General features: G+C 38.0%; 1 pseudogene; it reads left to right on the top strand.

Annotated features, from left to right (window-relative positions):
• The first annotated feature begins 63,771 nt into the window (after positions 1-63,771).
• Positions 63,772-63,871, top strand: LOC122116256 (annotated as a pseudogene).
• The last annotated feature ends 8,218 nt before the right edge of the window (positions 63,872-72,089 follow it).

The raw sequence follows: 72,089 nt of genomic DNA, 5'->3' as shown, positions 1-72,089 counted from the left end.
CGCCTGCAGGTCATAACCTGTCCCATGTTGAGTGGGACAGAACAATATGCAGATGCTCATATGCAAGTGAACTCTCCTGAAGAGATCCATGAGCAGTTACGAGACATGGGTATTGAGGCATGGGGGAGGATTCGGCTGGTAGGAGAGCTTTGTGGCTCCTGGACTAAAGTAATTCAAAAACCTAATAAACCCTATGTTGAATTTTATCACGATTGACACTGACCTTGGAACATACAGTTGTGGGAGAGGCTGCACTGCAACAACTACTGCGCATGTTGGCTTATGAGAATGCTAATGAGGACTGTAGATGAGCCCTATTGTCTATTAAAGAATCTGGGGATGTAACTACATATCTAAGGGCGTGTAAAGACATTACATCCAAATCCCGTCGTATGTAGTAGTTTGCTGAAACTATGCTCACTACCTGGCATGCTTTACAAACCATCTAACCTAAAATGTTTTGGATGTGGTCAAACGGGACATATAAAGAAGAATTGTAAAAAGGCTACTGATGTTAACAAGAGAGGAACAGGAATTTGCCCTAAATGTGAAAAGGAAAGCACTGGGCAAGAGTGTGTAGATTAAAAAATAGACAATAAAGGAATTCCTATAAAAATGTTTACCCTATGCAGGGAACCTCTCTGGCCAGCCCCGGGGCCCAGGATTAATAACCGAGGGTAGCCAACCATTTTTCTTCCTCGTCCCTGCCACAGCCCATAGCGCCTCAATGGACATGCCGATTCATTGATCTACTGAGAGGCATATTGGTTTAAAACATGCTTGCATGTAAGTATCAATTATGGTCATTCAAAAATGACAGATGTCACCTCCCCAGACATACTAAAATCATGATTTCTAAGTAAGATAGGATTTTATGGTGGTACAAGTGTTGAGATATCTGGATGAGTCTAATGTGTATCTTGCACTGAATTAGGCAGGAAGATATCCAATATCATATGGGATAAAAATGGTAGTAAGAAGATATTCCCTTGAGAAAGATATAGGAGGCTGCGAGAAGTATGGAGAAATTCAGATAATTTTGAAGGATTTAGAAATGCAAGCTCAACAATGTGTCTTTAACTGGAAGGGCAAAAGAAGGGGAAGAGAAGAAAATAACTGAAAGCAGATCATTGTCCCAACTTAGAGTATAAAAAGACATATCCTATAACTTCCAAGTTAAAGAGAGACCAATATAATACGTCCCACTTAATTTAGATACATGCAAAATATTTACTTGGCTTTTCCCCACATTAATGCTCTAAAATAAATAAAGATTTATAAGAAAAGTTATGTGATTGTTGTTACTTCAACTTGAACACTAGTTGTGATGAGCCCTCTTTTTCTCAATATGCTCTTGGAAAATACTCCCTAAATTTATGATGTTGTGACTGATTAGAGAGTCAGCATAATGGGTTTCTACTTGTATGATAATCCAAGGATAGTTTAATGCAGTTTTTCTCAAGGTATCCAAGTATATTGTCTGACGCTGTACTTTGAACACACACTCACACCTGAGCACATTATTTGAAATTGTACATCCGCATTTCCTTGGCATAGTATATTTTGTGCCTTTGTCTATTTTGCATGTTCCTTTTGATTGCTCTATTTCCATTTCATCTGTACAAATTGCTAAGATCATTGTTCAGCTATCACTTCTTGTTTGCAAACACCCAGTCTATTTATGAAGGTACTTAGTTCATGTTAACCAAAAGGGTAGTACTCACTCTCTGAGGAGAAAAGTTCCACAGTATAACTGTATGCCAACATTAAAAGATGTAGAATTTAAAGCATTTAGAGACAAACAGTGATATTTGAATTGAAAGGCTCCTTAGGGACATTTTCTTGGAGCTCATTAGTTTACCCAGGAGAAATATAAATATCCACACACTTTGGAGCTAATTAGTAAGTAACTGAATTAACACTAGATCCTAGATGTTGTGATATTACAAGTCATGATTGTAATATTGTTACATCAGAATCCTTCCCTACATGCATATGTGTATCAGAAAATGAAAGAAAGGCATTAAAACAAAATGTCTTATCTTTTTAGGCATTCACTCCTTGTGGTGAGGGTAATGTCTGAACTCTTCCATTCAATAAAAGCTTGAAGTTTATAAGAGCACTTCCTACATATAAGAATTTCTGGCAGTTTCATGGAGAGGGTTATTTCAGCATGGAGATACCCCTAACAAGAATTATATTTAAATAGAGTATATGGCAGTTATGACGTATCAATGGCTATTGAGGCATTTTCTATTCTAAAGAAGAATCAATTTGCGGAGTCTTCAGTAACATCAGTAAAACTGTATGTTCAATCTATACTTGGTATTACTTGTCCCACATTTATAATGAATAGCCTGATAAGATGTCCAAACATATCTAACGATATTTCAGTAAAATCCCAAACTGATAGATACATGGGTCACTCATTGGAACTGTAGGGCAAATTAGGCTAGTCTGTGCTATAGTTCAATCCATAATTTCCTGGTTAAATAGTCTTCAAAAATATTCACAGACAGTTACATCTGTATAATACTTCTAAGGTCAGGATAAAAGCATTTGTTCCCAACATTTAAAATTAAAGGGATCTGTTGAATTCATGGATCTAGAATTTTATGGCTTCACAATCATATCTCAAAATTTCATCAATACGACTTACATCTCTACCCATTCACCAAAACACTGTTCTTATTGAACTTGTCTATGTCCTTTTAGTTTTCAAATCCAAATGGCATATTTCGTTCAATGTCTCTGTAACAGTTTTGACCATTTCTTCCCGCAAATTCTTTCCTTTCTTTACTTCTGTAAATCTGTTTTTACTACTTTCTTGTTTCCTTATCTCTTTCTTCCAATTTGTCCACACTGGTGCTCACATTGCTACACTTATGTCATAACTTTTCTTTTCCTCTTCCCTTTAATAATGGCCCCAATTTTATCATTCTTTTGAATATTCATGGTCATGGGTATTTTGATGATATCTAAACAGATCAATCTTTGCCTCTGTTTAATATAAACTTTAGAACTATCAGAGAGCTTTTTCCCCTAAATCCATCATTTTCACCTGTAATCCTTATCACCAAGAATATCACTAACACATTTGCCTGGCGATAGATGTAGAACCCTTTAGATTTCTTCTTACCCTTCTACTCCCACCCATTATATAAGATGAATGATCAAGATTTTCTCAGTTTCTGTTACTAATTTGATTTCTTTTTTTTTTTTTTTTTTTGGTTTTGTTGGTCGTGGGACTGGAACTCTGGGCCTGTGTGCTGTCCCTATGCTCTTCAGCTCAAGGCAAGCACTCTACCTCTTGAGCTACAGCACCACTTTCGGGTTTTCTATGTACTTTCCTAGCGAGTCCATTAAACTTCCCCATTGAATTTGGTTGTCATGAATACCCAACTTCTATGTTAATGAGGAAAAACTCTAATGTAAAACTTTGTCTCCAAAAACCAGGCCAAGAAGCTGTGATCACAAATATTTGGCTATACATTTTTCTTTTTCTTTTTTTTTTTACCTTGAAAGTCTTCTTGTGTCTAAATTGTCCACAAAAATAAGTACTCCACTTTTTGGTTCAATCGTTTCTAACCTCACAAATATATTTTGGTAACAAGATGCTTAGAGGAAACCAAAGTATACTCTACTTTTTATCTTTTCTCTTAAGTCTCTCCTTAGATACAATATCAGGAAAAGTGAAGTTATTCTTTGCAAAATATTTCAATTGATTATTTTTCTCTTGGTCTTGCATTTGTTCAACAAGAGGTATCGAGGAGAATAGAGTTAAATCATCCATAACTTGGATGAGTGTCTGTTACAAAGGACAATGCTTCTATGTCCTACTTCTATGTCCTCCTCTTAGCTCTTTCCTGATTTCCAATTAATCACAGCTTCTTGGCTTCCAGTTTAGGGAAGCTGAAGGACTATAAGGCCTCCACCACTGCTCCATCTTCATGGTTTCTCATTTAAAACTCTTTTAAGTTGCCTCATTCGGATGTGGAATTTATTTTCATGTCTTCATTCAAACTGTTCTGCATCATAGTGAGCCAAATAGGCTCTGTAAAATCACATTATGTAGCTAAAATATTAAGAGAATCTATATCAAAAAGTTTTGGCCTCTCTCCACTGTTGAAGCCAATATGCTTAGCTAGGGCTTCTAAGAAGAGTTTTCTCACCTGTTCCATTTCCTCAATTCTTTCTGATCCCAAAATTTTTTGGCTTATGTAATAAGAGAAGTGTTCACTATCTCATCTTAATCAGGATATTATTTTTTGTGAGCCACTTAGAAATGTGAAATCATTGGTTTGAATTATCCTATCAGATTTTTTTTCTGTGTTTCAGTGCTTCATGTGCAAAGACATTGTGGAAAGAATTACAAAAAGAAAAATATAAACCCAATACATTCTTTCATTTTGAAGGGCACGTTCTCTCTAAATATTTTGACTCAAAATATCTTTTTCAGAGAATTACAGTTTGGTAATTAAAGGTCAATTCACAAATTTTGATGTCTTTTTTTTTTTAAGAACTTTGAATTTAAATTCCACTACAACCTTGTTTCACAAACTGAAAGTATATTTCCTGGGTAAGAACATTTTCAAGGGAACCTACAGGATTCCCAGCAAGTTTTCTGAGGTTTATTGGTTTGTTTGTTTGTTTAATGAGCCATCTTCACCCACATTGCTCTCTCTCCACTAAGTCTCCATGGATTTCTTTGCATGAAAGTCTCTTTCCCAGGCAATTTTAAATTTTCTTAATAGGCTAAGTTGTTAAAAATGTTGAAGAATTAAAATTTACCTGTCATAACTGTAAAACTCTTTTGAAATTATTTTATCAGAATCGCAAATTCACCAATCCTAATTCCACCTTTACCATCAGAAACAGTTAACGTTGTTTTCATGATATAGTGTCCATACCACTATTCTTTTCCAGTGGCTTTGTTATGCATATACATTACCATATAAAATGATGCAGAGCAAAATGAACTCCAAGATATGGAAACAGAGGCTTTTTTTTTTGCGGTTGCTGTTTTTAAGGCAGTATGTGATTTCTATTTTCTTTTGGGTTTTCTCCCTATGGTTTATCCCCTGCTGTATTTGATTTTGGTACGTTGTATTTTGTGTATACATTTACCTTAATTAGGGAATGGAAGAGGAAAAACAAAATGATGAGAAAAAAGACAAAAGGCAAACCAATGCAATAGCAAAGCTCACAAGACAATATATGGGAAATGTACATAACAACTTGTGAGAGGTATTGAGGAGAAGGAAAACTGTGAGAAAAATGAGGGAGGAGGTAACAAGTATGAAAAGTTATATATTAAGTACTTTATAATTATTGACGGGATCATTGCAAGATAATGTTAAAGCATGCATAGATGCCTCACCAGCAGTCATTCAAGGAATGGCATGTGCTGCAGCAATGAAAGGAGAACCATTCAGTGCCTATGTACAAAAATTACATAAGACACGACCTCAGGCCAGAAATGGGGTCTGTTTCTCATGTGGCCAGTCAGGACACATGAGTAAAGATTGTCAACAAAAGCAAAATAAACCTAGTAACAATAAAAGGGTAAAGCACCTGGACTTTGTCCACGATGAAAGAAAGGCAATCATTGGAAAAAATGAGTGTAGATCAAAATATCATAAGGATAGAGTTCTCCAAACAGCAGAAGAAAAGGAGAAACAAAACAAGAAGAGGTGTGCTCCTTCAGCCCCGTAAACGAAAGAGGGGAAACACCTACTGTTACACAAAAATCCCCTAAGGGATCAGTTCCATTAAATCCCTTGTCTCCTCCATTTACAGTATGGGATTTGCCAAGAGCTACTCCACGAAGTGCAGGGTTAGATCTGGCAGCAAAAAGAGATTACATTATCTCTATCATGTATGGTGTTCAGCTAATAGACACTCAAGTTTATGGTCCTGTAATTGAAGGAACTGTGGGCTTGATAATTGGTAGAAGCTCAAATTATAACAAAACTTTGAGGTATTACCGTGAGTAGTTGATGCAGATTATCAAAGGGAAATTAAAGTAACGGTAAGGTCTTTAAAAGAAAATATGCAAATACCTATGGATCAAAGATTAGCTTAAATCTTAATTTTAAATTATGTCCATCTTCCAAATCAAATCCTAAAAGAAGATCGAGGTACAGGTGGTTTCAGTTCCACAGAAACTGTGGCCTGGGTACAATCTATTTCTAAGTATCGACCCATGAAAACTATAAAAGTGTATAGAAAGCCTATTAAAGGTCTCTTGGACACAGGGGCAGATCCAACATGTATTGCAGGAAAAGACTGGCCCTCATCCTGGCCAATTATGAAGACACAATCTACATTAATGTGATTGGGTATGGCTAACAATGTTGCTCAAAGTTCAAAAATTTTAAAGTGGGAGTGTGAAAATAGATTTGGAAACTTTCAACCTTATATTATATCTTCTTTGCCCTTACATTATGGTGCAGAGACATTATGCAAAACATGGAACTAAAATTAGTTACTGCAGATTCCTTTAGTGTACAAAATTTTTCAAAGGGGACGCAGATGAGAAGTTTGCTGATGCAATATCATGGAAAAATGATCAGCCTGTGTGGGTTGATCAGTGGTCCCTAACTCAAGAGAAGATACAGGCTGTAGAACAATTGGTAAATGAGCAATTACAGAAAGGACATTTAGAGGAATCCAATAGCCCTTGGAATACTCCAATTTTTGTAATTAAAAAGAAATCTGTGTAATGGAGGTTGTTATAAGACCTCAGAGCCATTAATAACACCATGCATGACATGGAGGCTCTTCTGCCAAGACTTCCATCTCCTGTGGCTATTCCTAAAGGACATTATATAATAATCATTGATTTTCAGGATTTTTTTTACAATAAAGTTGGATTCTAATGATTTTCAAAAATTTGCATTTCGTGTACCCCAAAGTAATTTGAAAAGGCCCTGACAGAGATATCAGTGGAAGGTCTTGCCACAAGGCATGAAAAATTCTCCTACATTGTGTCAAAAATTTGTGGATAAAGCTTTACAAAAAACTGGGGAAGAGTTTTCTAATCCTTACATTATTCATTATATGGACGATATTTTAATAGCTGCTGAAAGTAAACATTTAACAGAACAAATTTTAACAATTAACCATTGAGCAATTAACCAACTTTGGTTTGCTTATTGTTCCAGATAAAATTTAACATAATAAACCTTTAAATTATTTAGGAAAAATAATTCCTCATGTCACAAAAATGAGTATTAGGCTAGATAAATTAAAAACATTAAATGATTTTTAAAAATTACTAGGAAACATAAATTGGGTTAGACCCTACTTGAAAATTACCACAGGAGAATGACACCCATTGTTTGAAGCCCTAAAAGGGGATTCTAATCCTAAATCTAAGAGACAATTCACTCCAATAATGTTAGAAAAAATTTCATTGGTTGAAGAAAAGTTACAAGCAAAAGTGGTCCAATTGGACTATGATAAAGCCTGGGATTTTATAATATTAAAGAAATCTTATACACATACAAGATGTTTATGGCAAGATGGAGTCCTGGATTGGCTTCACTTGCCTCACATTCAGACAAGAATGATAGCTTCTTATGTATATTTGTGCAGCCAACTCATTGTCAAGGCAAGGAGTAGGTCCCGAGAGTTATTTGAGAAAGAAATGAATAATATAATTATGCCTTATAATAAAAAAACAATTAAAATATTATTACAGAATGATGAGAATTGGGGATTAGCATTATTAAATTATACAGGACAAATAAAATTTCATGTTCCTCAACATCCTTTATTAAAATTTGTGGAAGAGGTAAGAACCATTTTTCCATTAGTGGTAACAACACCTTTTGAAGGAGCTCTAACAGTTTTTACTGATCGGTCATCAAATGGAACTTCGGTGGCATACATTCCAGACCACTTCCCTATTATTAAAAGGGCATCTGACATTTCAGAGCAACAGGCGGAAATTATTGCTGTAATTTTAGCTTTAACCATATTACCCCAGCAGTATAACACTTACAAAGAATAAGCATGTGGTTAACTTATTTCCTGCCATAGAGACAGCTCTTTTATCAGGGCAATCAAAAATTATAGACTTGTTATAACAGTTACAAAAATTAATTCAACTTAGAAAAGAAAAAATATTTATTGAACACAAAGAGACATACAAATTTACCAGGTCCTCTTTCATTTGGCAATATGATGGCTGACTTATTAACTAGAGAATCCATCATGCTTTATTTGTAATTAATCACCTTAATACTAATGAACAAAATCTTACACTTATGCAAAAACATTGGAGCGAAATTGGATTTAAAGTTCAGCCAAAAGTTAAAAGTAAAGATTTGCTCACAGGCACCTGGAAAGGGCCGGATGTATTAATCACCTCGGGAAGAGGGTATACATGTGTGTTTCCACAGGATGCCGAGTCACCCTTCTGGAATCTCAACCGACTCATGTGCCCCTACAAAGATAAGAGAAACCCAGGGGAAAAAAACCCAGAAGATGCAAATGAAGAAAGCGATGCACAAGCTCAAAAGTCTTCACCTTTCTCCTCAACAGGAGAAGACAATGAAAGAAGCCCAACCACCAACCTTGGAACAAATTAAGAAGCTCACCCATTCTGTGGAGGAGATTGTTGTTTCTACAGGAAAGACTATCACAGTTGAAAATATGTTTCTTGCTATGCTTGCCATTATTGCTGTGCAGGCAGTGTCTGTTTCAGGAGAACAATACTGGGCATATGTTCCTAATCCTCCTCTTCTACATCCCATGGGATGGGGGAGATGAGGATATAATACAAGTAATGAAAAATAATAGTGACCTGCTAGGGGTTTGGAGGACTATTCTAATTCTCATATGACTTCTCAAATAATTAATTATGAAGGAATGACAGATACCACTCCAATTTGCATAACGCTATCAGGAGAAAATCTCCCCGGGTGTTTGCCTATAAACTATAGAACTTTTTTGACTGATGACCTTGATCAATCCAATGATAAAAAGTTTAAAAAAAGATTGATGTGGGAAATTGGCATGATATTAGGTTTTCATACTTATAATGAATCCTTTTTCTTTCCCAAGAGGAATATACATTTAGGTAACTGCCTACAAAAATAACATGACAAAGATCAGTTTGGGGATGTATTAATTACCTGACCAAAATGGTGGGAATGTGGATTTCAAAAGGCCTGTTTTTTACAACCCTATGGGGCACCAGATAGTATTTTTGATTTTTCCATTGCTAACCCCGATTATGATTATGCTGCCTACTTAAAACATAATTCAGGAAAGTTTAATGGCTATGCTCCTGATATGTACGGGGAACCCCTGAGAAGATGGCTCACTCCAGGGTGGGTGGCTTCCATTTTGGTGAGTCACTCTCCCTTTCACAATAAAATGGGCATTCATCTGGATTTGTTCAGACTTTTTTGCAGCAACAAACATGATTTTACTGAAAAAGCCCAAAGAAACTAAGAGTACTGCAATTGGGGTAAGAGCATGTGTGGGTTATCCTATGGGGATTTTAGCTGGAAAACTAGATAATTTAATCATTATTAATCAAGGAAAATCTTATTATATTAGCTGTAAGGATTGTATTTTTACTAATTGCCTTACTTCTTCTCTGGATAAAACATATTCTGTAATTTTTATTGTAAAAAGACCTTCATATGTAATGTTACATGTAGATCTATAAAATGATCCTTGGTTTAAAAATTTTGCTTTACAAATGCTGAAAATTCTGGATATTATGTTGCAGCCAAAACGCTTTGTTGCGGCCTTGATTTTAGGAATAAGTGCTTTAATAACAATAATTAGCTCTTTAGCAGTTTCTACAGCAGCCTTAGTAAATGAAATAAACACTGCTCATTTTGTTACTGATTCAAGCAAAAATGTTTCATTAGCCCTAGCAGAACAACAAATTATAGATTAAAAGTTAGAAATGAAATTATATGCTCTGGAGGAAGTGGTTCTGGCTATAGGTCAGGAAGTTCAAAATTTAAAAACACAACTCTTAGTTAAATGTCATGCTAGTTTTAAATATATCTGTGTTACTGCTCTAAAATATAACTTTTCTTTTAATTGGAATGCCACCAAAAATCATTTGTCAGGAGTTTGGAGATATAAAGATATCTCTCATGTTATGGAAGCTTTACAGGACAAAATTACAGCAGTTAGTAAAGCTCATTTAGATGTAAAAAATTTACAATCTTGGGCAGCATTATTTAAGCATAACTTGGAGGCCCTCAATCCTCTGGATTGGATTCATGTAATAATTATAATTGCCATTGTCAGATCAATTCTCCCAATTCTTATTCTTATATTTCGTCAATTTCCAGATGATCTTTAGATTTGTCTCTTCTGTGCACGGAGACATTCATGAGCTTCAATTATAAAATTAAAAAAAGGAAGAAATGCCATGACATCTCTTGCTGAATCTGCGTGAGAGATCGCGCCAGACAAAGCATAAGTTTCATGGAAGCATGCCTGCAGGAAGGGGGTGTTGGTTCAAGGCGTCCTAAACACTTGGCTGCACCTTTATTGCCTCTACATTTATTCTAACTATATTTTTCTTAGCTGTACATTTGTTGCCTTTATTCTCATTTTGGTTATTTTTCTATTGATCCACGAACAGAGCATATGAAGCCACTTCCCCTCGTGCCTGTACTAGCTCCTCTCTGCTCTCTACCTCCACTCCTCTCACAGGCCGCCTAACACCCTCTGTGCATATACACCTGCCCCTGCGAGACCCTGGCCACTGCTGCCTCCACAGTGAGACCCCTGGGCCCTGCATCCTCCTCCCCTCTGCCCAGTCCCCTCTTCCTCTTGGCTCTGCCCCCTACCCTTGCCCAAAAGAGCAGTCCTGCTGGGCTCTAAGGCTTCCAGGCCATGGGAATTACAGCCTCCCCTCAGCTCAGCACTCCCCACCAACCCTAGCACTTGCTCAGGGGAGCGAATCTCCCCTCAGCCCCACCACTAGAGGAGACTCTCCACCAAGCCTCTCCACTCCACACATCAAAAACGTGCACAGTGACCCAGTGAGACAGAGTAGAGGGAGAGAGAGAGAGAGAGAGAGAGAGAGAGACAGAGAGAGAGAGAGAGAGAGAGAGAGAATGAGAGATTATTGGGGGAAACTACCTCTCAAGGACTCAGAACATAGCACCCTTTGGGATGACTGAGCATACAGCATACTTCAAAAAACAGCACAAAGCACCTTGAGTAGAAGACTCAGCACAATGTGCCCTTTGAAGGACTTAGCATATAGTAGCCTTTGGGATGACTCAGCACACAGCACCCTTTGAAGGAGGGAGTCCATAGCACGCAGTGTATAGGACAAAGTGCATGGCACGCTTTGAAAAACTCAGCACGTAGCACACTTTCCCAGGACTCAGCACATAGCACCCTGTGTTAAGACTCCATACACATCACACTTTGAAGGGCTGAGTATGTAGCACCCTGTGTAAAACACTCAGTGCACAGCATCCTTTGAAAAATTCAGCACATAGCACAGTTTTGTAGGACTCAGCACATACCACTTTGTGGAATAACTCAGCACACAGCACCATTTGAAACACAGTACAGAGCACACTGTCTACAGGACTCGGCAGATAGCACTCTCCTCATCCCTCTCTTCTCCAGGATGCAGCACATTGCACCCATTGGGATAACTCAGCACACAGCCTTCTTTGAAGCACTCAGCAAAAGTACCCTGTGTAAAGGACTGGGCCACAGCACCCATTGAAAAACTCATCTGTCCCTCCCTTCTCAAGGGGTCAGCACATAGCACCATTTGGGATGAATTAGCACACTGCACTTTTGAAGGACTCAGCATAAAGTACATTGTGTAATGGACTCAGCACACAGTACCCTTTGAAAAACCCAGCCCAGCCCACTCTTCTCAAGGACTCAGAACATAGTACCATTTGGGACGACTCAGCACACAGCATGGTTTTTGAAGACTCAGAAAAAAAAGATGCTATGTGGAAAGGACCTAGAAAACAGTACCCTGTGATGGACTCAGCACATACCTGTATGTCACAAGTTCAGCTGTCATTAGAATTAGGGTGCTGTCTTCAGTATCACCATTCTTCAGAAACACTTCACAAATACTACTAGTTCACATTTAGCTAATGTGTGTTTTGTGGGGGAAGGTCAGCTGGGGGTCTTGAACTCAAAGCTTGGGGCTCATGTCCCTGAGCTCTTTGGTTCAATGCTAGAGCTCTACCACTTTGATTCACAGCTCCAACTTTGGTTTTTTTTTTTTTTTCTTGGGTTGTTCTTTGACAGGCCTTATGGTGATCAGGAAGGCCAAGTTGGGATGCCCATGGGCAAAGGCTCTTAGCTGGGCCTGTGGTTGATTTCTCACTTTCTTGTGCCCCTGGGAGCAGGGCCTCCTGGAGCTCTCTTGGCCTAGGGTGGAACAGATCTGCTCTGGAATCAGCACTAAGGGTGAGTGAAAGTCAGGTTGGCCCCGGTCATTTCCCCAAATTGAACTCTAGGGGAGGATAGTCCCCCAGGATGGCACAGGGATGCATGTTCCACGTTTGGTCACGAGGAGGCAGGAGTTGCCCACCATAGGGATTATATTTACTCCTGTTTCCCTGGGGCCCCCATCATGCTTTGAAGCCACCCTGGACAGGAAAGTCCTTGAGGCTTACCTAAAATTAACCATCGAAAAGCAAGTGGGGCTGTGGCTCAAGTGGCAGAGCACTAGCCTTGAGCAAGAAAACTCAGAGATAGAGCCTAGGCCCTGAGTTTACACACACACACACACACACACACACACACACACACACACACACATGACATGCATGGAAAATCAAAGATTTCTACACTGCAATCTTTGGGTATTCTCTACCTTTTCCCCACTGAGTCTGGTGGCTGTTGGCCTAGGTGTTTGATGTATCCAACATCACCTGGCGTCTTTAATTTTGGGGAACAGAATGGCTAGAAGGTCAGCCTTCCCTATCCAAGCTCCTTGATTGTGTCAAAGTCTATCCATGCCATTTGGGTATCTTTTTACAGACTTGCTAAGATGCCTTCTAAAGGTATCAAATGCTGGGCACTGGTGGCTCATGCCTGTCATACTAGCTACTCTGGAAGCTAAGATCTGGAAGATCACGGTTCAAAGCTAGCCTGGGCAGGAAAGTGTGTGAGACTCCTATCATCGATGAACCATCAGAAAACAAGAATTGGCCCTGTGGCTCAAGTGGTAGAGTGCTAGCCATGAGAGAAAGAGCTCAGGGACAGTGACCAGGACCTAAGTTCAAGCCCCAGGACTGGAACAACAAATCTTTATTGGAGGCTTGTTTTCCCTTTGAAAACAATCTATTCTTTGTGATAAGCATAACATGGCCCTCTTCCCTGGCCACGCCATTAGATGTCCCTTAAATATGGGCCACCTCCCGGCAGCCTTTGCCCTACCTGACATGCAGTTTACCCTTCCCATGACCCAGCAGATGGAGCCCTGAGAGAAGGCTACCTGGCCACGTACTTATGGTGGCTGCTGAGGCTTTGGAGAGTCATTATGTCACATAGTCATCATCTGCGTCAGTCTACAGAAGAAAGGGAGAGAGTGCTCCTCACCTGAGTCTGTGAGCTGTGGGTGGCTCTGGATGTGGGGCAGCTGCAGCAGCATGTGCTTTGTGGGGGGTCCGATATGGGGTTGGGAACCTCGATCTCTCCTCTGGCAGTTTCACACTGTGTTGAAGTGGCAATTCTTCAAAACCTTTCTGCTCCTCCCTCATTTCGCCCCCCCTGGAGCCTGGAGGCATCCAAAGCGGTGGCAGTGACAGGAGGCTCAGCCTGTGTTGGCATCTGGAGCCCGTTGTCCATGTCTTCCCCTGTGAGGAGTGACAGCAGCTCCCGCAACTCTCTCCTCTTCTCCATCTCCTAGGACAGCTGGTACACACGCTCAGGTTTCTTCTGACACAGCTCAGCCCGAATAAACATCTGCTCTTTACATGCCATGAGGGACTCATCAACAGTGCGATGTGTGCCGACAGCTGGCTGCATCTATATTGAAGATCACCCGCTGGACTATGGAAGTCCATCTCATCAGGCAGGTTGTGGACAAAGCAGATTTTCTTCTCAGACGCTCACGTGTCCCACTTCCCATCCCCACACAGGCTGTGTTGCCAGCTCATGGGATGGAGGGCCTGTGGCTCAAGCTTTCTCTGGCACTGAGCCGCCAGGTGAACCGGGTGCCCTCAGCGGGCCTGCCACTCCTGCTGCAGGAGTTTCCCCCTGTGGATTTCAGCCACTAAAATTGCTCACAAATCCACGTCCCTCTTGGTTTGGTGAATGTCTCCATCCTCTGCAATGGTCATGTATGGGGGGGAGTCGACTCCTCACCTTTTGCTTTTCCAGGGTCTTCGACTTCCCCTTCCTCAGGGAAAGCCAGGAAGCTCAGCTGGGCCTGCAGTCGCTCTTCCTGTGGTCTGATTGCTTTCAGGCACTTGAGAGTGTCCTGTCACTTTGGAGGAACCACCTGGTCTCCCCATTTGGTCGGGCCGTGCTCTTGCTTCAGCTGCTACAGGAGTTGGGTCTGCCTCTCTAGGTGCTGCGGGAGGGCCTCCTTTTTGGAGCTCAGCTGCTAATTGGAGGTGATGTGCCACTCACAGGTGGTTCTGAGTTCCTGCAGCTGGGCCAGGGACTGCTCCTGCTGGTCCTGAGATGCTTGGCTTTCTTTCTCTCTCTCAGCCACTTCTTTCCATTCCTCTATCTTCTCCTCTGTGTGGACCAGCTGTTCCTCCAGGCGTTTCTTCACCTCCTGCTCTGTGTCCAGGATGCTGGCGAGCTCCTTCTCACTGCTTGCCCTGTGGAGAGCGTCCCACAGCAGGGCCAGCTGCTCCTCCAGCTGTCAGTCACACACATATGCGTGTCATGCGGTCTCAGGGATCTCCTGCCAATCCTTGGCCTTCTCCTCCAGTCTCCACCATTGCTCCTGTTGCTCCGGGTTCTGGAGATGGAGCCTCTGGTTTTCCTGGACATGGATGTGAAGTTATTCTTCCCGGTTTTTCAACTCCATCTGCGTGCAGTAGGCGTGGGCCTGCAACTGCCACTCAGCCTGAGATGGGCCATGGTTCCTCCAGCCTGTTCTCTAGGCCGAACACCTGCCTCACCCCTGGCTCCTTCTCCTGTCAGTTGGTTCACCCGATGGGTCAGCTGCCGGGCCTCCTCCTTCCACGTGGACCTCTCAATGCTCAGGTCTTCTGTGAAGGTCTCTCTCTCTAGATTTGCTGTGCTCACTAGTCAGCTCACACTGTCCAGTAGTCTCTTCAGTATCTCATGCCCCACCAGTGCTTGTTGGAACTTGCAGATTCCTTTCTTCCTGTTGTCCAGAGCACTTCCAGCTTCTCCTATAACTTTGAGTTTACTTGCTCCAAGTCATCGAAGCTTCTGGCCTTTTCCTTGAGCAGAAGGTCACATCATGCAGTTGTTCAAAGAACATTTCAGTCTCATTCTGTGATCAATGACCACAGAAGCCGATATCTCCAGCTCTGCCATGCACTGCTCTGCGGCCTGCAGGCAGCTGGTGAGAGCTTCATGCTCCCTTTCTGTGTCATCGGCAGCCTGCTGCACGCAGGCGGGATTATAAATTGCTTTCTGCTGAAACCAACCTCTGTATGGGTGCCTTGTGGATCTCTAGCTCTATTTTAGGTGCTGCAGGCACCTGGGCTATCTTTTCCCTCTCTTTCTCCTGTTGATCCTGAAGGTCTGTCTTTTCCTGCTTCAGTGATTGGATCTCGGCATAGAGTGACTGGTTTCTTCTTTTGCTGGGGTCCAGGGTGGGCACCACATGTCGGTAGCCCCTCTGCAGATCCTTGGTGGTATCAGGACCATTGAAACTCTGGAACCTCATGGCTGTGACTGTGTCCAAAGGCACAGGAAGCCCGTGGTGGGCATCACCTTTGGCCGGACCCTCCATTGAATCATGCTGCCCGGTGGTGTTTGTCTTGGGTATCCTTCCCTTTTTCATGTTCTTTGTTTTCTTGAATGTTGCAGGTCTGTCAGGAGGATTCTTCTACTGGTGTTCTGGTGGCAGTTTCATGTCCGTAGTTTTCTCATGGACTCTTGTTGTTTCAGACATCTAAGCGCTGAGATGGGAAAGATGGGCTGGCCACGTTCCCAGGCTCTGGGCAATCCTCTCTTCTCCCACTCACTGATTAGGTCGTAAATTTCATACTCTACTCCAAAGTCGCTTGGAGTCTCTTGCTCACCACTTAGCCACCTCTACCTTACTCAACTGCTGGTAGTGCTGTCAACCATTAGAGGGAATCCCGGTGCTTCTGGGCAGCATGGAATGTGGGTGTGGCCGCCATTCTTGTATCCCATTGGTCAGAAAGAATCATGAAAGAATGAGGGTGTGACCAGAATACTGTGATGCAGGCAGAATGGGTGGAGTCAAGATGAGAGCAGCCGTTTTCCCAGGAAACTCTGTCAAATCCAGTGGGGACAAGAAGGTGACCTGCTTTAGCTGGATGGTTGCACAGATTGTTCTGTATGTCTGCTTGTTGCCAGTCCTGGACCTTTAACTCAGGATCTGGGCACAGTCTGTGAGTTGCTTTTGCTCAAGGCTAGCCCTCAACCTCTGGAGCCACACGGCTATACTTCTGGCTTTGTTGGCACTGAAGTTGGATAGGGGTCTCAAGGACTTTCCTGCCTAGGGTGACTTTGAGCATGATCCTCCTATCACAGACTTGTAAGTATTAAGGAGGACTGCTGAGAGCCACGGGTGCCTGCCTAATCATTGGTCTTGTTGATGTTCTTGGACAGACCTTTGAGTTCCCTATCCTGGGGATTAAATTGTGGAAGCTGGAGCCCACAGTTTGAATCCTGTTCCTGCCACTTCCAAATGGCAGGAGATCTTAAGAGACTCATTCTTATCCATATGAATACCAATGGAATGTGATAAATGTCATGATTGAATGGGCACTTCTTGAACAATTGTAGGATAAAATTATACACAAATATATCCTAGGACTCTAATCGATTTTAACTAACACTTTATGAAACATTTAAACAATTATATTCGTTAAAAGGAGGCATAATGAAATATCTACGAATTTGGTGTCACATAGTATGAAGGTGCCATTATTTCTGCTAGGACTGGGATTGGAACTCATGGTCTGGGTAACTCTGTTGCACTGTGTGGGAAGGGGAAGCTCATCTCCGTGAAGTTCAGAAATTCAAGTCTGTTCCTTAGGCCTGAAATCGATCCCCAGCACTAGAAAACATCTTTTTCATGTATGTTTTACATAAATTATTTATATTTACATACATATATTGACTCTTTATTGCATTCAGTGTAGTTATTCGTTTTATTTTTTGTTTTATTCATGTATTAGCCATTTATTTTATTGACTATTATGGCACATAGAACATTGATTACTTTGATTACATAGGACATAGGTCTGCATAAGTATTCCACTTCATACCTGAAAACCAGGAATTTCACAGAAAAAGAAAACCTGTCACCATCAGCTTCTTACTCCATTATTCATTGTTTGGGAGTGCTGGTGTCTGAACTCAGAGCCGACAAGGCCAAATTCATGAATGGGGCAAATTGAACTGACAGGCGGTTCCCAGGATCTGAGATCAAGTCTCTAGGGTTGACAAAATAAGAACAGATTGACATGTAGATGGTATTATGCTAATAAGTATATATCTTTATAGAGTACTAGAGATGTCTACATATTATTCAGTTATATAGACTACATTTCTACCAATTCTTGGGTATTTATTGTGCCTCCATGTAATTAATGTTATTGTTTTAATCCTTAATAAACTATAAAGTAAATCAAGGTCCTGAAATTATTGTATCCCTGTAAGAAATAGTATTCTTTTAATGATTCATATTAAATAAAATCAGTCTACTGAAATTATGATAACTAATTTTATACGAGTAGCATTCATGATTAGCTCATTCAACTGTGACATTGATAACATTCCATCGTTATTCCTATGGATGGGAACGAGTCTCTTAGGATCTCCCACTATCTGGAAGTGGCATGACTGGGATTTGAACTCTAGACCTATGTTCCTGTACAGGACTATGTCTTCCCCAATAGCCCGCCAGCCTTCAGCAATGCAAGATGAAGTACGCTTTGGAGCCCTGTCATTCAGACCCAGATGGTCATGGTGCAAAGGAAGAAAATTTAAAAATGCAATCATGCAACATTTTTTTTTGGTCAGTCAGTGGGCTTGAACTCGGCCTGGGTACTGTCCCTGTGCTCTTCAGCTCAAGGGGAGCACTCTACTGCTTGAGTCACAGTGCTACTTATGGGTTTCTAGTGGTTTATTGGAGATAAGATTCTCATGGACTTTCCTGCCTGGCCTGGCTTTCAACTGCGATCTTCAGATCTCAGCCTCCAGTGTAGCTTGGATTACAGTTGTGAGCCACCGGCGCCCGGCTCTGAGACTTTTTATGTGCATATTTTTCCCACTTGCAAGGCTTGGAGATCTAGGAGTCCAGGATCGGCTGTGGCTCCAGTGGCTGCACTCCAGCCTAGGATGATGGAAGCTGAGGCAGAGTTGCCATGACCTGAGTTCAAGACCTTGCTTTGCAAAAAAAAAAAAAAATTAGCTCCCTGGCTTGCAATTCACGTGTTTTTTTCTACCAGGCTTTGGATTTGAACTCAGGGTCTGGGTAACTCTGTAGCACTGTGGTCGAAGGGAAAGCTCAACATGCTTGAAGACAAGAAAGTCCGCCTGGTCCTTAGGCCTGAATTCCAGCCCAGCCCTGGAAAACATACTATTTATATTCATTGTAAAGATAGAATTTGTATTTACCTATAGATGTTCAGTCCATATCCTGTTTGTTGTGGTTATTGATTGTATATTTGTTTTATTCAATTATTTACTGTGATGATATGCATTCCATTTATTATACTGATGACATCCCATCACATAGTATCTAAATTTGTAGACATGTTGTCCATCATGTCTGACACCCAGGACTCTCAGAGAAAAGGAAAACAGGTGTCACACTTGGCTTCTTATTCCACAATCCAATTGTGGAACTCAGGGCCTAGCATACCCAATTCATGAATGAATGTATCAACACGGCAACCTCTACCAAGAAAGCTGCCAGGCAGTTCCCAGACCCGGAGATTGAGCCACAGAGGTGAACAAAATAACCATAAATGGATAGGCAGGTGGCAATATACCAATAAATATATATTTGTATAGAATTCCAGAGACATCTACTTAGGATTCAATGACATCAACTACATTTCTACCAACTCTTAGGTAATTATTATGCTGCCATTGAAGGAATAGTATTGTTTTCATGCTTAATAAACCATTCATTAAGATCAATCAATGTCCTAGGATCATTGCATCCCATTTTAGATTAGACCGATGCCCACAGAAACTTATTCAATCATGAGTTTCCAAACATTCCATCATTATTCCCATGCATAGGAACAAGTCTCTTGGGAAGTCTCCCCACTGATAGGTGTCAGGAACAGGATTCAATATCAGGGCCTTCGATGACATATGGGCCTGTGGCTTCCACGATAGCCTGCTAGCCTTGGCCAATGCAAAGTGAAGTAAACTTGTAGCCTTGTCATTCAGACCCAGGTTGGTCACCATGCAAAGTAATAAAATGTAAAAAATCCATCCCACGGCTATTTTTAGTGAGGGTTTTTTTTTTCTCCTGCAAGGCTTCAGGACTTAGGATCACAAGATCGGCTATGTGTCCATGGCAACCCACCAGCCTAAACTGATTGAAGCTGAGGCAGAGTTGCCATGAACTGAGTTCAAATCGCTTGGTTGGAAAAAATATATAATAAAATAAAAAATAATAAACCACCCTAGCTCAGAATTCGCACCATTTTTTTCTGCCACAGCTGGGGTTCCAACTCAGGTCTGGGTCACACTATAGCACTGTGGGTGAAGGGGAAGATCACCATCCTTGAAGACTACAAAGTCAGGTCTGCTCCCAGGGCCTGAATTGAATCCCCGCACTGGCAAAAATCATATGCCCACCTATTTCAAACATAAGATCTCTATTTAAATACATGTGTGGAATGCATCATGTGTTCAATGTAGTTATTCTTTTTATTGTGTGTCTTAGTCAGGGATACATTTTGTATTTTATTGATTATGATGAAAGATATAACTGTGCTGGCAGGGATGAGAACTAATTCCCATGTCTATAACATTGCTTAAGCCTTCTCCATCCTAGCTGAGACCCAGAATTTTCACAGGGCAGGAAAACAAGTGGACGTATTGGATTCTCACATCTGCATTCTTCTTTTGGCAGTGTTGGGGTTGGAACTTAGAGCTTAGCAAACCCAACAGGAGAAAGGGTCAAGGTGAGGATACCATGCTGAGAGCTAATAAGGAACTAAGCTGTTCCCAGGACCTGAGGTTGAGTCCCGGGAGTGGAAGAGGGAGAGCACAATACTCATCCACTCATAAGCTGAAGGTAGTCTGCATATTTGTATACAGTAGGAGAGATGGCGACCTGTGATGGAATCCAATATACCCCATGACTACCGATATTTGGATCTTTCCCGATGCCTCCATTTCATGAATGTGATGATTATGGTCAAGCTTCATCAACTCTTCAGTGAAAATAATCGATACACAATGAATCTTGCCTATTATTTCCTACATGCATCCTGCAGAAAGTACTCATTCAAAGATGAGATTGATCGAATTCCACGACCCTTCCAAGTGCTTGAAAATATTATCTCAGGATCTCGCACCATTTCCTCAATGGAGGGGGGCTGACCTGGATTCGACCTTGAGGTCTCCGATATCCCGACGCCCTTGGGCTTCCGCGAGAGCCAGGAGACCTTCAGCCACTCCAGGTCACCTTCACTCTGCAGGCCGCTGAGTTCGGACCCAGCATGGTCACCATGCAAAGGAAAATGTACATACAAACACCAGGTGGAACTTCCTGCAACTTTTTTTTTCCCTTCGCGGCTATTTTTTTTTTTTTTTGCAAGCCCTGGGGTCCTAGGATCCGATGATGGGTTGTAGGTCCAGAGGCTACAGCCTAAGATGATCGGAACTGACGCAGAGTTGCCACGACTTGAGTTCAACCTCTGACTCTGTTAAAAAAAAATTATGAAGGAAGCACCCTATTTCTGAATTCACCCCATTTTACTGCCAGAGCTGGGATTTGAACTCAGGTCTGGGTAACTCTGTTGCACTGTGGGAGAAGGGGAAGATCACCATCCTTGAAGACTACACTGGCCTGCTCCCAGTGTCTGAATTGAAGCCCAACACTGGCAAAAATCATATGCCCACCTAATTTACACATAGGATCTCTATTTACATACATGTGTGGAATGCATCATGCTTTCAGTTTAGTTATTTATTTTATTGTGTGTCTTAGAGACGCATTTTGTATTTTATTGAGTATGATGACAGATATAAATGTGCTGACATGCATGACAACCTATTCCCATATCTATAGAGTTGCCTATGCCTTGTCCATCCTAGATGAGACCCAGGACTTTCACAGGACAGGAAAGCAGGTGAACTGATACTGCTCACATCAGGATTCATGTTCTGACAGTGTTGTGATTTGAACTCAGAACCTAGCAGGCCCAATTGGTGAAAGGGTCAAGGTGATGACACTGGCCTGTGAGCAACTGAGGAGCTAGACCGTTTCCAGGACCTGACATTGAGCACCAGAGAGGGCCAGGATGGGCATCAATTCATAATTTAAACATAGGACCTCTATTGATATACATGTGTGGATAGCATCTTGCATTCAGTGCATTTCTCCTTAATTTGTGTCTAATTCATGGAGGTATTGTGTATTTTACTGGGTATGGTGGCAGGTATAACTGTGCTCACATGGATGTCAACCTGTTCACATGGCTATAGAATTGTTCCATTCCTAGCTGAGAAGCAGGACTTTCACAGCACAGGAAAAGGGGAGGATCACTTGGCTTCTCACATCAATATTCATCTTTTGACAATCCTGGGATTTGAACTCAAGGCCTAGCAAAGCAAAATGATGAATGGGTCATGGTGAGTACACCAGCCTGTGAGCCAATAGAGTGTTAGGTCCATCCCGGGACCTGAGATCGAGCCCTGCCCGGGCTGGCTTTGAACCGTGATCCTCAGATCTCAGCCTCCCGAGTAGATAGGATTACAGGCATGAGCCCCTGGCGCCCAGCACTAATAGGATTTCTATGTACTCCTTTTTATGCCCTTGACACAAGTCTGTTTCATGTACTCATCACTGGTCACCTAGTCTTAAACAACTTTTTACAAAGTATGTTTTTTCCCCATAGTGTTTTCATATTGGTCCTCTCCATCAACAAATTACTGTTCCTTGTAAGTGTCCAGAGGGAAGAGCTCAGGCACAATTCCTAGTATCATTATTTACTCACTACATTGACTGTTGGCCTTACATTTCTCATCTATAAATGGATGTAATCTACCAGAAATATTGAAGAATACTTTGCTTACTCCTAGAGCAAGAAAAAAGAAAAGTGAAGAGTCCTTACATTTTCCACCTTAGCTTACAAATAAGGAAAGAGTCAAATTCAGTTTGTTGGTATAAAGTCACAAATTGCTTCATGCAGAAATAAAAATAGAGTTTATCTCCTGGCTCTAAGAGTTGTGTCCTTTTAAGGCAACTACAGATATGTAAGTGGTATTATGTAATTTGGGTCATGTGTCTACATTTGTATTGAAGAACATACTCAACATATCATTAGAAAACTGGTTATTGAATAGCATCTATATGAGAATATTACTTGAACTAATGACACTAAGTTGAAAACAAATCTTAGTCCATCAAAATTTTCTTATTGTTTTATGTGCTGCCAAGTGTTCTTCATAAATTTCTACATAGATTTCTTCAGTGAACTGGATAGAAACTAAAACTGACTAAGGATTTCTGCCTAATGAGTGAAGCATGTTTGAGGCATGTGTTTTTACCTTCTAGGGATATATAACTAAGGGATATATAACTAAGCTACTGGCTATGTGGGTGGTGAAAATCTTTCTCCTAAGTTCCCAAGGCTAGAACAAACAAGATCATTTGATAAAAAGGCACTCAGCTTATTATATTTTAACTATGTGGGATAATAAATGTGAAAATAAACGATTTTATTTATAAGAAAACAATATCAACAAGAAAAGTGAGTATACATTAGAGAGACTGCAAGAATAACATTAGGGATTTACTGTCTCACCGGATTCTGTGATTGTTATTTCTTGATATTGAAACACTCCTCTTGTTATTCTTATTGTATTTAATCCAACACTGTTTATTATTATGTATTAAATGTGGGAATTCTAAATTCAAAAATGTCTAAAAATTTTTCCTTTTTAATCATTACATTGCCATTATCAAAGTCACTCTGGTCATCATCATCTTCAACAAAATTATTATTAGCATCATAAGTGCTAATTATTGAAAGTCTGGTATGTGTCTATGATTTTTTATTATTTGTATTTTGATTAAAAATTTTAATATTATCACTGTGCATGCATCCACATTAAATTTTTGAATAAATAAAGAAACAAAAAACTAAACCATAACAGGAAGCTTGACTATGGAATTATAACAAATTATTGAACAGATTTTTGAAGCATTGCACATTTCTAACCAGTATGAATTAACTTCCCCTCTCCCTGTCATTACACACAAATATTTAAGGGTTTGAACAGATTTTTTTTCAAGTAATATACTATAAATATTGCTATGACATCATGTGTACATCTAAAATTACCTTGAAAATAATATATTCTACTTTCTATTGAAATATTAGTCATTTTACTCTAGGAAACTTTTGGAAAAATAGACTACATCTTTGAAATGAAAAGGGTAAAAATAGTAGCATAACAGTTTTAGAGGGAGTGTATATATTCAGAAATATATATGTGTGTGTGTGTGTATAAATGTTATGTGTAGAAACTCATACATTTTTAGAGGGAATTTTTTGTCATATATATATATATATTTATGTATAGAATTATGTGCATTATAGTGAAACAAATATCTTAAAACATAATTAAAATTAAAAAAAAATCATCAAACCAAGTGCCGGTAACTCACGCCTATAATTCTAGCTCCTCTGGTGGCAGAGATCTAACAATTGTTTTCACATCTAACCCAAACAGAAAAGTACATGATAGATTCTTATTCTCCAATTAACCATTCAAAAACAGAGATTAGCCCTGTGCTTCAAGTTGTGCAGTGCTGGCCTTGAGCACACAAAAGCTTAGGGACAATGCCCAGGACTTACAAACAACAACAACAACAACATGTCTCACATTAATTTCACAAAAGCATTTTTAACTGCTGTGAACATTTCTTAGAGACATGAATACAGGCCCCTGGAAATTTTTAAGTAAAAAGTATAGAATATTTATGTCTATGCTAAAGCCATGACTATTTAGATTGTTTAAGATATTTAGGTATAGATTAGGAATTAAAGATAATGATAGGTAGGTAATAATTGCGACTCGTCTTTTTATTCTGTTTTATGATAGTGATAAAATGATATCTGTAATGATTATATAAAATAACTCTTACTTGGTATTTGAATTATAATAAGTGATAAACATTTTTGAAGTTTTTTTATTGTGAAAATGCAGTACAGGTGGTTTACAATTACATGGACAAGATAATGAGTACATTTCTTATCAAGCATTGTTGCCTCCTCCTATGTTTCCGCATCCCATCACTTCCCAGACTCCCCTTACCCAATCCTCTCCCCCCCACCAAAGTTGTAAAGTTCATTTTTCAACATAACGACTTGTACATTTCATTGTTGCAATGGTTCCACGTGCATTCCTATTTAAAGACTTGTTTTTTCCATAACCCTCTACAAATTATACCAACATAAAATACAGTGAAAACTAGTTATTTTTTGTTATGTCAAAAAACGAACTTTACAACTTTGGCAGGGGAATGGGGTAGGGATGGAATGGGGATCAGTGTGGGGGAAGGTGAAAGGGATGGGAAGAGGAAACAAAAGAAGAGGCAACAATGCTTGATAAGAAATATACTCATTATCTTGCCCATGTAATCGTAACCCCTTGGTACAGTATTTTCACAATGAAAAAAAACTTCAAAAAATGTTTATCACTTATTATACTTCAAATACCAAGCAAGAGTTATTTTATATAACCATTACAGTTATCATTTTATCACTATCATAAAACAGTATAAAAAGACCGGTCCCAATTATTACCTACCTATCATTATCCTTAATTCCTAATCATTACCTAAATATCTTAAACAATCTAAATAGTCATGTCTTTAACATAGACATAAATATTCTATACTTTTTACTTAAAAATTTCCAGGGGCATGTATTCATGTCTCTAAGAAATGTTCACAGCAGTTAAAAATGCTTTTGTGAAATTAATGTGAGACATGTTGTTGTTGTTGTTATTGTTTGCAAGTCCTGGGCATAGTCCCTAAGCATTTTTGTGCTCAAGGCCAGCACTGCACAACTTGAAACACAGGGCTAATTTCTGTTTTTGAATGGTTAATTGGAGAATAAGAATCTAACATGTACTTTTCTGTTTGGGCTAGATGTGAAAACAATTGTTAGATCTCAGCCACCAGAGGAGCTAGAAATATAGGCATGAGATACCGGCACTTGGTTTGATGATTTTTTTTAATTTTAATTATGTTTTAAGATGTTTGTTTCACTATAATGCACATAATTCTATACATAAATTTATATATATATATATAACAACAACCCTTAAATATTTGTGTGTAATGACAGGGAGAGGGGAAGTTAATTCATGCTGGTTAGAAATGTGCAATGCTTCAAAAATCTGTTCAATAATTTGTTATAATCACATAGTCAAGCTACCTGTTATGGTTTAGTTTTTTTGTTTCTTTATTTATTCAAAAATTTAATGTGGATGCATGCACAGTGGTAATATTAATATTATTAATCAAAATACAAATAATAAAAAATCATAGACACATACCAGACTTTCAATAATTAGCACTTATGATGCTAATAATAATTTTGTTGAAGATGATGATGACCAGAGTGACTTTGATAATGGCAATGTAATGATTAAAAGGGAGAAATTTTTAGACATCTTTGAAGTTAGATTTCCCACATTTAATACATAATAATAAACAGTGTTGGATTACATACAATAAGAATAACAAGAGGAGTGTTTCAATATCAAGAAATAACAATCACATAATCCGGTGAGACCGTAAATCCCTAATGTTATTCTTGCAGTCGACATATAGACTGTCTAGTTGGATTAAAAAGCAGAATCCTTCTATCTGCTGCCTTCAGGAGTCACACCTTGCCCATAAAAACAAACACATTTTGAAAGTGAAAGACTGGAACAAAATCTAACAAGTAAATGACCCCCATAAACAGGTGGGAGTTGCAATCTTAATATCAGATAAAATAGACTTCAAATTAAAATTATTGAGAAGAGAAAAAGAAGGTCGCTACATACTAATTAAGGGATCGCTCCTTCAGGAAAATATTACAATTCTAAATATCTATTTGCCAAACACGGAGATTTAAATTTATCCAAGAAACACTACTTTCCCTCAAAGCTCATATAGATCCAAAGACATTAATTGTTAGGGACTGTAACACACCACTATCCCCACTAGATAGATCAACTCGGCAAAAACTCAATAAACTGCCGATCTAAACAACTGCAAGGATCAATTAGGTTTAACAGACATCTAACGAATATTTCACCCAGCAGTATCAGAATACACCTTTGTCTCAGCAGCATATAGAGCATTTTCAAAAACTGACAACATTTTAGGTCACAAAGCGAAAGTGCAAATTTAGAAACATTGAAGTTATACCTTGCATTCTCTCAGACCACAGGAAATAAAATTAGAGTTCAACGCCAAAAGCCACCAAAGAAAGTCCTGTAACACATGGATGCTGAACAACACACTGTTGAATCAGGAGTAAGTGATGTAAGAGATTAGAAAGGAAATTCAAGTGTTCATGATATTCAACAAAAACGAACACACAAATTACCAGCTCCTCTGGGACACAGAAAAGTCAGTACTCAGAGGCAAGTTGGAGATATATGAAATCAACAATTTAATGACACATCTGAACCTCCTTGAAAATGAGCAGGAAGATAAACACCAACCCAGTAGATAGAAAGAACTAATTAAAATTAAATAAGAATTAAATGAATTAGATTCCAAAAAAACGTAGAAAGAATCAACAAAACGAGTTGGTTCTTCGAAAACATTAACAAAATTGACAGACCCTTAACAAATCTTATCAGAAAAAGAAGAAAACTCACCCAAATAAATAAACTCAGAGATGAGAATGGATACATCACCAGAGAAACAACCAAGATTCAGAACATTATAAGGGAAAACTTCTCAAAACTATGCTAATAAGTTTGAGAACTTGGCAAAAATGGACCTTTACATAGCAAATATCGACATGCTACTGAAACTCAACCAAGATGAGTTAAACCATTTTAACAGGCCCATATCAAGCATTAAGATAGAAACAGCAATAAGAGAGGTCCTATCTAAAAAAAGCCCAAGAGCAGACAGATTTACATCAGAATTCTACAAGGCCTTCAATGCAAAGCTCACACCAATACTACTCCAACACTTCAATGAAATTGAAAGAGAAAGTTCACTACAGAACTTATTCAATGAGGCCATCAAGACCCTCATCCCCAAACCTGGCAGGGACTTATCAAAAAAAGAGAAGTTTAAACACATTTCTTTGATGAACACTGAGGCAAAACTTCTCAACAAAATTTTGGTCAATTGACTTCAACAATTCATCCAAAAAATAATACACCACGATCAAACAAGATTCATTTCAGGGATGCAAATTTGGGTCAATATACGCAAATCAATTAGTATAATACAACGCAACAACAAGAGCAAGGACAAGAATCACGTGGTTATCTGAATTGTTTGAGAAAAAGCATTTGACAACATCCAACAATACCTTTATGATGAAAATTCCCTTTATGGAAAAATTAGGAATCCAGGGAACATTCCACAATAGAATAATGACTGTATATGACAAACCTACAGCCAGCATTATACTTAATGGTGAAAAACTGAAGCCATTTACTCTTAAATCAAGAAGGGGACAACGGATTCCTGGGTCATAGGGAAGGTCTATGAGGAGTCCTTTTAGGAACCTCCATACAACTTTCCAAAGTGGTTGAACAAATTTACACTCCCACCAACAATGCAGTAAGGTTCCCTTCTGTCCACATCCCCTCCAGCAGCTGTTGTTATTAGAGTTCTTGATTTTAGCCATTCTAACTGGAGTGAGGTGGTATCTCAAAGTTGTTTTGATTTGCATTTTTTTATGGGTAGGGAGGTTGAGCATTTCTTAATGTATCTATTGGCCATCCTTCTTTCCTCTTAAGAGAAGTTTCTCTTTAAGGCTTTAGCCCACTTATTTATTGGGCAGTTGTTTCTTTGAAGATTTGTTGGTGGGGATTTAATTTTTTGATTTCCAGGTGTATTTTAGATATGAGACCCTTGTCCGTTGTATGGCTAGTGAAGATCTTCTCCCAAACCTTGGGCTTTCTATTGATCTTGCTAACTATGACCTTTGCCATGCAGAAGCTCTGAAATTTCATGCAATCCCATTTGTCCAAACTTTTTGATTTGTCGTGTTTCTGGGTCTCTATTGAGAAAATTTCAGTCTGTGCGGCATTTACCCAAATGTTCACAAACAAGACCACACTAGAGCTACCAGCATGACTATGTTTATTGCAGTATTATTTACTATAGCTAAGATATGGAACCAACCCAGATGCCCCTCAGTAGATGAATGGATCAAGAAAATGTGGTATATATACACAATGGAATTCTATACCTCCATCAGAAAGAATGACATTACCCCATTTGTTAGGAAATGGAAAGGCTTGGAAAAAATTATATTAAGTGAAGTAAGCCAGGCCCAAAAATCATATGTCCCATGGTTTCCCTTATTAGCAGTATCTAGTATATGTCTGAGTCAAGCAGCAAAGGTCAGATAATTTGATGTTAGGGAAATGAACTCTAAGATATGTATTCAAATGTTATTTTTTCCATCATGCGATTGTTTCTAACACATTGATAAAATTATTTCTTTGTAGCTTTGTATGTCCCTCACCCACAGTATAACCCCTGCTTTCACTGTATTTGATGTCGGTATAATTTGTGGAGGGGAAGGGGAAAAACAAATCATTTAAATAGGGATACTGGTGGACCCATTGCAACAATGAGACGTACAAGTCCTTATGTCGAAAATGAACTTTACAACTTTGGTGCGGGGGAGGGGGAATTGGGTTGGGGAGGGGGAGGATGGGAAGGAATGGGAAGGGGAAACGGAGGAGATTACAATGCTTGATAAGGAATGTATTCATTATGTTGCCCATGTAATTGTAACCCCTCTGTAAAGTATTTTCACAATAAAAAAAAAGGTGACAAGGATGTCCACTCTGTCGAGTTTTTTCAATTTAGTATTGGAATGCCAAGTTTCAACAATCAGACAAGGTGCAAACATAAAATGGATCCAAATAGGCAAAGATTAAGTAAAACTCTCCCTCTTTGTAGATGACATGATCTTCTATTTAAAGACCCATGGAATCCACTCCCAAATTAGTCATAGTGATTCAAAACTTTGGCAAAGTTGCCGGTTATAAAATTAACCCTCAAAGACAATGGCTTTTCTCTAATCCAAAAATGAGAAAAGTGTGGCTGAAACCAGGAAAACTATTCTATCAATAACAGTCCCCCTCAAAAAAATAAAACACCTAGGAATTAACCAAAAAGTGAAGGACCTTTATGATGGAAACTTTTTTGTTTTTGGTCAGTCATGGGTCTTGATCTCTGGGCCTGGGTGCTGTCCCAAAGGTCTTCAGCTCAAGGCGAGCACTCTATCACTTGAGGCACAGCACCAGTTCCGGTTTTCTAGTGGTTTGTTGGAGATTAGATTCTCACGGACTTAACTTCCCTGGCTAGCTTTGAACCATGATCGTCAGATCTCAGCCTCCTGAGTAGCTAGGATTACAGGCGTGAGCCACCAGTGCCCGGCTGATGAAAACTTTAAAAACCTGAAAAAGAAAATCAAAACAGTACTTAGAAAGTGGAAAAATCTCCCATGCTCCTGGATTGGAAGGATCCACATCGTGAAAATGGCAATACTTGCCAAGGCTATCTACAAATTCAATGCGATACCTATCAATATTCCAACCTCATTCTTAAAGGAAGTAGAAGAGGCAATCCAAAAATTCATACAGAACAATAAAAGACCCCGAATAGCAAAAATGATCAAAAACAGAAAGAAAGTGCTGGAGGAATATCCATACCAAATTTCAAACTCTACTACAACACCATTGTAATCAAAACAGCTTGATACTGACACAAGGACAGACTTCAGGACCAATGGAATATAATTGAAAATCCAAAAATGAACCTACAGACCTATAGCCATCTAATCTTTGATAAGGGACCTAAAAATTAGAATGGAAGAAAGACAGCCTCTTCAGTAAATGGTGCTGGTAAAATTTGTTAATTACTTGTACAATACTAAAGCTACATCCTTATATATCACCCTGCAAAAGAATCAACTCCAAATGGATCAAAGACGTGGAGTCAAAGCAGACACTCTGAAAACATTACAGAATACAGTTGGAGAAACTCTAAGTCTCCTTGCACAGGCCTAAATTTTCTTAAAAGAGACCCAGAAACACAACAAATCAAAGAAAGTTTGGACAAATGGGATTGCATGAAATTGCAGAGCTTCTGCATGGCAAAGGATGAAGCTAGCAAGATCAATAGAAAACCCAAGGTTTGGTAGAAGATCTTCACTAGCCATACAACGCACAAGGGTCTCATATCTAAAATATTCCTGGAACTCAAAAAATTAAATCCTCTAATAACAAATCTTCACAGAAACAACTGCCCAATAAATAACTGGGCTAAAGACTTGAAGAGAAACTTCTCTGAAGAGGAAAGAAAGATGGCCAGTAGACCCATAAAGGAATGCTCAACCTCCCTAGCTATAAAATAAATGCAAATCAAAACAAAATTCAGATTCCACCTCACCCCTGTTAGTATGGCTATAATCAAGAACTCTAACAACAGATTCTGGAAGGTATGTGGACAGAAGGAAACCCTACTTCATTGTTGGTGGGCGTTTAAACTTGTTCAACCATTTTGGAATGTAGTATGGAGATTCCTCAAAAGACTCCACATAGAGCTGCCCTATTTCCCAGCAATCCCACTTTTGAGCATTTACCCAAATGATACAAACATGATTATTTTAAAGCTACCAGCACGACTGTGTTTATTGCAGCGTTATTTACCATAGCTAAGATATGGAACCAACCCAGATGCCCCTCAATAGATGAATGGATTAAGAAACTGTGGTATATGTACACAATGGAATTCTATGCCTCTGTCAGAAAGAATGGCATTGCCCCATTTCCTAGGAAATAGAAGGACTTGGAAAAAATTTAATTAAGTGAAGTAAGACAGGCCCAATGAAACATAGGTCCCATGGTTTCCCTTATTTGCAGTAACGTATATTTGTGAGACAAGCCGAAACGGTCAGATCAGTTGATGTTAGGTGAAATGAACCCCAATATAAGTATTCAAATGTTTTTTTTTTTCTTTCTTGTGATTGTTTCTAACATTTTTAAGATGATTTCTTTGTTGCTGTGTATGTCCCTCCCCCACAATATAACCCCTATTTTCACTGTATTTGATGTTGGTATAATTTGTGGAGGGGAAGGGAAAAAACACATAGTTTAAATAGGGATACAGATGGACCCATTGCAACAATGAGCTATACAAGTCGTTATGTTAAAAAATGAACTTTACAACTTTGGCCTGGGGGGGAGGCAGGGGGACACATGGTGGGGGGATGAGAATGGATGTGAAAGGGAAACAGAGGAGGAGGCAACAATGCTTGATAAGAAATGTACTCATTACCTTGCCCTCTGTAAAGTATTTTCACAATTAAAAAAAAGAAATATACTATTTAGAAAAAAATATATAGAATTAGCGTCTGGGAAGGTGGCTCAGTTGTAGAGCACTTGCCTTGCATGCTTGAGGCCCTGGGTTCAATTCCTCAGCACCACATAAGCAAAAGAAAAAAATCAGCAAGTGGCACTGTGGCTCAAATGGTAGAGCACTAGCCTTGAGCTGAAGAGCTGAGGGACAGCGCCCAGGCCCAGAGTTCAAGCCCCATGACCGGACCCCAGAAACATATATAGAGAGAGAATTATAAGATATAAAAATACTTAAGACTCAGGATCATTGTAGCATTAATATTGTAGCATTAACAAATATGTGCCCTGTATCTGTTGGATATATTTTCACTTCTGTTATAGTGTCCTTTGAATTATGAAAGGTTATCATTTGATGTTATCCGGTTTATTCTTTCTCTTCTTTATCCACTAATGAGAGTCCTGAGCATGTAGGATTACAGGCATGACGTATTGGTGCATGTGTGTCTTTCAATATTTTCAGGGTTTTCCTCTTTCTTTTGAATTCAAACATTGTCCTGTCAGTAATTCTGCAAATTGTCAGACTGCTGTTCTCAAACATGATAAGCATCTGTTTGATGGGTAATTGTCCTGTTCATTGTGTTTGACATAGTTTTCTTTGTTTCTATTGATTTGCCCTTCCTAATTATTTCATATAATTATTAGAATATTTAATATATAGACTTCAGTTTTGCCTCTATGGAGATTGTCAAAAGAATGTTTTAAAAGATTCTTATAGAGACAGCATTGTGAACTTTATACATAAAAACGAAAAAACTTTTAGTTGGTCTTTGGTCCTATGAAGAAATTTTAAAAATAGGATTTAAATTATATGGTAGTATATTTTTAAATGCCATATGAACAAAAAATATGATAATCAGCAAAATTTTCCCTAGGTGACTGTCCCATTTATTCCCCCACCCCACTTTTCCCTGTTTTGGAGCCTAGAAAGGAAACGGAAAATTGCTATGGAATATTAAACATTGTGAAATTCTCAAACTAGCTTTTTAGAAGCTCTAGAGGGTTGGGATGCAGAACTGTGTTAGAGACCAAGCCTTTGATATGCAAGGCCCTGCGCTGCATCTTCAGCACTGAGAAAAGAGGAGGAGGAAGAGAAGGAAGAAGAAGAAGAAGAAGAAGAAGAAGAAGAAGAAGAAGAAGAAGAAGAAGAAGAAGAAGAAGAAGAAGAAGAAGAAGAAGAAGAAGAAGAAGAAGAAGAAGAAGAAGAAGAAGAAGAAGAAGAAGAAGAAGAAGAAGAAGAAGAAGGAGCAGGAGGAGGAGGAGCAGGAGGAGGAGGAGGAAGAGGAGGAAGAAGAGGAAGAGGAGGAGGAAGAGGAGGAGGAGGAGGAAGAGGAGGAGGAGGAGGAGGAGGAGGAGGAGGAGGAGGAGGAGGAGGAGGAGGAGGAGGAGGAGGAGGAGGAGGAGAAGAAGAAGAAGAAGAAGAAGAAGAAGAAGAAGAAGAAGAAGAAGAAGAAGAAGAAGAGGAGGAGGAGGAGGAAGAGGAGGAGGAAGAAGAGGTACAGAATCAAATTTATCCACATTTTATTTAATGAATAATTATGGCAAAATAAGAGGTTCAAGTTTCATTTTGATCTTTACAGTAGTTCCTGTTTAGCCTCTGGATATATATTTCAAGTGGATACCTGAAATCCATGAAGTATTTTATAAAGTTAACCTTCAGTATCCAGAATTTCCACATCTAGGTGTTCAATCAACCAGAAATTTAAAATATTCAAGAAAAAAATGTTCTCCAAACATTCAATATAGCAACTATTTACATACTGTTACATGTATGTTGGTAATAGATATAACCTTGATGTGATTTAAAGTGTAACTTACTTTGTATGACATACTATGCTATTTTCTATATGGGACTGGAGCCTATGCTGATTTTAGTATACTCAATCAGTTCTGGAAGCAACACTGTAAATACCGAGATGACCATTTTATGATCTTACCCAAACAAATATAGTTACAATAAAGCTTCAGGTGTAAATTAGGTACAGTAAGAAAATTATAACAGTAACTAATAAAAATAGAAAAATTGTAAACATATACTGTAAAAAAAAAAAATAATGTGAAATGGATGTGGAAGTGCATACCTGCAATTCCAGGAAACAGAAGCCTAATCAAAGATATATACAGTGAAACTTTAGCTCCAAAAGAACCCAAAAAGCAAAATAAAGGTATTATGTGAATGTGGTCTCTTTCAAATTATGAGATGTTTTTCCATTAATCTTTTCAGAACACAGTTGAGCACAGGTAACTTGTTGGGTCTTTGTCCGTCCCAGGAAACAAGAATGACAGAGGGGTCTGAGGAAAGGTAAGTGCGGTACTTGCCCATTCTCCAGCCTCCCTCAGCCCGAGAGACAATCAGACACAGCGGGGAGCCAAGTCAAGCAGGAAAAAAACTCATTTATTAACAGAGTGCAGCCCTTTTTAAAGCCAAAAAAGCAGGTGGCATGGCTGGGGAGGAAGAGGAACCAATCACTGTCAAGGTCACACCCTATCATGCACCTAAGTTTTCATGGGCTGGTTAAGCACTGAACATAAGGTAAATTGGGCTCTGCCCACTCAACTCCCTCTCAGTGTCATCTTTGCTGCCCATGTGCTCTGCAGTATCTAACTACAGATGGGGAAATTACAGTGGAGGGGACTACTTAATAATTGTTTTGTGAAGAGAAAAACGTATCTTATTTAAAGGTTATTTTCTGAGAAGAAAAACCATACACAATTCTTTTGCCTTTTTCTGAAACTGTAAGACACTTCTCCCCTCCCAACTAACTATCTTCCCACCTGGGTGCTAGAAAGGACAAGCACTCCCACACTAGCTTAGCTGTGCCATCAAGTCTTTCCATGGCAACAATGCTTGATAAGAAATGTACTCATTACCTTGCTCAGGTAATTGTAACCTCTCTGTACGGTATTTTCACAATTAAAAAGAAAAAGCAGAAAAATCAAGCTTCCTGTAGCCTGTTTCACTCTTCCTATTTTGCTCCCAGATGCCCAGGAGACCCTATTGTCAGGTGTGTGAGATAAATGACTTCCTTAGAAGAAAATGTAAATTTGAAGATTGAAATTGAGAAGGGAAATCAAACTCTTCCATCTTTTTTTTCACTAAGGACCAGAAAACAATGATAATGTGCTTACGTGCTGAGAGTTAGTAACTTTTGCCACCTGTGGTAATGAATTTAATTTTGATGCTGTTTTGAAATGTATCTGACATGTGTCCTGAACCCTGATTCCTTATTTTCTGAAAGCACCACCTATTCAGAAATTCTGATTTGTGCTGTGAATATTTACTTCCTGTAAAATGTAGTTGCTTGGATATTTTCACTTTGTGAAAGCTTGGTTAGTTTGATATTGTTCTCTCATTTAAATTATAAGCAAGTAAAAATGAATTGAACCTGATTAAATGAAGTTCTTTCTGCCCATTTAGTCTGGTCCAGATTTCTCTGATTTAGGAAATCTACATTTCAAGTCATTCTGGATGCCTAACTAGGTCTGTGTATGTGGATGAGTCAATAAGAATTGCAGACTTTGCCACATTGATTTTGGAGCAAAAAGTTACAGCTGGTAACTGAGCAATGATTCAGAAGACAGCTGAGGCTGAATCCATGAGCCCTCTTGCCTGTGTTCAGCTCCCAATCTGTTCTAAAACCCCCCTCACTTCCCATGCAGTGGTTTCTTTTTCTATCCAAAAAGGTTTCTGGAGTTTCATCTTATGCTGCCTCCTAGTATGACAACATGAGGGGAATCAAAGCAAGCAAGGCAGATGTGGCAGAGGCATTTTTCTTGGTTGGTTGTGGGGCCTGAACTCTGGGACTGGGCATTGTCCCTCACCTCTTCAGCTCAAGTCTAAAACTGCTGATCTAAATAGCTGCATATATCAACTAGATTTAACAGACATCTATTGAATATTTCACCCAGCAGCATCAGAATACACGTTTTCTCTGCAGCAATAGAACATTTTCCAAAATAGACCACAAAGCAATGTTGTCCAAATTCAGAAACATTGAAGTTATACCTTGCATTCGCTCACACCACAAGGGAATAAAATTAGAACTCAACACCAAAAACCACCAAAGAAAGTTCTGTAACACATAGAGACTGAACAACACACTGTTGAATCATCAGTGGGTCAGGGAAGAGATTAGAAAGGAAATTCAAATGTTCATGATATTCAAAAAAATGAGCACCCAAATTACCAGCTCTTCTGGGACAGAGCAAAGACAGAACTCAGAGGCGAGTTTATAGCTTTGAGATCCCACATCAACTAATTGGAGAGATCTAAAACAAACAATTTAATGAGACATCTGAACCTCCTTGAAAAAGAGCAGCAAGATAAACCCTAATCCAGGAGATGGAAAGAAATAATGAAAATTAAATCAGAATTAAACTAATTAGTATCCAAGAAAACCATAGAAAGAATCAACAAAACAAAGAGTTGGTTCTTCAACAAAATTAACAAAATTGACAGACCCTTAGCAAATCTTATCAGGAAAAGAAGAAGACTCACCCAAATAAATGAACTCAGAGATGAGAATGGAAACATCACCACAGAAACAACCAAGATTCAGAACATTAAAAGGGAATACTTATCAAAACTATGCTAATACGTTTGAGAACTTGGCCGAAATGGACCTTTTCCTAGCAAATATTGACATGCTGAAACTAAACCAAGATGAGTTTAAACATTTTAACAGGCCCATATCAAACATTGAGATAGAAACAGTAATAAGGGAAGTCCCATCAAAGAAAAGCCCAGGACCAGAAAGATTTGCAGCAGAATTCTACAAGGCATTTAAAGCAGAGCTCACACCAATAGCCCTTCAATGAAATTGAGAGAGAAAGTGCAATACCGAACTCATTTTATGAAGACATCATAACCCTTATCCCAAACCAGTCAGGGACTCGTCAAAAAAAGAGAACTATAGACCCATTTCTTTCATGAACACTGATGCAAAATTTCTGACACAATTTTGGCCAATCAACTTCAACAATTCATACAAAAAATCAAACACCACGATGAAACAGGATTCATTTCAGGGATGCAAAGCTGGTTCAATATATGCAAATCAATTAATAATATTTATCACATCAACAAGACCAAGGATAATAACCACATGGTTATCTCAATAGATGCAGAAAAGGCATTTGGCAAGATTCAACACCCATTGATAATGAAGACTCTGGAAAAACTAGGAATCCAGGGAATATTCCTAAATACAATAAAGGCTGTATATGACAAACCTACAACCAGCATTATACTTAATGTTGAAAAACTAAAGCCATTTTCTCTTAAATCAGTAACGAGACAAGGATGTCCATTCTTGCCACTCCTCTTCAATCTAGTGTTAGAATGCCTAGATACAGCAAAAAGACAAGATGCAAACATAAAATGGATCCAAATAGGGAAAGATGATGTATAACTCTCCCTCTTTGCAGATGGAATGATCTTGTATTTAAAGAATCCCACTGACTCCACTCCCAAATTATTCAAGCTTATTCAAAATTTGGGCAAAGTAACAGGGTATAAATTTAACCCTCAAAAATCAATGGCTTTTCTGTATGCAAAGAATGAGAAAAGTGTGGCTGAAAACAGGAAAGCAACTCCATTCATAATAACTCCACAAAAAATAAAATACCTAGGAATTAACTTAACCAAAGAATTGAAGGGCCTCTATGATGAAAACTTTAAAAATCTGAAAAAGGAAATCAAAACAGAACACAGAAAGTGGCAAAAACTCCCATGCTCCTGGATTGGAAGGAGCAACATCATGAAAATGGCAATACTTCCCAAGGCTATCTACAAATTCAATGCAATACCTATCAATATCCCAAATTGATTCTTCCAGGAATAGAAGAGACAATCCAAAAATTCATATGGAACAATAAAAGACCCTGGATAGCATAAAAGATCCTTAACAGAAAGAAAAGTGCTGGAGGAATATCAATACCAAATTTCAAACTCTACTACAACACCATAGTAATTAAAACAACTTGGTAATGGCACAAGAACAGACCTCAGGACCAATGGAATAGAATTGAACCTACACATATATAGCCATCTAATTTTCGATAAGGAAGCTAAATAATTAGAGTGGAAGAAAGACAGCCTCTTTAGTAAATGGTGCTGGCAAAATTGGTTAATCACGTGGTAGAAAACTAAACCTAGATTCTTATATATCATCCTGCAAAAGAATCTATTCCAAATGGATCAAAGACCTCGGAGTCAAAGCAGACACTCTGAAAACATTACAGGATGCAATAAGAGAATCCCTAGGTCTCCTTGGCACAGGCCAAAATTTTCTTAATAGAGACCCAGAAACACAACAAATAAAAGAAAATTTGGACAAATGTGATTGCATGAAATTGCAGAACTTCTGCAATGCAAAGAACATAGCTACCAAGATCGATAAAAAGCCCACGGATTGGGACATGATCTTCACAAGCCATACAACGGACAAGGGTCTCATATCTAAAATATACCTGGAACTCAAAAAATTAAATCCCCCAACAACAAATCCTCAAAGAAACAACTTCCCAATAAATAAGTGGGCTAAAGACTCAAAGGAAAACTTCTCTGAAGAGGAAAGAAGGCTGGCCAATAGACATATGAAGAAATGCTCAACCTCTCTAGCTATAAAGAAATGCAAATCAACCCAACATTGAGATACCACCTCAGCCCAGTTAGAATAGCTATAATCAAGAAGTCTAATAACAACAGATACTGGAGGAGATGGGGAAAGAAGGGAATCTTACTGCATTGTTGGTGGGAGTGTAAACTTGTTCAACCACTTTGGAAAGTAGTATGGAGTTTCCTCAAAAACTCCACGTGGAGCTCCCCTGTTTCCCAGCAATCTCACTTTTGGGCATTTACCCAAATGATCACAAACAAGATCATACTAAAGCTATCAGCACAACTATGTTTATTGCAACATTATTTACCATAAATAAGATGTGGAACCAACCCAGATGCCCCTTATTAGATGAATGGATCTAGAAAATGTGGTATATATACCCAATGCAATTCTATGCCTCTATCAGAAAGAATGTAATTGTCCAATTTGTTAGGAAATGGAAAGACTTGGAAAAAATTAAGTGAAGTAAGCCAGGCCCAAAAAATAGGTCCCATGGTTTCCCTTATTTGCAATAACTAGTATATTTTTGAGACAAGCAGAAAAGGTAAGATAAGTTCATGTTAGGTGAAATGAACCCCAAGATAAGTATTGAAATGATTGAAATGTTTTTTTTCTTTCTTGCAATTGTTTCTAACATATTTATAAGATTATTTCTTTGTTGCTTTGTATGTCCCTCCCCCATGTTATAACCCTTGCTTCCATTTTATTTCATATTGGTATAATTTGTGGAGGGAATGGGCAAAAACCAACCTTTAAATAAGGATACGATGTACCCACTGCAACAATGAGCTATACAAGTCATTATGTCCAATAACGAACTTTACAACTTTTGCCAGGGGCGGGGTGTTGGTGGATTGGAGAGCGGAGATCGGAAGGGATGAGAAGTGGAAACAGGAGGCAACAATGCTTGATAAGAAATGTGCTCATTACCTTACTCATGAATTGTATCCCCTCTGTACAGCATTTTGCAAAAAAAAAAAAAAAATTAAAAACGTTTGTCAGAATAATGTCAAAAAGTTTTTGACAGAATAATCATTCGTGTATCACCTAGAATCTGGATATGGTTAGTAACTCTAGAGGATTTTCTCATACTTTCAGAATTTTCGTAAACATACATAATAAGTAAAATGAAGTGTTTTATACATATAATCCTAGCTACTCTGAAAATGGAAATGTCGATAGTTGCAGTTCAAGGTCAAGCTGGAAAACATACAAGAGACCTCCAGCTCAATCAATAAAAGCTGGGTGTGCCAATGTGTGGCTGTCATCCTACCTATGTTGAACATAAAACTAGGAAGTTCACTATCCAGGTAGCCTAGGAATGAATACAAGATTCTATCTCAAACACAAACAAAGCAAAAATTGCTTGATGTGACATGGTTCAAGTGGTCAGATGCCTGCCTGGCAAATGCAAGGCTCTGAATTTGAATCCAAGTACTTACCTCAAAAAGTTAAAAATAAACAATGTGAGTTAATTCTCTAAATCACTTCTCAGTGCAATTATCTTATGTATTCCTAAAATAATCTGGTAGTGAAAGCAGAGAATTGATTAAACCAGATCAATATAATAGGTGAAATGAACCCAAGGATAAGTATTGAAATGTTTTTTTTTTTCCTTGCTTGCAATTTTTTCTAACATATTTATAAGATTATTTCTTTGTACTGGGAACGCCTAACTTCTTCATGGCTCATAGGCTGGTGTGCTCATGTGGACCCATTCACCAATTAGGCCTGCTAGGCCCCGAGTTCAGATCCCAGCCCTGCCAAAAGATTCATCTTGATGTCAGAAGCAAATCGTTGCCCTGTTTTCCTTTCCTGTGCAACTCCTGGGTTTCAGCTAGGATGGAGAATGCATGGGCCACCCTGTGGTCATGGGAATAAGTTGTTATACATGTCAGCCGAGTTGTACCTGTCATCATATACTCAAGAAAATACACAATACATCCATGAATAGCATAAAAAATAAAGACAGTAACTACACTTAGTATACGATGCAGTCCACACACGGATGTGAATACACATTCCATATTTCAATGATGCATTGAGGACTATTTTGGCCTCCCTGGGGCTCAATCTCACTTCCTGGGAACAGCCCAGCTCCTTACTGGCTCACAGTCTGGTGTGATTATGTGGACCCAATGGGAAGTTGGGCTTCCTAGGCCTTGAGTTCGAATCCCAGCACTGCCCCAAATTCACCCTGATGTGAGAAGCCAATCATTGCAACCGTTTTCATGTGCTGTGCAAATTCTGGGTCTCAGCTAGGATAGAGAAGGTACAGGCAACTCTATATTCATGGCAATAGGTTGTCATCCAATTCACCACAGTTATATCTGTCAACCTATACTCAAGAAAATACACAAGGGCTGGGAAGGTGGCTCAGTGGTGGAACCTTTGCCTTGCGTGCTCAATGCCCTGGGTTCGATTCCTCAGTACCACATAAGCAAAAAGAAAAAAGCCAGAAGTAGACGCTTTGGCTCAAGTGGGAGAGCGCTAGCCTTGAGCTGAAGAGCTGAGGGACATCGTCCAGGCCCAGAATTTAGGACCCACGACCGGAGCCAAAAAAAAAAAAAAAAGAAAGAAAATACACAATACATCAATGACTAAGACACAAAATAAAGAGAATGACTACACCAAACGCAAGATGTCGCCCACTCATGTTTGGAAGTATAGATCCTTTGTTTAATTATGAATTTATGACTATATTGGCCCCCACCAGGACTCCATCTCAGGTCCCAGGAATGGCCTATCTCTTTAGTGATTCATAGGCTGGTGTGCTCACTATGACCCATTCACCAATTGGGCCTGCTAGGCCTTGAGTTCAAATTCCAGCACTGCCAAAAGATTCATTCTAATGTGAAAAGCCTAGGGTTGCTCATGTTTTTCTCTTCTGTGAATGTTCTGAGTCTCATTGAGGATGGAAAATGCTATATAAGCAACTCAATAGCCATGGGAATAGGTTGTCATCCATGAAAGCACAGTTATATCTATCACCATATTCAATAAAATGCACAATACATCCATGAATAAGACAAATAAAAAATAAATAAAAAGTATAACTACACTGAATTCAAGATGCATACTACACCTTGTAGGTAAAGAGAGATCCTATGTTTAAAGAAGGTGGGCTTGCTATTTTGTCCAGTGCTGGGGCTTCAAATCAGGCCCTGGACCAGGACTGACATTCTAATCTTCAAGGATGGTGAGCTTTCCCTTCCCCCTCAGTGCAACAGAGCTATCCAAACCTGAGTTCAAATCCCAGCGCTCAGAAAGATTCATCCTGATGTCAGAAGCCAGTTGTTGCACATGTTTTCCTCTCCTATGAAAGTCCTGAGTCTCAACTAGGAAGGGGATTCATAGGCAACCCTATAACCATGGGAAGAGATTGTCATCCATGTCAGCACTGTTATATCTGTCACCTTACTTAGTAAAATCCACAATACCTCCATGAAGTAGAGACAAAATAAGGAGAAGAAGTCCACCGAACACAAGATGCTGTACACACATGTATATCAATATAGATCATATATTTATGAATTCATGACTATAGTGGACCACTCTGGCGATCTATGTCAGATCCTGGGAATGGCCTACCTCGTTAGTTGCTCACAGGTTAGTGTGTTCACCTGACTTATTGGCCAATTGGTCTTACTAGGCCCTGAGTTAAGATCCCAGAACTACCAACAAGTGAATCGTGGGGTAAAAAGCCAAGTGTGAAACTTGTTTTCCTTTTTTCTGAATATCCTGGGTGATCCTGAGAATTCTGGCATGATGGAGAACATTTCTATAAATCTATATGCTCTGTGATAGTATGTCATCAATGTAATAAATGGAAGGGGTTTCATCATAGTACAACCAATGTTAAATAAATGAATAAAACAAAATATACAAGAACAACCACACCAAATATGTATGGACTGAACATATACAGGTAAGTATAAATCCTATCTTTACAATTTATATAAACAGTATGTTTTCCAGGGCTGGGGCTTGAATTTAGGACTAGTGAACAGGCCTGAATTCGTTATCTTGAAATACGGTGATTTTCCCCTTCATCCACATTGCTGCAGATTTACCCAGATCCTGAGTTCCAATCCAAAGCCTGGAAGAATAAACAGCGTGAATTGCAAGCCAGGGAGCTATTTTTTTTTTTATTTTACTTTTCTCAATATGGCGCTTGAACTCAGGTTGTGGCAACTCTGCCTCAGCTTTGATCACCCTAGGCTGGGGTGCAGCCACTACATCTAAGGTTCCTCCTGGGATCCTAGACTCCCAGGCCTTGCAGGGAAAGCAATGTACAGAAAAAAATATGGCCATTTTATGTTTTCTTCATTTGCATGGTGACCCTCATGGGTCTGAATGACACCATTGCAAAGGGTAACTCACCTTGCATTGCTGAAGGCTGCCAGACTATCAGGGAAGCCATAGGCCCACGTGGCAACATAGGCTGTGATTTCGAATCCCCGTCCTGACACCAACCAATGGCAGGAGATATTAAGAAAATGGTTCCCATCCATAGGATTAACAATGCAATGTTGTCAATGTCACAGTTGAATGAATTGATTATGAATGATGCTCCTACAAAATTAGACAGCATCATTTCAGGAGGCTGATTGATTTTATTTAATATTTACAAAGCATTGAAAGAATATTATTACTTAAAGGAACTCAATAATTTCAGGACACTGATTTCATTAATAGTTTAAGGATGAAAAAAATTAATTACATTACATTAATTACATTAATTACATGGAGTCATAATTAATACCCAGGAATTGGTAGGAATGTAGTCTATATAACTGAATAACGTATAGACATCTCTGACACTCTATAAAGATATATATTTATTAGCATATTGCCATCTGCATGTCAATCTTTTCTTATTTTGGTAACCCTTGGGGCTAGCACTACCAAAAATGAATCGTGGAGTAAGAAGATGATCGTGACACATGTTTTCCTTTTCTGTGAAAGTCCTGGGTGTCAGGTATAAAGTGGAATATATATGCAGACCTATCTCCTGTGTAATCAATGTAATCGATGTTTTATATTCCATAATAGTCAATAAAATAAATGGTCAATACATGAATAAAACAAAAAAAATAAACAAAAAAAATAAAATAACTACACTGAATGCAATATGGAGTTAACATATGTATATAAATATAAATGATATGTGTAAATAGTACATGAATAGGATGTTTTCTAGTGGTGTGGATCTATTTTAGGCATAAGGAACAGACCTGAATTTCTTGACTTCAAGGATGCCAGCTTCCCATTCCCACACAGTGCAACAGAGTTACCAAGACCATGAGTTTCAATTCCAGTCCTGGCAGAAAAATGGCACCTTTTCAGTATTTGAGGCCCAATTCTTAGGTATTTCATTATGCCTCCATTTTATGAATGTGATTGTTTAAATGCTTAATAAAGAATTAACTAAAATCAATCAATGTCCTATAATATAATTGTGTATAATTTTATCCTCGAACCATTCAAGAACTGCCCATTCAATCATGACATAAATCACATTCTATTGTTATTCATATGGATAGAAATGAGTTCCTTAGGATCTCCTGCCATTTGGAGGTGGCAGGACCAGGATTCCAACTGTGGGCACCAGCTCCCACCACTTCAACCTGGTGATAGGGTACTCACCGGTCTGTCCAAGAATATCAGCAAGACCAATGATTAGGCAGGCACCAGTGGCTCTCTGCAGTCCTCCTTGATACTTACAAGGCTGTGATGGGAGGATCATGGTCAAAGTCATCCTAGTCAGAAAAGTCCTTGAGACCTCTGTCCAACTTTAGTGCCAACAAAGCCAGAAGCCCAGGGCTCCAGAGTGGAGGGTGAGCCTTGAGCAAAAGCAGCTCACAGACTGTGCCCCGATCCTGAGTTCAAGGTCCAGGTCTGGCAAGAAATAGACATACACAATCTGTGCAGCCATCCAGCTAAACAGGTCACCCTCTTGTCTCCAACTGAATTGGACATTGGTCCCTGGGAGCTGCTGTCTTCTTGACTCCGCCTATACTGCTTGCATCACAAAATTCCGGCTACACCCCCATTCTTTCATGGTTCTTTCTGACCAATGGGATACAAGAATGGTGGCCACGCCCACATTCCATGCTGCCCAGTAGCACCAGGGATGCCCTCTGTTAGTTTACAACACTACCAGCAGTTGAAGAAGTAGAGGTGCCTGAGTGGTGAGGAAGTGACTCAAGCGACTTTGGAATATAGTAGGAAATTGAGATGCCTGCCAGCACACTGGCTCTCCCCCCCCTTCCCAAGGTGGAGGATTTCATACCTCAGGCAATGGTGAGCTGCCAGCCAGCCTAAAGCCCTGACCTGTTCCCAGGCCCTGGTTCTCTGCTCTTGGCCCATGTGTTTGCAATGCTACTGCCATTGCTGCTTGCCGCACCTGGACCAGCCTCCAGCAGTTTTTCTGAGCAGTACAGGTGAGTGGCTGCCCCCAAATCACCACTACCCTGGGTCAGACACCCCTCTGGGGACACCATGACTCCCTGCTTGTTTCCTACCTGGCTCTGAGGAGCCACCTTTCTGTCTTGGGAATTTCTGAAACAGACTCAATATTTGCGCTGGTTGGACTAGATCGAGGTCCTCCTATCTGGGACAGGTATGCTCCATCAGGCCTGGTCCTCTGTAGTTGGGATGGTAGACATGTAGCGCCATACTCAGTCATCGATTTAGATGGATTATCCCAAACTTTTAGTCCACAACAGCCAATTCTTGACCACAGGTGAAGTTCTGGGTAGGGCCTCAATCATCAGACCTCATTCTCCTCACAGGACAGTTTTGAGGAAACAAGGGATTTATACAGAGGGAATCTCTGGAGCATGGCTTGACATTGAGGGAGTGGCCTTCAGAGAAGGTTCTCGGGAATTCTGTGAGCAAATGACAGGAAGATACCTGCAAAGGGCTCAGGTGGGGCCAGTTATTAATCATGCATCAGGTGGGGATTTTGAAACAAAACATGGCTCTCTTTCATCATTACCCTATCCCCATGAGGAAGGGGATCCTTCACTGTGTTGAGTTTTGCATCTGGGGAAACTGAAGCACAGAGAAGTCAGGTGACCTCCTTACGACTTCAACTTCACAGGAAGCTCGGCCTGACTTCACTACCATGCTCCCTAGGACAATGTGTGCTATTCAATCCACTTCTTGTGGTAGGAAGTCCACTTCTTGTCAGTTTTGTGGCTTGAACTCTAGGCATGGGCGCTGTTCCTGAGAGCCTCAGCAAAAGGCTAGTGCTCTACCACTTGAGCCCACAGCACCACTTCTGGCTTTCTGGTGGTTCTTTGGAAATAAGTGTCTGAGAGACGTTCTTGCCGGGGCTGGCTATAAACCATGATCCTCATATCTCAGCCTCCTGTGTAGTTATGATTAGAGTTCTGAGCCACCGGCACCCTACTTAATTGTAATTCTGACTTTTCTCTTTCTCTTTCAAAAAAACTGGTTGAATAGGTGCTGGAGGAGGCGGCCCAACATCCCCATATGGCTGGAATCCAAGGTGACCTTCTCATTCTGGAGGTGGTCTGTGGGTCAAAAACTGTCTCACTCAGCCTGTATAAACAGCTCCCTGAGGTAAGCCCCACTGGGCCCTGACTAGACCGTGAAATTCATTGTCCATCCAGCCTTACTGGACTTACTGTATTGTATTGTTTAGTATATAATTTTCTAGCACCTAGCCAAACTTATGATACATAGTTACGGAATGAAAATGTAATGTCTTCTTAAGAAAGTCATTTAGGGCTCTGGGAATGTGGCTTCATGGTATGGTGATTGCCTAACATGCATGAAACCCTGGGTTCAATTCCTTAGTAACACAGAAAAAAGAAAAACACTGGAAGGAATGCTGTGCCTCAATGGTAGAGTGCTAGCCTTGAGAAAAAAATGCTCAGGAATAATTCCCTACCCTTGAGTTTAAGGCCCTGGACTGGCAAAAAAATTAGTAAATGGAAAATAAAGAACCCATGCTTGAAATATATAATTGCTCCTTCCATACTGATACCTGACAATAGCCCCTAATTCATGTACTTTATTTATGTTAGGATACTGTGTTGGAAAAAGTTTTGTTCATTAAGTCACAGCAATTAATGCCAGGAATGTGCTTAGATGTCAGGTGAAGATTAATTCTTGAAATTCAACGATTCCAGGATTTTGTGTCATCACAGCTTATCACAAAGTGAAATGTAGTCTAAGTGTGATTTTGAAATCTTTTGGGTCAGTTTTGGCACCAAAAAGGCAGAGGCTAATTAATAGTTGTGACAGAAAATAAGGAATAACTCCAAAAGGAAGGAAAAAATGATAGTAACTAAGGTATATCAGAAACTGGTCTAGAGAACCATTTTTGGTTATTGAAGAACTAGTTGTCAACTAGGCTTTTCCTCATTGCCTTTAGCATTCTAAATCTTTTAGGCTAGTTCTTAATCTCTGCGTGATAAATGTATCTCCTTTTATGCTGTTCTCTCATACCTTATCTCCTTTGTTTTCTAAAAATCTCAGTCTTTCTATATTTCTCTATGAACATTTCCTGATACTAATTACACCTATACAGATGTCACAGGCTGCTAATGTAAGGGTCCCATAGCTCATGAGTCATTAATGTAACATAATGGAAAAGGAGGACATATTTATTGCTACCTCAATTTTTCTGAAAAGCTGCAATGTCATCATTTGGTTAAAATTTCCATTGTTTGTCTACACAGTGCCATTCAGTGCACATAAATGCAAATATGAGCTGGGTGCTGGTGGTTTACACCTGTAATCCTAGCTACTCAGGAGGTTGAGACCAGAGGATTGTGGTTCAAAGCCAGCCTTTTCAGGAAAGTCCATGAGACCCTAATCTTCAATTAACCACCAGAAAAACGGAAGTGGTGCTGTAGCTAAAGTGGTAGTGGGCTCAACTTGAACTGAAGAAATGAGGGACAGTGCCCAGGATCAGAATTCAAACCTCACAACCAACAAAAAAGTGAAATATGACTTTAAGTTTCCCCAAAAGGAACAACAAGATCAATAATATTCCCAAGCAAAAAAATTAATTCCAAAATGATTCAGTGCACCTACTTTTGCTGTTATGTTATGGATTGTTTGCTGGACCTATTCTCTAAAAACAAATCATTTAGGGATACAGGTGGACCCATTGCAATAATGAGATGTACAAGTCGTTATGTCAAAAAACGAAGTTTACAACTTTGGTGGGGGGGAGGATGGGCGGGAGGGAGAGGGGGAATATGGGAAGGGATGGGAAGGGGAAACAAAGAAGAGGCAACAATGCTTGATAAGAAATGTACTCGTTATCTTGCCCATGTAATTGTTACTCCTTTGTACGGTATTCTCACAATAAAATAGGAGAAAATGTCAAATATTAGCTTTACAATAAACATCTAATATTTCTTCTTTGAAAAGAGACGTCTATACAGTTGATGTCACTTGGCTTTCTTACTATCTTATTTCAAAGCCAACTCTGGTAGCAGAGTCTGTCAAACTCTTAACTGTAATTACACAGCAAAAAAGCCAGAAGTAGAGTTATGGTTCAAGCAGTAGTGTACTAGCTTTGGGGGCAGGTGAGCAGGAAAGAAAACTGTTCAAGGACAGGATCCAGCCTATGAGTTCAAGCCCCAGAACCAACACAAACTAAAAAAAAACAAGCAAACAAAAAAAAACCTGATATTTCATTGGGACCCTCCTTAAAGGAGTACTGGTCTAAGAAGAGGATCCTTTTGCTGATCATACTCACTGGATGCTTTTTTGGAATCCTTCTTGCTCTGGAGAATTCAGGACCAAACTAAAGGAATTGATAACTGACTCCTGCAACAAGAGAATCATCTCAGGGGTGAAATATCCATCCATAAGACACCTTAAAACCTCCATGTCTTTGTTTCTTTGCAGTAGAATGGGTTTTTTTTGGGAGGAGTGCAGTCGTGGTCCTGAACTCTGGGCCTAGGCGCTGTCCCTCAGCTCTTCAACTCTACGACTTGAGCCACAGCACCACTGCTGGCTTATTTTTTGCTTATGTGGGCTGAGGAATTGAACCTGGGCCTCATGCATGCAAGGCAAGCAATCTACCACTGAGCCATCTTCCCAGTCCCTGCAGTAGAACATATTTAAATCAACGTTGTTTCCTTTTGTTCTATGCTGGCCTTCAAATGGCACATTATTTCTTTTTGTAATACTCTCAACTAGAAGTTTGCAGAAAAGTTATATATGAGTAAAAACACACACGAAAAAGTCAGGGACAGAGTTTCCTTCAAGCCTTGGGATTTTCTTGTACAGTAAAAAGGAAAGCACAAGTTAACTTGAACTTTGCCAATCCTCTATGTTCCATTCCTCTCCTGGGATCAGTTTGCACATCCAGTAGCATTTACTTCCAGGAATAATCTATGGTGCTGCCTGAGGTATAATAAATGTTTTCTTGCTTTACCGAAATAATACAAGGACACCCTGATCTGAGGTAACACGTGTTTCAGAGACAACTTAGTAAAGAGAAAATATGAAATTTATATTGCTTACAAATACATTTTCCATGAGTATATTGAGTTCAATCTTTTAAGTTCTCTATAAATTAAGGCGAATTTTAAATTGGAAAAAGGTTCTCAGATCATTTTTTGTGAGTGTATATGCTGCGCATTATTTCCCAAGTGTACATGAGTTAACAGTAAGGAAACAATAGCAATAATAGGAGAAAGAGAAGTTTTGTGTTTAAGTATAAGGGTTCAATACAATATAGAAGATTTTACAAATAAGACCACGTTGAAACAATAAAGCCAAGTCCAGTGTGTAGATTTATGAGAGTGATACAGAGAAAGAATTACTCCTATGTGGAACACAAAGTATGAGGCCACTCCCTTTCTAAATCACGCTTGCTAATCAGGCAGCTTTGTAGACATTAGAATGGAAGCATAATTCTGTTTCCAATGCAAATCAGATATAAGAGCATGGACTTAATTGGAAAAAAAGTCCATGCTGAGAGAGCAGGGATTATATTAGCCATAAACTGGTGGATAAGATCACATTTATTTTCTTTGATTTACTTATGTATTTTTTGTTGGTGGTGGTCTTGGCACTTGAACACTGGACCTGGGAGCTGTCCCTCTGTTATTCAGCTCAAGGCTAGTGCTCTATACTTGAGCCACAGTGCCATTTTCAATTTTCTTGTAGTTAATTGGAAAAAGAGTCTCCAGGACTTTCCTGCCCGGGCTGGCTTTGAACCCTTTCCGAAGATCTCACCACCACCCAGCTTAGGATCACATTTCTAACAGTGTACACTCAGCATATGTAAAGTGCATGTTCATCTATCTTTATATGAATTCTTGAGTTAAAAATCTAAGCTATAGCTTAGCCTTTACACTCAAAAAATGTTTGTAATTTAAAAGTTAACACTACTGGGGAAATAAAACCTAAGAATGTAAAGGAGTCTGGGAAGTTAAGTTTGGATCCAGCCTGGGCAGAACAGTCTTTGAGAAATTATCTATAATCAACCAGCCAAAAGCTGGATTGGAAGAATTTATTGGAATACCAGTATTGGAATACCAGTCATGAGCAAGATTGCTGAATAAGATCTTGAGGCTTTTGCACACAGACATATAATCATACACATATATACAGAGACACTTATATGTGCACACACAAATAAACATATAAAGCAACTCTCAGAATATGTGGAAAATTTAGAGAACAATAGAAAATATATCCTGAGTAAGACTAGAATCAAGTGATAATTTTTAATGTAAGAAAGTCCTCAAGTGAACTTTCTTCAAAAAAGTTTAAGAATATTACATAGATAGGGACCAGAGATAGTAAGAGTCAAGTAATCATTATTAAAGGGATCAGATCCATGGAGGAATGAATCAGAGACTCCTGCAGGTGCATTTGAAAATGTTCACATCCTGTGTCAAATGTTAGAACATCTTTGAAAAGAGTACATGAACACTCTGAGCAGCCAAGTGGATAATATTACTGGAGAAGTTCAGAATAGCTAATCTGTTTCTAGATTAAATAAACCCAGAAACTTTGGAGGGGCAATGTGATACAAGGCTAGAATTCTAGCACTCAGACTGACAGGAGATTAGATAGTGGAATTACACAGTGATACCTTCCCTGGACCAGGTAGTATAATTTTGTCTTAATAAAACAAACCAAACAAGAAAGGAATACAAAGTTGGAAGTTTGGGCTAATTTTGTCATCATGTTTTGAGGAGTCAAGTTTCCTATTGAAATGCAACTTATATATAATCCTCAGTTGTATTTTAAATGCTCTCTTCATTACAGAACATTCTTAGATGCAAAATGGCTCGTGAGTCCCATCCAAAATTTGAAAAAGTAAGTAATCATCATTCTGTTAGATTCCAAGGAAAGGATGAAGGATTACAAAAGCTTAAGCATGGAGAAATATCAAAGTTAATCTAATGTAGGACTATGTAGATCTTGCTAAATTAGAGTTTAGATTTAAAATAAATATTTCGGTTTTGTTTGTATGTTCATATTCTATAGGATACTACAAAATTCTTTTTAAGTAGAGGGTTTAATTGACAAATTTACAAATGTTTCTTGCATTCTATTTGCCTAGAATATTCTTTCATAAGTTATAATTAGAACTCAGTTAATAGATAATTCCAACACTTCATGTAAAAAAATGATAATGTGAATAATGTACACAGAGTTTCCAACAAATGGATGATATTAATTTATAAATTTAGAAAAAGGGCGATTTTTTGAGGCTTTGGTATAACATGGTATGAAGAGAATAATTGTGGGACATCTTTCTTCTACCTGTATGTAACACAGGAAGCAATTTCCTTAATTACATGCCTCTGTATACAGTGAAAAAAATGCTAGGTTTAGGATTTGTTTCTATTTTTGTTTTTGTTCTATTGGTTTGTCCTAGGGCTTGAACTCTGGGACTGGACACTGTCTCTGAGCCTGTTTATGCTCAAGGCTCCTGCCCTACCACTTCAAACTCAGCTCACTTGTGTCTGGCTTTTCCTGAGAAGTTTATTGGAGATAAGAATCTAGGGAAACTTCCTGCCTAGGTGGGCTTTTGTCAAAGTCTAGTGCGTTGGGGTCCCTGGGTAAGTGTAATGAAATCACCAGGACACAGGAGATACAGAGTGAAAACAGCAATTGCCACTGCATGCTGTGCTTTATTGTTAGTGGTATTTAAAGACAAGCAAGCCTGATCTTTGCCAAGATTTGGTCAGAAGACATTCACACAAAAATTTCAACAGATACACTTTTACTTGACCTATGAGACAATGTCTTGGTATATTATTATCTAAACTATTTTAGAGCAAGCTCAAACCACTTCTCTAATCTCAGGAAAATGCTTTACCAGTTGTTCATCTATGTGTAAGCAAGCAGAAAAGCTACTTCCTAAGCTCCCAGGAGTCTGTGACATGTGTTTTGAGATAGGGAGAGAGAACATATTCCCTCTCTAGCCCGGCATGCCAAGAGCTTTCCTAATACTCAAACACAGTCCTCAGATAATACTGAGGCCGGAGCCTGCATCATTCTGCCCCTTCAACATAGACCCTGAGTCTTCGCAATTTCCTTCTTTTTTCTTTTGTTTTAAAAGTAAAGCTTTCCACAGGGTTATCATAGACACTTGCATTGGTTTCATAAAAATTAAATATAACAGTACAAGTGCAAACAAAATAATAACAATCATAATTCTCATACCACTAGCAGTATGTGAAATGCTTTGTAGTATTTCTTTCGGATCCAACCCTTTCAATTGTTTAATAAATGCATCAGCAATATTAGAAGCATCATCATTTGTAAATTGTTTACCAAAAATATCATGTACATTAAATTGTAACTGAGCAATCAATTGAGTAGCAGTAGAATTTCCAGATAAATACTGCTGTATTACATTCTAATCATGTATAGATTTACTATATTTTACATTAGTAATGCAAAAGGTAGTAAAATTCCAATCACATTTTAACAATAACTGTTTTTCCACAACCAATAACTTTTTCCTAACCATCCCACTGTCTGTTTAAAAATATTAATCTGTGTTTGTAATAGAGCATCAATTTCTACCTGTGAGACCCACAATTCATGTGAATCCCAGTGCCATTCTTCCACAAAGTGCTTAGTTTGTAAGGAAGTGTGTAGGGCAATTACAGACACCGCAGCAACTGTGGTAATAGCAATTAAGCTTAAGATCACAACTACAATAGCTCCAATCATACGCTTTGTACATTTTAGTAGTTTGGTAAATCCAAAGGATTTTGGGACCATTCTCTTCCTAATTTAACAGGTAGCCAAATATGAGTTCTTTGTTGTAATATCATAGCACTATCACTGTCATTAAAATTAAGAGAGGAATTAATGCAAGAATACAGGCAACAATTAAAACAAGAAATAGTAGGAGAAAATGTAAAATTTCCCACTAAAAATACATAAGACAGAGGTACACAAGCAGTTACATCATAGGATTTGTACAAAGTAAAATTATAAGTGGACACAGAGTTTGCCATCCCTGAAAACGATCCATTTGATAGCATCACCGGTTTCAGCACCGCTGCGACCTTCCAAAGATGAGTCTGAACAGCAGTCGGTGCAGCCATGAAAGCCCATCGAGCATCTCCAATGCCTCCATCTCCCCAGGCCATCAGTCGAGCTCCAGTAAGCGATCCATTAATGGCTTCCTAGTAACATTTGATAAATCACATCTGATAATATTCCATTCTGAACATGTGTTAATAAACTGTCCAAAAGGTCCCCAATTAATAAAATTATTGAACATTTTTCCAAATGTTCCTCTACACTCTTGCCACACAAAAGGCTGATATTTTAAATCAATATAAATAAAATCAGGGCACATAGGTAAGAATAACTCGCCATCAAAGGTGACACTTTCCCAGCTACTATTAATGGACCAAGTAGTTAATCGCTACCGCTGTGTTCTAGAATTGGAAGTGCGTTTCCCAGGTAAAACCCAATGTTGCCAATTCATAACTAAACATGGAGGCACAGACAAACAGGTAAGGAATGAGTATAGTAAGTAAAATTTAAAAAGCTACCATCATCCTTATTACAAAATGTCAAATTATTCCAAGGAGGAGATAAAACCGCAGAAACAGTATAAAAGGTTATATCCATGTCTCCCCAAACAACAGGTTCCAATAAAGGGGGGTTAGGAACAAAGGCTCAATAACTTACATTAGCATTAGCATGGGCAGAGTTTACAGTAAGCAGGGCACACATGGCCAGGAACAAGTTCTCAGCCATGACAGGTTTACCATTGAATTGTATCATCTTTTGTCCTTCTCCAGTCAACTTTTTAACCTGCCCCCAGGTGGGCAGTGGGGATTTTTTTCCTCAACTGGTGGTCGATTCCTTGCAGGATACGGTGCTGTCCTCACTGGACCGCGTCTGTATCCATCAGGCAGGAAGCTAGTATTGTTTGCCATCCTGTGTAGACAGAAAACCCTATCCTTGCCCCTTATGTAATAATGTTACTAGTTGCCATTCTGCATCCAATGCAATCTTAATCCATACAGGAGCCTTTAAATAAGGTTTTTCTGATATTTGTTCAAAATGGAGCTCAGCTCTAGTTAAAATATCTCCTTGTGGTAAGTTTAAAAAATTAAGAACAAAAAGAGCTTGATGTAAACTTATTTTAAGATTTTGCATAGAAAATCACAAAATATCCATAACTTCATCCAACCTTTTCATCCTTTTTAATCTTTTAATTTGTTGTTTTAGTGTGCCATGAACTCGTTCAATAATGGCTTGTCCTTGGGGGTTATATTCTATTCCTGTAATATGTACCACATCATAAAGTTCACAAAATCTTTTAAATTTGATACTTTTATAGGCTGGTCCATTATTAGTCTTTATTTTGGCAGGCACTCCCATAATGTTAAAAGCTTCCAATAAGTGTTCTATTACATGGTTAACAGTTTCTCCCATAAGGGCAGAAGCTCAAACAAATTTGGAATACGTATCTATTGTAACATGTACAAAGGAAAAACGGCCAAAGGTTTGTACATGGATTATATTCATTTGCCAGAGTTCGTTAGGTTGTAATCCTGGAGGATTTACTCCAGCAGGTACAACTCTCAAATGCATTGGTCTGCTGATAGGACACCTTTTTATAATTTGTTTACCTTGAGAATAAGATATTTTATAATGCATATGTAAATGGCTAGCATTTGTATGTAAATGAGTATGATCCTGTTTAGCAGAAGCAAAACAAACTAATTTATCAACTTGATTATTGCCATATACAAGGTACCCAGGTAACAAAGAGGGAGCCCTAACGTGAGTTACAAACACTTTGGCATTGCGTTGTTGCAGTAATGCTTGTAATTGTTTAAATAATTGATTCAGCTGGGGTTTCGATGAATATGTAACAGCAGTGACTATATTAGTCACAACTCCTACAGTATAGGCAGAATCAGTAACAATATTAACATCTCCCACAAAATCTTGTAACACCTTAATAATAGCAAAAAGTTCATTTTGTTGAACTGATGCTAAAGTAGTTGTTTGTAACCAATATTTATTTGTTGTCCAATAAGCACTTTTTGTTTTGGAGCCATCTGTAAAAATGGTAAGAGCACTGGAAATAGGAGCCTTGGTCATTATATTATTAATGACAAATTGTCGTTTACTCAAGTAATCCCACAATCTATCTTTGGGAAAATGATAGGAAAATTGCCCAGTAATATTTACTATGTTATTTGTAGCATTTCAGACATGTTTAACAAATATTTTACTTAGTCTTTTGGCAAAGGAAAGATAATTTCAAATAAATCATACCCCGATAGGGTAAATATCCGTTGCCTGGCCTGTTGAATAATAATTGCCAACTGTTGTTCATAAGGCATAATATTTTTTGTAAATCTATGCCGTGTATAAATCCATTCTAAAGGTAGCTCATTTTGTCCTGTAATTCCTGTTGGATATTTCCATGTATCTAAAATAGATAAATTTATGAGTTGATTTAGCGTTATTCAATGTAAAAATATTTTTTTTAATTCTCTGTTCTACAAATTGTACTTCTCTTTCAGCTTCATTAGTTAAAGTTCTTTTGCTATGTAAATCAGGCTCCCCTTGTAACAGTGAAAACAAATTATGTAATTGATAAGTAGGAATTCCTAAGGCCGGTCGCATGCAATTAATATCTCCTAGTAACTTTTGAAAATCATTTAACGTATGTAATTGATCACATCGTAAAGATATTTTTTGAGGTTTCACTGTTTGTCTACAAACAACATATCCTAAATATTTTACCACCGTATCTTTTTGTATTTTTTCAGATGCTATTATTAATCCAAAATCTTTAAATATAGAGAGTAAGCACTGTAACACCATTTCTATTCTGTCATATTTGGTCCTACAAATAAAATATCATCCTTATAATGAAAAATGTAAATGTGAGGCCATTTTGTCTAACATGTTTTAAGGCCTTATCAACATATATCTGACACAGAGTTGGAGAATTCATCATTCCTTGGGGCAACACCTTCCATTGGAAACTCTGATGAGGGGCTTGATGATTTATTTGTGGTAAAGAAAAGGTAAATCTTTTACAATCTTTTACATGTACAGGAATGGTAAAAAAGAAATCTTGTAAATCTATTAGTATTATTGGCCAATTTTTAGGAAGCATGGCAGGCGACGGTATACCAGGTTGTAAAGCCCCCACAGGGTACATGGATGCCTTAACTCCTCGTAAATCAGTCCGCAATCTCCATTTCCCTGACTTTTTTTTAATAACAAATATGGGAGAATTCCATGGTGACATAGACGGCTCAATATGTCCTTTGGTTAACTGTTCTTCAACTAATTGATGAGCTGCTTCTAATTTTTCTTTAGATAAAGGCCATTGTTCAATCCAAAGAGGTTCCTCATATTTCCATAATATCTTTATGGGCTCCATCTAAAAATGTTAAAATTAAATATGAGCTCCCCATTGTTCCAGTACATTTCTACCAATTATGATAACTGGAACTTCCATAATATAATGTTTAAGGAGAGCTGTCTGTCCGTCTTCTTAGGTTATAGTAACATACAACAATGATTGTCCTTTAAAATTTACAGGAGTATTGCTAACTCCTTTAATATTACAGGGATTATTTAATATAATAAATGATTAGGCTATTCATGAGTGTTAATAATTGTAATATCTGAGCCAGTATCTATTAGTCCTGTCAATATCTTTTCTTGGATATTAATTTTAATCTTAGGTTGCATTTTAGTAATATGAGTAGTCCAAAGCACATTTTGTTGGTTAGTACTTCCAAATCCCACAATGCGGGGTGAAAATGACTTTCCAATAGATATATATGGTAATAACAAAATGTGAGCAATTCGTTCTCCCTTTTTAAAGGAAATATCTGCAGCAGCTGACATTAAAATTTTTATTTCCCAATATAGTCAGCATCAATAATTCATAAATGTACTAAAACTCCTTTTGCATTAAGACTGGATCTACCGGTCAATAGGCCAAATGTTCCTTCAGGTAAAGGCCCATAAATTCTGGTAAGAGTTTTTTGTGGCTTATCATCACCTTTCAAAATAAAATCTTTTAAGGCTGGTATGTCCACTGCAGCACTGTGGGCTGTGGCACGGATGAGGCAAAAGATGGTTGGCAGCCCTAGGTTATTAATCCTGGGCCCTGGGGCTGGCCCGATGGAGAGTTTACCTGAATAGGGTAAGCATCCTTTATAGGAATTCCTTTGTTTTATATTTTTGATCTACACTCCCTTGCCAAGTGCTTCCCTTTTTTACATTTAGGGCAAATTCCTGGTCCTCTCTTGTTAACATCAGTAGCCTTTTTAAAATTTTTCTTCATATGTCCCATTTGATCACATCCAAACACTATAGATTATAGGGTTTTGTTTGCAAAGCATGCCAGGTAGTGGCCATAGTTTCAGCAAACACCTGTATTCACCTTCCTGGATTCAGATGTAATGTCTTTGCAGGCCCTTAAATATGTATTCACATCCCCAGATTCTTTAATAGGCAATAGGGCTCCTCTACAGTCCTCATTAGCATTCTCATAAGCCAACATGCGCAGCAGTTGTTGCCGTGCAGCCTCTCCCACAACAGTACGTTCCAAGGTAAATTTCAATGGTGATAAAAATTCAACACAGGGTTTATTAGGTTTTTGAATTACTTTAGTTCAAGAGCCATAATGCTCTCCTACCAGTCGAATCTTTCCCATGCCTCAATACCTCTCTTCAGGAGAGTTTTATATAAGCATCTGCATATTTTTCTGTTCCACTTAACATGGGAAAGGTTATGATCTGCAGGTGTGGATTACTGCTCTGTGCATTTTGTCTAGCCCTTTGTGTACATAACTCAGTAAACCACACTTGCCATTGTAGGTATTTAGGTTTCTTAAGCAAGGCTCTACAAAGTATGTTCCAATCCTCGGGAGCAAAATTATTGTAATGTCGAGCAAGCCCATTAAACAATTCCTTAACATAATGAGATTGAGGACCATACAACGTCACTGCCTTCGTAAGTTTACCAATATCATCAACAGCAACACCTTCATATCTGGCTGGTTGAGTTATACCGTTCATAGGGGGTGGTCAAATTACAGGATACGAAAAAATAGGCATTTTATCATCAAACTCACTGTCTGAGCCCTCTGTTTTGTGAGGGAGTGATGTAAAAATTGAACAGCTCATTCTACATTATTCTTTACACGTTTCCAACTGTCAACATCTAATGTTCCTTCATCGGGGAACCAAGGATTCCATTTCCTAACTACATTAATACACATTTCTATGTCAGAAGAAGAAATATTTACATCATAAGCAGCAAGTAAATGTTTAAGCATATGTAAGTACAGAGTAGATTTAATTTGTCCCATCACCCTGTAATTAAAAGTATTTACCTGAATATCCCTTCCTGAATTCAACAATGCAGGGTCCCTGATTGGGCGCCAATTGTTATGTCTAGTGCATTGGCATCCCTGGGTAAGGGTAACGAAATCACCAGGACACAGGGGATGCAGAGTGCAAACAGCAATTGCTACTGCATGCTGTGCTTTAATGTTAGTGGTATTTAAAGACAAGCAAGCACGATCTTGGCCAAGATTTGGTCAGAAAACATTCACACAAAAATTTCAACAGATACATTTTTACTTGACCTATGAGACAATGTCTTTGTATATTTTTTTTGGAAGGGGTCCGGTCGTGGGGCCTGAACTCTTGGCCTGGGCGCTGTCCCTCAGCTCTTCAGCTCATGGCTAGTGCTCTACCACTTAGGCCACAGCACCACTTCTGGCTTTTTTCTTTTTGCTTATGTGGTCCTGAGGAATCGAACTCAGGGCCTCATGCATGCAAGGCAAGCGCTCTACCACTGAACCACCTTCCCAGACCTATCTTGGTATATTATTATCTAAACTATTTCAGAGCAAGCTCAAACCAATTCTCCACTCTCAAGAAAATGTTTGACCAGCTGTTCATCTATGCTTAAGCTAGCAGAAGAGCTAGCTCCCAGGAGTCTCCTCAGCTCCCAGGAGTCTGTGACATGTGTTTTGAGATAGGAAGAAAGAACATTTTCCCTCTTTAGCCCGGCATGCCAAGAGCTTTCCTAATACTCAGTCCTCAGATAATCTTGAGGCCAGAGCCTGCATCATTCTGCCCCTTCAACATAGACCCTGAGTCTTCACAGGATTTGAACTATAATGTTCCAATCATAGCATCCTGATTATCTATGATAGTTTAAAAAGTATAAATATAAATAATATTTGCAAGAATACCAATGGAGGAAAAATGATGCAACACAGTTTATAGTGATGTTCTGTCTAGAACACGGAGGACATCACATTAGCAGAGGTGCAGTGTATTTTCACAATGGAGATAAGCTATTCTTGATGTGAATTATAGGAATTTTGAGGTGCACCCTACAAGTTGGAAACTGGTGGGCTAGAAGGACTTTATGGCATAAATCTTGTGATTGATGGTCATAGAAATAATAGCTTAATCTGATAAACATCTGCTTACTCTTGAAGAATTAATTATAACATGCTTCACAGTTTTATCCCATATCAGAATGTAGCTCCTTTTCTGTTCACTTCTCAGTCTGTAACACCCCATTGGAAAATGCATCTATTGCAGAATTACATAATATGCAAACAGGTATATTTTGAATCTCTCAGGTATAGAATGTTCAGAATTTGAAAATGAGTAGTTATTAGTCATAGGAATTTTGAAGAACACATACATTCTGTTCTCTTAAAAACTTATTTACTTTTAAAAGTTATGGGTTTCCATAGAATTAAACTGTTTTCTGTTTTAGTATAAGAAAGTACTAAATGTATTCTATTTTCAAAATATTGGCAATTATATTGTGAAAAAATTGTCTAGTTGGATATCATTCAAGTTGATGACCCTATGATAAAGAGGGTCAAATTAAATGTCAAATAATACCGATTTTAAAATGTTACTACATAAAGAATAATATTTACTATAATAAAACAGTGAAATTTCATTTCATCAGCTCATTTTTTAAATTTAATTTTAATGTGAAAGTGATGTACACTGGGGTTACAGCCATTGTAAGGAATTGAATACATAACTTTTCAAACTTGTTATCCCCTCTCTCATTTTTCTCACAGTTTTTCCTTCACCCCAATACCCCTCACAAATTGTAATGTACATTTTCAATTTATTGTCTTGTGAGAATTGCTATTGCATTGGTTTGCCTTTGTCCTTTGTCTTGCCATTTTTTTGTTCCTGTTCCCTTCCCTAATTAAGGTAAATATATACACAATACACAGGGTACCAAAATCAAACATAGCAGAGGATAAACCATAGGGGAAAATCTCAAAGAAAATAGAAATCACATAGTACATCAAAAACAACTACCGCAAATAGATATCTCTGTTTCCATATCTTGGAGTTCATTTTGCTCAGCATCAGCTTATTTGGTCATATATACGCATAACAAAGCCACTGGAAAATAATAGTTTCATGGACTCTATATCATGAAAACAACATGTTAACTGTTTTTGATGGTAAAGGTGGGATTAAGATTGGTGAATTCACGATACTGATAAAGGAATTTCAAAAGAGTTTTAAAATTTATGGCAGGTAAATTTTAATTGTTCAAACTTTTTAACAACTTAGCCTATTAAAAAAATTTAAAATTGTCCGGGAAAATAGGCTTTCATGCAAAGAAATACATGGAGACTTAGCTGAGAGGGAGCAATATGGGTAAATATGGCTCATTTTCACACTAAATAAAAAGCCTCACAAACCTTGCTGTAAATCCTGTAGGTTCCCTTGAGAATTGTCCTTACCCAGGAAATATCCTCTCACTGTGTGAAACAAGGTTGTAGTGGAATTTAAATTCAAATTCTTAAAAAAAAAAAAAAAGGCATCAAAGTTTGTGAATTGACGTTTAATTACCAAACAGTAATTCTCTGAATAAGAAGGAAAGATATAATTCAAAATCACTTGACTTTATTAAAAGTACGAGAAAAGAGTAGTGAAGAGAGATGAGAGAAACCATAGAGGACTGTTTTCTCTCCAGTGGTGTAATGGGTTCTTGATCTTTTTTCTTCTATTCTGTCTTGACAAGCTATAAAGTGTGGCTCAGAAATGGAGTAACCAGTTCAGAAAAAGAATACTCACAGAATGGGGGCTGGGAAAGTGGCTCAGTGGTATAGTGCTTGCCTTGCATGCTTGAGGCCCTGGGTTCGATTCCTCAGCAACACATAAGCAAAAAGAAAAAAGCCGGAAGTGTAGCTGTGGCTCAAGTGGTAGAACACTAGCCTTGAGCTGAAGAGGTAAGTGACAGCTCCCAGGCCCAGAGTTCAGGCCCCACGACCAGAACCAAAATAAAAAAAAAAAAGAATACTCACAGAAGAAAGTATTTGCAGTAGATGTAGGTGACTTATAACCTTAGACGATCAATTTAAATCTGTTCAAAATTCTCCCCTACCCCAAATTGCCCTCTTTGAACAGCTTTGTTTCCTTTTCCCAAGACTACCCTTCATTAACTGCTTAAAATTTTGTGAAGTCATATACATACTCTCTAGAGATTGCTGTTTGGTTGTGATTTTTGTGTGTTTTTGATTGTAGTTTTGTTTTTAGATGAATTTCAAAAGGTTGTGCAAGTGTGTTACAATTAATTATGTCCATCTAATTGTCCAATGTTCCTGGATCATAGTCACTCCTTCTATCAATCTCAACCAACCCTTTCTCCAAGATTTATTTCAGATTTACCACTTCCTTTATTACGTGTGTACATTGAGTATTCTAGCTGTACTTGCCCCTTGTTCCATTTTTCATTCATTCTATGTCTTTATTATTATTCCTTTCTGGTTTCAACTTCCTGATAGTCATTTTGTTAAACTCTCTGTTAATACATTGAAAGTTTTATATACATTCCAAGGAGTTTCAATCCTGCATATACTTGAACTGATGTCGGCTTGTATTTCCATAATTCATTCATCTGCAATCACAATTTACAAGACTGGAGACACGAAGCACCTAGACATGATTTTATTCTCATCTTTTTGGAAGATCAATCTTTAGTCAACAAGAAAGCTTAAAAATCGCTTAGAATTTATAGCTAACTACCAGTTTTTATAAATGGCTTTGTACAATGGTGTGTGATTATTTTATTTTACATGGGATGATATTTTCTATTACCTATAAATTTTGGAAAAAGAAGAAAACTAAAATTTACTACTCTAGGGGAATATGATAGAAATAGAAGACAGATTTTATGTTTGTCATATCTCTGATCAGTACCCATAATCAAGACTTAAACTCATATTTCTTACTATGTTAGACAGATAAGGAAAATATATGATAAGGCAACACATGATAAGGCAATTATTAGTGACTTTTTAAAATGTACCTTCTTATGTGATGAAATTTACTTTATTAGCTAATATTTGGGTTTAAATTATTGGAGGCTGATCTATTTAACACATTTCTGGAAGGCACCTACTCAACAATGCAAATGGTGGAAGATAATATTTCTACACTTTAATGAATGGTTGCACTTATTTGACATTAGTGCTGGGTAAATAAATCAACTATATTGTAACTTGATTCCTACACTTGAAAAACTTTTAATGTCACAACCATCTACTTGACAAGTGTTATTTTGGTGAATATGATTTTTAAAAGTTTATTTGAAAAGGAATATACTTTCAGGAGATTAAATGTAAGTTATCATTGGTTTGAGAATGACAACATTTTTATACTACAGAACCAAGTTTTACTGAAGTACCAGTGTTTTGAAGCACTAAGGGTCTTCTCAATTAATGTTTTTCTAAATTACATTTGACTACTGTCACGTTTTCCTAGCTCTGGTAGAACAATTATGGATCAGTCATTCCAGGAATTATTTTTGTCCTGCTTATGCTGGACTGAAATCTTTCGTTCATCATTAGGAGAGGCCTAATATCGAGGAGAAACATAAAGATTTCTCCAGGAGCAATGGAAATATTTGGTGATAGAAAGTCAGTAGTGTAAGTTCCTGCCTGCTTGGATGGTAGACAGGCCAGGATATTAGGTAAACATGCATACGAACAATTTTTTCACCTTTTTGGCTTTAGCTACTTTTGAAATGATAGGTATAATAAACAATTATATTTTGATAAAATACCTTCTATTCTGAGCAATTCTGTCTGAAGTGTTCATCTCTCTATGAACCCATGTAATTAAGATTAGTTTTGTTCCAGTAAGACAATCTATGCTGTCAGTGTAAGATATTCTGGTTGGTCTGTTCCTACATGGAAGAAGGGTAAAAGGCCAGGAAGACATTTGTGCCACTGAGACCTCATTTAGGAAATTTTAAGCTGCAGAAGTTTAGAAGTAGCTCTTAAGCAAGACTTACTTTGAATCCATTAGCTCCACAAAGCTAGCTCAGTTGATAAATAAGTACTTGAAAATCCATCACCTTTGGACTTAGCTATAAAGGCTTCAAAATATGATCAAATTTAAAATGAAAACTACAAAATAGTCATTGACCAAAAATTGCAAATGTGAGCAATCGACCAAACAATATCAGTTTTTTTCCACTATACACCGAAATTTAGAGAAATAAGATCAAAAGCGTTTTTAAGAACAATAAGTGTTCCTTGTTAGAAATAGGCAACCAAGGATATAAGCCTGTATAAAGATTGCATCATTAACTACTTAAATTTAGAGGATACTACATGCTTCAGCAACAGGTCTACACAAATTACAACAATACAGAGATTAACATGGCACTTGCACAAGGATGGTATGAAAATTTGTGAAGTATTCCATATTTTTCATTCTTCGCATGCAAGAAATGAAAAACAGTTATTAAAAATTTGATTGCAAAAATACAAGTGTAACAATACATATAATTCATAGAATTAAAGATTAGTTTGACATCAGTGTATTAAATCTTCACCTTAAAAATTTGATTGCAAAAATACAAGTGTAACAATACATATAATTCATAGAATTAAAGATTAGTTTGACATCAGTGTATTAAATCTTCACCTTAAAGATTAGTTTGACATCAGTGTATTAAATCTTCACCTTAAAAAGACCCTTACATAGCATAACTTTTACAAAACTTGAAATTTGATAACATTGTCATTTTATCCCAAAGAAATAAAATAATATAAGGACCTAAGAAAAAAGGAATCTTAAAGTTTTTCTATATGGAATGTAATCTGAAAGGACACATTTATTAATGAACCTATATATTATAAAACAATGTAGACTTCAAAGTATTATATTTAGAAAACAATGAAATAGATTATGGACTTTATACAAACATAGATACTTTTTTTCAGACAAGCACCACGAATATCTTTAGTTTCTATACTATTCATTTCAACAGATAAGTTAAAATTAAAAAAAAATCACAAACTCTGCAGAAATCATTATAGATGCATACAAACAACTCTTGAATACATTTTGACATCAAAGTCAGGCAATTCACGTAGAAGAATACCATGGAATCCATGAATTTTTAAATTAAAATATTACTGTTGCTTTGTATTATGAAAATATTTTGTAGGGACACAAAGGATGGACTGGCACTTTTGAAATTTAAGGAACTTAACCAAACCATTACTACGTAGGAGAATAATTTGTACAGCTTTCCACAACTTCAAAGAGGTAGTGATACATACTTATCCTTTTGGCAATATCAAATGCAGTTTCTTCCAAGTTGTTCTTCAGACCCGGTTTGATATAATGGTTCAACAGAAGGAGATACAGCATATCTATGCTATTTCTATTCCACCAGCAAGATGCAAGGGGGTCAAGAGGCCTTTAGTTTGGGGATTGGTATCTGCATCATGATGAAGTAAGAAAGAATCCCTTCTGGTATTATTCCACATATAAGCACTGCGCAGGGGTGCCAAGCCATTCAGAGTTATTGCATGAATATCTGCCTTGAGCTACTAACTCATGGACAATGTCTAAAGGTCCACTCTAGGCTTCCCGATGAAGAGGGGTATACTTACCTCATCCCTAGTATATATATGAGTGACCTTTTTGGAAAGTAGTCTTGGCAGTGTAGTAAGATGATTAATTTCGGTATCCCAAAGAAGAAATTTGCATGGATTCTTCTCCATTATTTTCTTGCAATTGATACCATTCCTCACGTTTTCATCTTGTTCCTCGTCTTCATCAGAATTGCCTAACCAGAGACTTTGAGTACCAGTGGGAATGAGGTGTCCCTGTATTTCCCCAATAGTTCACATTGGTTGAAATATTCAGAAAAATCCGGTGAATTTTCTGCATGTTTTTTCACCATGATTTATTTTATCTTTTTCCATTTTTACTATTTTAAATTATTCCAACTGGAGAGTAGTGAATTGATAGAGAGCAGAGGAAACATGTTTCTCCGTATTCAAATGCACTGACTGAAAATGAGGACCAGTGGTGTCTTCATGTGCAGCTTATTCTAGGAATGAGAAAATAGGAAACAATGCCTTCTACATAAATGATTTGGGAAATACCATGTTATAGTGTAAGAGAACTAACTATTCAATATATGAGCTTTTAGAGCTTTCTAATAGTTCCATTATTTATTGGTACACAACATTAGAAAAAATATGTATATTGCAGTAGTAAAATAGAAGTCCTTTGCATGACTACTTAAATTGCTTGTTTTTTTTTAAAGACACTTGTTTTCATCTAAAAATGTAGGCCTATCTACTGTCTTCAGGTGATTTTGATGATTGAAGATGCTTACTGAAAAGTCAAAATGTATTAGTAGTCCTTTGATATCCATTAAATTTCATTTTCTATTTTTGGAGAATATAATGATCAAAGCAACAATTCAGAATCAGCAAGCAATTGTTCAGCAGTATGTTTCCAGTGCAAGTGGATCACCAATAAGTAATCCTCGATACCATTTTCCACAAAGTTTTGTCACAGATACAATCTGCCTGCCTTCTCTAGCTGCTTTCCTAGCCTGGACCTTTTCTTTCATTGTGCAGGAAAAGTGTGATTCAACTGATTTCATTCAGACCTGTTCTTAAAATTATCAAGGATTTAGATTCTTTTTTTAAAAATTAGTTATGGGGCCTGAACCCTGGGCTGGGGCACCGTCCTTGAGCTCTTCAAATCAAGGCAAATGCTCTACCACTTGAGCCACAGAACCATTTCTGTGGTTCTGTTTATGTGGTGCTGATTTGGGAAATGGCAGAGCAGAAAGTGAAATGATGCAACCAAAAATAAAAAAGCAAAATAAATTAGGATAATTATAGAGCAACCATATTGTCTATGAGAAACATGAAAGAGAGAGAGGAAGAGGGATACAGATATGCAATGACCTAGGTAGACACAAAATCCATGCTTCTGATCAATTTACAAAGCAAACAATTTTATTTTTTATTTGGTAAAAGAGATGGAAATAGAAGTTATATATTTACTTGAAATTAGTAAATACATTTTTAGTAGCCTACATAAAGAGACACAGCTTTGACCAATTTACAGACAAGAATCTTAATCCTTGGGCTGGGAAGGTGGCTCAGTGGTAGAGTGCTTTTCTTGCAGCGTATTACAGTGCAGAGACTACTTTCCAAAAAGGCCACTCATCTGAATACTAGGGATGAGGATGAGTATTCCTCTCTTCATCGGGAAGCCTAGAGTGGACACTCAGACATTGTCCATGAGTTAGTAGCTCAAGGCAGATATTCACGCAATTACTGTGAATGTCTGGACACCCCTGCACAGTGCTTATTTGTGAAACATATTGCAACAGCACACACACACACATCATCATCATCATCAGATTTCTCCTCAAGTATTTTTTGTGGATGGTCTTAAGAAGAAATTTATATTACTAATTTGAATTTCTGACAGAACAATATAATCACTATACATCTTGCTTCTATACTCTCAATATTAAATTGCTATTTAAGTATGTGCAATAGATAAGTATAGGAAAAAGTAGGAGCCACACTGGTGGCTCATGTCTTTAGTCCTAGCTAATCAGAAAGACGAAATCTGATGATTGTGGTTTGAAACCAGACCAAGAAAAAAAGTCCATTAGATTCTGGTTTGAAAGTAACAAGCAAAAGCTAGAAATGGAGCTGTAGTACAAGCAGTAAAATGCTAGCCTTGAGAGAACTAAAACAAAAAAATATCAAATTCTGGGACAGAGCTAAGCCTTGAGTTCAAGCTCTAGTATTAGTATTTAACTAATGAAGGAATGAATTAGTTAATTAATTACCTAAAATAAATTAAGTGGTCACATGTGGAGGGGCAGGTAAAATGTAACAACGATGTTGACTGGATTATGTATTATTTTGTAATAAGGCAAATTATCATTTGTCCTAATCACTAATATTTTATTTGAACTTTTTTGTACAATAAACCCTGAATTTAGCATGCGTGTATATGTTTGTGTACATGTGCACACATGTGTGTTTGTGTGTGTGTGTGTGCGTGTGTGTGTGTGTGTGTGTGTGCTGTTTCAATGTTGCTTGCCAATATGAACAGGGTGAGGCTGAAAAGAGCTGTGTTGCAAAGTTTTTTATTTATCAGTGTTCGGTCCTGTCATTTCAGTGGAACCACACTTCACAACTGTCAGTACAAAATATGTATTTGACTCTTAAATTAGTTATATTTATAAGAAATACTGATGAAGTGATTTTTGACCGACTTGACCAAATAGGTATTACTCTCTGGTTATTTCTGTGAATCTCAAGGTGGATCAACTCTTTCCAGATTTCTGTTGAAAAATACTTTCTTTCACACTATGATAATTAACTCCGTATTTTTAAAGTTTGAATATCCCATCATATTGCCTGAAAATCAGTATTGTGGCTATGCTTGTTAGATATATATTTCAAAAAAAACAAACAAAAAACACGTGTCACCTCCAGATTGTGGATGCATTTCAAGTTGTTTTGTACATACAAATGTTTCTTCATTAATAGTACTTTTGTGGGAGTAACTAACACAACTTTAACAAATAAGGCTTTTTGAATATCTTTTCCAATATAAATAACATCCCAGAGCGAGTCTTGCAATTTCTGAAAACCATTTAAATATTTTAGTATTATTCTAGTTCGTTGACTATACAGCTATAGATATTTCTGAAATAAATATTGTTAAGATCAGAAAATGTAAGTGGGTATATAGGCTTTTTATGCATCATTTTATGAAAAGCCAGTTTTTATGAAACTAAAAGAAATAGAATAAAGGAATATAAGTGAATAGGGGAACCTAATTATTAGTATAATTTTGTTTTCTATTAGCTCAGTCCTTTGAATGTAGATGATGCAGTTAAATTATTTTTTGTGTCACTATGCTTCAGTTATTTTTAGAATCTTTGTAGGTGTAACAATGAATTTGTAGTATAAATAAAGGTCTTTTAAAATGATTAGGACTAATCTTGTGTTTTGTGTTCTACTCCCATGAAATGAGTTATATTCAAGTGTTAATAGTTTATAATTGAATCTTCAGTATCATAAGAAATTTTGAAAAAATTTGGTAGTATTGATGTCTCTTTTGGGGGGGGGGGGTTGTTCGGTAGTGGGGCCTGAACTCTGGGCGCTGTCCCTCAGCTCTTCAGCTAAAGTCTAGCGCTCTACAACTTGAGCCACAGAGTCACTTCCAGCTTTTTTCTTTTTGCTTGTGTGGTGCTGAGGAATCGAACCCAAGGCATCATGCATGCAAGGCAAGCGCTCTACCGCTAAGCCACCTTCCCAGCCCTTCATGTCTTTTTAAACCAATAGTATTCACAAGTTGGAGAGTCATTAATTCTTACTTAGGTCTTGGTGTCTATGATTTTTAACCTCTCATTCCTAACAATAATAATAGGTCAGAGTGCATTTTTGGGTATAGGAAAGGTAAAATATTTATCTAGGGTCAAAGGTGATTTTTATATCAGTCTTGCTTTAATAGCATTTTAAAGTAGTATCTTTCTCTCAAAATGTTGGTATAAAAAGCAATCAAAATACTTCTATGGTAAACAACTTAGGTGAGCTACAATGTGGAAATGATTGGTCCATAAGACCTGCAGTCTGTTTCCATCAGGAATTGGGGAGGTCATTCTTTCAGTAAGACAGTGTTAAACAGAGATAGGGTCCCAAGGCAGTGCAGTGTTGAGTGAAGGGATAGAATATGATTTTTATTATTTTGAGCTAGAAATCAAAAATGTTATACTTTAGCAGTTCCTTTCACCAGGGAGGTATGCATTGATTATGAACTTTGAGTTTTCATATTACAGTTGCCTATTTTCTAACAAAGATAAAGTGAATATTATGAGTGTACACAATAATTCTGGGAAATTTTCCTAGAATTTGTACACTAAGTGCTGCTGTTTTAGTCATAAAATACAATGAGGTTAGTTGATACAGGGGGAGATGAACATCAGGCTAATACTTACCATGTGATCGCCCTGCACAACCACTATGTAGAAATTGGAATCCTTATACATTGGTGCTTGACACTTAAAGTAATATAGTCAATTTGTTAAACATACTGGCAATCTTTAAGATATTATACATAGAGTTGCCTCTATGATCCAGCATTTTCAATCATAATTTTATATACAAAATATATTTCAACTTATGTCAAATGAGACACATGTACAAGAATAGATATTGCAAAACCTTTTACAATAGAATATAATAAATTATTGAAATGCCCATTGAGGATGTACTACAGTTATACACATGCATGCAAAACAACATGAAAAAAATTTACATGGACTTACGTACTTGGGAAATACTAATTTTGCATGTGAAAAATGGATAAAACAGATTACGTTTTCTTTATAAGGAAAAGAATCTCAAGGCTTCAAAGCTCAATCCTCAGCCTCCTGAGTATCTAGGAAAACAAGCGTGAGCTTGTAGTGCCTGGTTTAATACAATGCATCTTTTTTTTTTATTTTTGGCTAGTCCTGGGGCTTGAACTCAGGGCCTTGGCAATGTCCTTTAGATTCTTTTCCTTATAAAGAAAACCAGACCCAGAGTTCAAACCTCAGGAGAGAAAAAAGAAAAAAAAAACCTCACTAAACATTATTCATAAACTGCTTTGTCAAACTAAAATTCCCATTCAACTACTTAAAGTTAATTTAAAAATATAAGAATAAAATACGAATCATTTTGAGAACAAGACATAGATAGAATTGAAAGGTTGTTTACAGGGGACAAAGTAAATTTTATATCAGGAAGTTTGTGTTGAAATTTGTTCTTCAGTCTTCTTACATCATTTATGAAAGTGACTACTGCCAGCTTTGCGTCAATTTCCTTGAGGAACAGATTGTATTCTGCTTTCTTTTCATAGGAAACCATACAGGTAATTTTTTTGCCTCTTTTTTTTTATAATTGTGAAAGTACCTTACATAGGGGTTACAATTACATGGGCAAGGTAATAAGTACATTTCTTATCAAGCATTGTTGCCTACTCCTTTGTTTACCCTTTCCAACACTTCCCATCTCCCCCCCATCCCCCCAGCCAAAGTTGTACATTTTATTTTTTGAAATAAAATCTGGTACATCTCATTGTTGCAATGAGTCCACCTGTATCCATATTTAGACAATCTCTTTTTTCCCTCACCTCCACAAATTATACCAACATCAAATACAGTGAAAGCAGGGATATACCGAGGGGGGTGGACATACAAAGCAACAAAGAAATCATCTTATAGGTATGTTAGGAACAATTGAAAGAAAGAAAAAAAATTGAATCCTTATCTTGGGTTCATTTCACCCAACATCAACTTAACTGACCATTTCTGCTGGTCTCAGACATAAATTAGTTACTGAAAATAAGGGAAACCATGGGAGTTACATTTCTTTGGGCCTGGCTTACTTCACTTAATTTAATTTTTCCCAAGTCTTTCCACTTCCTAACAAATGGGGCAATGTCATTCTTTCTCATGGAGGCATAGAATTCCATTTTGTATATATACCACATTTTCTTGATCCATTCATCTACTGAGGGGCATCTGGGTTGGTTCCCTATATTACCTTTGGTAAATAAATCTGCAATAAACATGGTTGTGCTTATAGCTTTGTTTGTGAACTTTTGGGTAAATCTCCAAAAGTGGGATTACTGGGTCAGAGGGGAGCTCTATGTGGAGTCTTTTGAGGAAGCTCCATGCTACTTTCCAAAGTGGTTGAACAAGTTTACACTCCCACCAACAATACAGTAAAGTTCCCTTCTCTCCAAATCCCATGCAGCATCTGTTGTTATTAGAGTTCTTGATTATAGCCATTCTAACTGGGTGAGATGGTATCTAAATGTTGTTTTGGTTTGCATTTCTTTATGGCTCGGGAGTTTGAGTATTTATTCATGTGTCTATTGGCAATCCTTCTTCCTCCTCAGAGAAGTTTCTCTTTAAGGCTTTAGCTCGATTTGTTTTTGTCCTTCCCCTCCACAAATTATAACAACACCAAATACTGTGAAAGCAGGTGTTATACTGTGGGGGAGAGACATTAGTGGTGATGTCGAAAAACGAACTTTACAACTTTGGCGGGGGGGGGGGGGGTAAAGATTAGATTGGGAGAGGTAGGGGGACTATGGGAATGGATGGGAAGGGGAAACAAAGAGGAGGCAACAATGCTTGATAATAAATGTACCATTATCTTGCCTGTGTAATTGTAGCTCCTCTGTACGGTGTTCTCACAATAAAAAAAAAAGAAAGAAAATAATAACCCCTCAAGAAAAGAAATGAACTCATTACCTTGTTCATGTAACTCTAACCCCTCTGTACAGTATTTTCACAATAAAAACAACTTTAAAAAAGAAAAAAAAAGACTTTTGCTCATTTATTGGGCAGTTGTTTTTTTGAATATTTGTTGTAGGGGATTCAATTTTTTGAGTTCCAGGTATATTTTAGATATAAGACCCTTGTCTGTTGTATGGCTAGTGAAGTACTTCTCCCAATCCTTGCGGTTTCTATTGACCTTGCTAGCTATGTCCTTTGCCATGCAGAAGTTCTGCAATTTCATTCAATCCCATTTGTCCAACCTTTCTTTGATTTCTTGTGTTTCTGGGTATCTATTAAGAAAATTTCGGCCTG

The sequence above is a fragment of the Dipodomys spectabilis genome, unplaced genomic scaffold (genome assembly GCF_019054845.1).
Source record: "Dipodomys spectabilis isolate Male_0828 unplaced genomic scaffold, ASM1905484v1 ptg000129l, whole genome shotgun sequence".
Taxonomy (NCBI): domain Eukaryota; kingdom Metazoa; phylum Chordata; class Mammalia; order Rodentia; family Heteromyidae; genus Dipodomys; species Dipodomys spectabilis.
Note: the sequence above shows the minus strand (reverse complement) of the source record. Positions and strands in the feature narration are given on the sequence as shown.